General features: G+C 37.4%; 1 long non-coding RNA gene across 2 annotated transcripts; it reads right to left on the bottom strand.

Annotated features, from left to right (window-relative positions):
• Window positions 1-541: 541 nt before the first annotated feature.
• LOC122418601 (uncharacterized) lies at window positions 542-3,202 on the bottom strand. 2 transcript variants are annotated; one of them, XR_006262548.1, is made up of 6 exons: window positions 2,959-3,197; window positions 2,451-2,884; window positions 1,981-2,075; window positions 1,744-1,830; window positions 1,322-1,497; window positions 542-1,019 (listed from the first exon to the last, which is right to left on the bottom strand). It is a non-coding gene; the product is annotated as an uncharacterized lncRNA (long non-coding RNA). The 2 variants fall into 2 exon arrangements; XR_006262547.1 differs by having other exon boundaries at window positions 542-1,497; window positions 2,959-3,202.
• Between the last annotated feature and the right edge of the window lie 68,887 nt (window positions 3,203-72,089).

The following is a 72,089-nucleotide window of genomic DNA, read 5'->3' on the forward strand; positions in this document are numbered from 1 at the left end:
GAGCTTTGACCCGAGCATTTATATACTTGATCGGATAGATGTGATGGTAATAAACCTCGTAATCGCGCGGTGCATGAAAGAAATGTTGTAAAATATCGTAGGGAAATAAGATTCGAAATGAGATTTCCACTGCTTTCTCTTTTACACTTTCGCTTTTTTTAACTCTAGGCGTACACTACACAATAACTATAACAGATGCGCACGCACACACATGTTGTTTATATGTAACAGAAGAGAAACATTGTTGGCCCTCTCCATTTTTTCCACGAAAATTCTTGGAACAACGAGAAATATGGTTTTACACAAGTAGGGATCGGTATGAAGAGACATGGTTCGATGACACTTTTCAATGACATCGAAACTTATTTTTCCATATTATATGCGTATACACCGAATAATTCATAAGTGCATCGCTCGTCAAAATCTAATGACCTTTTCCTTGTTTGGAGAGTTTCAATTTTATTTCTTTCAAACGATATTATTGACTCCCAACTTACAAATATGAGAAATGAAGGGATAATGAGTAATAAACGTGTTGAAATACTGCAATCGCTTTTATTATTATATTATGATTATCTTTTATCATTATAGAAAAGAAAATTCAGGATAGTCTCTTCGCATTATTTATACGGGGGAAAATCAATAAATTAGCATTTGGTTTTCAGGAGCCGCCGTTGCCATCGTCTTCACCATCTGAGGCTCCCGACTCTGGCAAAAATTGACTTCCTCGACCGAGAGGATAGTACCACCCGGACTACAAAGAACTGGTTCGTTAAACAAATGTTGAGGAATTTGTTGTAAACATCCGTGCTGAGCTCGAGCGTTGAAGGTCCATGAGAGACGACACACCCCCAATTCCCGTTATGCAATTGATGAACGCTCTTCACCATATGACAGACGTGAACATAGATACGTCCCTTCGATCACCAATTATTGCGTCGGTTCTCGTATAACTCACTCGATCTCCTCGTGGTTCGTAATACTGTCTCTTTCCAAATATTGACCCACTAGATCAGGTGCTAGATGATCGTTGAAAACGAAATTTAGTAAGTGTTTGAGTGAAATTTCATTAACTAAAAGCGTTATAAAAGATAAAGTGCGAGTAAAAAGTTAATGTTTTCGAAGAAACGAATGGAAAATAGTTCAAAAGAATACTCGTAGCAAAAAGTGAAATGCGACAAACGTTTTTGAATTAAACAGAAATTTTAATAGAACAGCATATATAAAAATTCATGATCTTCTCTTTATACAATCGTATTAATTTTATCTCATCGTTTTTATTCAAATTATTATTACTGATATTATCATGTAATTTTATTACTCATATCTTTGGCCTTTAATGACTGGCAAATTAATTTAGCGGAATTTGATTCTGGATTCTTCTTGAGCGTCACCGAAATAACTTGAAATATAATAATTTGCACCAATCCATGGAAAGTTTTCTCGTTCTGTTCTTCCTGTCAACGAAACGTTTCAGATTCGGTATCTCCGTGACATCTGGAATTTATTTTAAAAAAAATTTATTATTTTAGAAAATTACTATAGAGAAAAAATTCACGATCTCAAAATATGAAGAGAATTTGGCAATTACTTCAGAATGTAGATGAACAAATAAAGTCGACTGCTTTTACTACTCAAATTTTGGCTGTCATGCAATTGAAGTTATATATCCAATATATTTTGGAGATTATTCTTTGACTGATTTTGACTTTTTTATGAGAAAAAATGAATAAAGTGAATTACCTAGTACTCACAGTCCTGAGATGTACCTGCCTACAGTCTTGAGATGAGCGCACAAATGAGTGAAAATAAGAATATGAATTCTTGTATCTGCAATCAATAAAAAATAACAAAATAAAATATAATTTATAGCTGATTAATTTATCTGTTTGATGATAGCATTAACGATATCCTGCGTATAACTAGAATTCTTTAAATGTATACTGCAAACATGCGGTGTAACCAAATCATCAAACTGACCATGACTTCCGTTCCATGAATCATCCCATTGTGTTTTCCAGCGGTTGCAAGACTTCAGCAAAAATCGTTACTTGATTGCTGATTGCTCGAACTTCCTGAAATCAAACGAAAAGTTATGAAACTCGTTCTACCCCTGAACAAAAAAAAATAGTAAGGAAAAAGAGAACGTACTGACAAATCCTCTCGGATCTTTATCAACGAATATTATTTTAACGTGATTCTTTTGCTCTATTTTGAAGCCCAAGCAGCAAAATTGTTGATTAGTATTGTATAAGGTATTATTTTTGAGGGGATTGAGATAGGATTGTCCGCTGAAAGGGTTTATGACATTAGCCCAACAACCGACAATCTTCAACTGCATGCAGATGTCAGATACTGCCAGAACAAATTGTAATAATTTAAAGAACTTTATCTTTAAACTTTTGAAAAACTTGCTAAAATATGTCGATGAAAAATGGAGAAAAACGTACGAATATAGCCAGCTTCTCAGTTTCCACTTCTCTGCACCACCGGTGAATTCGAGAATTTAACTTTTGACTAACGGTTACAATGGTCAACTGCGATAAGGCCACTTCGACACGATCAGGGAACATTTCCAGGAGACCTCTGCGCAACAATGATGGACATTCTTGAGCCACATAGTGAAGAGTCAGTAGTCAGTTGCGTGCACTTGCGACTGCTCCTTCCGAATCTCTCACTAATTTTCTCTATTGCAAATTCGATTGGCAACTTATTATCACCATCGACAAACGGACGACTTTCGACCTGTCATGTTGTGGTTGCGTCTAACCATCCAGGGCCTACAATCAACACTGAAGTTGATTGTCTTCGCATTCGATTGGTGCATGTGAAACATTTCTTGCAATTTGATTGCTGCGGATTCGACTCGCATGTCGCAATACACCTGAAAAAACAATTCATTCTCATTAGATAAACAAATACAATCGATCATTGTTGGAAACGTGAATAAAATTTTACTTTATTTTCGTAATTCTCTGTCTGCTTTTCTCCAGAGACGTTTTATCCATTGGCATTTGTCCCTTAAACATTCTTCGATTTCTGTCTTGCCACACTCACAACACGGACACAACAAGGTTATGTTCGTCGCTAAGCGTCACAGCGGGATTTTGACATTTGATTTATTAATTTCTCGGATAAACAATGATCAAACAAACGTTCAAACAATATTATTTGCTTCAAACAAACGATTCTGAATCGATTGGCGTTTGAAAAAATCAATTTTGAATAACTGGCGGCTAATTTAACGCTATTTTTTGTTTCGTTTGTTTGTCAAAAAATATTATCAAACAAACGTTTAAATTAATCAAACATTCACAAACTAACGACAAACAATCATAATGAATTAAAAAAAATGGCAAAAGTCAAAATGGAGGGGCTAATTTTATATAGCTCTGTGCTGCGTCGTGTGCTACGTTATGAAGTTGACGTCAGATTTCCAATCATCAACAACTAATTTCAACAACCAATCACAACGTCTAAAAATGGATGTCGTCAGATCCAACCAATCAGAAACTCGATAGCATCAAAGTGCCTTTGATGGTGTTATACTATAATATACAGACACATAAATTTTTGAATGTGTTCGTAACTTTTGCATAATCTTGAGCCCGTGCAAAGTTTTTTCTCAGCAATTACGCCACCAATAATGCTGATTTTGGGCTCATTCGATAGAGAATTTCTCAATTAGCTGAAAGTTCAATTTACAAAGTCGTACATAACTCATAGGCTTCGCAATTAAAGAAAATCACATGCCAATTTTACCCCCACCACCGCGAATCGTTTTATTCAGAGAAAGTATAGTCTCGGCGAGAGCCTCGGGCCAGCAGACGACAGGGCTGTCAATGTACTTGTCCCGAGACTCTACCGAGTCTCTTGATCTCCGCTAAGAGTCGGGATTCTTCCATGATTTTCAATTTCAAATAGGCAAAAGGAACTCAAGAATCGGGAAAAAAACCTCACGACCCTGGAGAGAAGCCAAGGCAATTTTTTTTCACTTCCAATTTCGTGAAAAAACGAGTTTTTATCATGATATTGGATGTTATAAGCAGAAATTCATATCTCCGCTAAAAGTCGGGAATCTCCCATGATTTTCAATTTCAAATAGGCAAAAGGAACTCAAGAAACGGGAAAAAAACCTCACGACCCTGGAGAGAAATCAAGGCAACGTTTTTTCACTTCCAATTTCGTGGAAAAACGAGTTTTTATCATGAAATTGTATGTTATAAGGCGAAATTCATGTCTCCGCTGGAAATCGACCTTCCACCATGATCTTCAGTTCCAAATAGGCAAAAGAAACTGAAGGAACAAGGAAAAATTTCTCATTGCCCCCGAGACACGCCAAGGCAACGTGTTTTCACTTCCCATTTGGTGAAAAAACGAGTTTTTATCATGATATTGGATGTTATAATCAGAAATTCATATCTCCGCTAAAAGTCGATATTCTTCCATGATTTTCAATTTCAAAAAGGGAAAAGGAACTCAAGAAACGGGAAAAAAACCTCACGACCCTGGAGAGAAACCAAGGCAACGTTTTTTCACTTCCAATTTGGTGAAAAAACGAGTTTTTATCATGAAATTGTATGTTATAAGGCGAAATTCATGTCGCTGCTGAAAATCGACCTTCCACCATGATCTTCAGTTCCAAATAGACAAAAGAAACTGAACAAACAGGGAAAAATTTGTCATTGCAATCGAGACACGCCAAGGCAACGTGTTTTCACTTCCCATTTTTTGAAATAACGAGTTTTTGTCATGATATTGGATGTTATAAGCAGAAATTCATATCTCCGCTAAGAGTCGGGATTCTTCCATGATTTTCAATTTCAAATAGGCAAAAGGAACTCAAGAATCGGGAAAAAAACTTCACGACCCTGGAGAGAAGCCAAGGCAATTTTTTTTCACTTCCAATTTCGTGAAAAAACTAGTTTATATCATGAAATTGAAGGTTGTAAGGCGAAATTCATGTCTCCGCTGTAAATCGACCTTCCACCATGATCTTCAGTTCCAAATAGACAAAAGAAACTGAACAAACAGGGAAAAATTTGTCATTGCAATCGAGACACGCTAATGCAACATGTTTTCACTTCCCAGTTTGTGAAATAACGAGTTTTTATCATGATATTGGATGTTATAAGGCGAAATTCATGTCTCCTCTGAAAATCGACCTTCCACCATCATCTTCAGTTCCAAATAGGCAAAAGAAACTGAAGAAAAAAGGAAAAATTTCTCATTGCCCCCGAGACACGCCAAGGCAACGTGTTTTCACTTCCAATTTCGTGAATAAACTAGTTTAGATCATGAAATTGAAGGTTGTAAGGCGAAAGTCATGTCTCCGCTGTAAATCGACGTTCCACCATGATCTTCAGTTCCAAATCGTCAAAAGAAACTGAAGAAACAGGGACAAATTTGTCATTGCAATCAAGACACGCTAATGCAACGTGTTTTCACTTTCCATTTTATGAAAAAACGAGTTTTTATCATGAAATTGGATGTTATAAAAGAAATTCATATCTCCGCTAAAAGTCGGGATTCTTCCATGATTTTTAATTTCAAATAGGGAAATGGAACTCAAGAAACGGGAAAAAAACTTCACGACCCTGGAGAGAAACCAAGGCAACGTTTTTTCACTTCCAATTTCGTGAAAAAACGAGTTTTTATCATGAAATTGTATGTTACAAAGCGAAATTCATGCCTCCGCTGGAAATCGACCTTCCACCATGATCTTCAGTTCCAAATAGGCAAAAGAAACTGAAGAAACAGGGAAAAATTTGTCATTGCAATCGAGACACGCCAATGCAACGTGTTTTCACTTCCCATTTTTTGAAATAACGAGTTTTTATCATGATATTGGATGTTATAAGCAGAAATTCATATCTCCGCTAAAAGTCGGGATTCTTCCATGATTTTTAATTTCAAATAGGGAAAAGGAACTCAAGAAACGGGAAAAAAATCCTCACGACCCTGAGAGAAGCCAAGGCAATATTTTTTCACTTCCAATTTCGTGAAAAAACGAGTTTTTATCATGATATTGGATGTTATAAGCAGAAATTCATATCTCCGCTAAAAGTCGGGAATCTCCCATGATTTTCAATTTCAAATAGGCAAAAGGAACTCAAGAAACGGGAAAAAAACCTCACGACCCTGGAGAGAAACCAAGGCAACGTTTTTTCACTTCCAATTTCGTGGAAAAACGAGTTTTTATCATGAAATTGTATGTTATAAGGCGAAATTCATGTCTCCGCTGGAAATCGACCTTCCACCATGATCTTCAGTTCCAAATAGGCAAAAGAAACTGAAGGAACAAGGAAAAATTTCTCATTGCCCCCGAGACACGCCAAGGCAACGTGTTTTCACTTCCCATTTGGTGAAAAAACGAGTTTTTATCATGATATTGGATGTTATAAGCAGAAATTCATATCTCCGCTAAAAGTCGATATTCTTCCATGATTTTCAATTTCAAAAAGGGAAAAGGAACTCAAGAAACGGGAAAAAAACCTCACGACCCTGGAGAGAAACCAAGGCAACGTTTTTTCACTTCCAATTTCGTGAAAAAACGAGTTTTTATCATGAAATTGTATGTTATAAGGCGAAATTCATGTCGCTGCTGAAAATCGACCTTCCACCATGATCTTCAGTTCCAAATAGGGAAAAGAAACTGTAGAAACAGGGAGAAATTTCTCATTGCTCTCGAGAGACGCCAAGGCAACGTGTTTTCACTTCCAATTTCGTGAAAAAACTAGTTTATATCATGAAATTGAACTTTATAAGGCGAAATTCATGTCTCCGCTGAAAATCGACATTCTCCCATGATCTTCAGTTCCAAATAGACAAAGGAAACTGAAGAAACCGGGAAAAATTTGTCATTGCAATCGAGACACGCCAATGGAACGTGTTTTCACTTCCCATTTTGTGAAATAACGAGTTTTTATCATGAAATTGGATGTTATAAGGCGAAATTCATGTCTCCGCTGAAAATCGACCTTCCATCATGATCTTCAGTTCCAAATAGGCAAAAGAAACTGAAGGAACAAGAAAAAATTTCTCATTGCCCCCGAGACACGCCAAGGCAACGTGTTTTCACTTCCAATTTCGTGAAAAAACGAGTTTTTATCATGATATTGGATGTTATAAGCAGAAATTCATATCTCCGCTAAAAGTCGGGATTCTCCCATAATTTTCTATTTCAAATAGGCAAAAGGAACTCAAGAAACGGGGTAAATATCCTCACGGCCCTGGAGAGAAGCCAAGGCAATGTTTTTTCACTTCCATTTTCGTGGAAAAACGAGTTTTTATCATGAAATTGTATGTTATAAGGCGAAATTCATGTCTCCGCTAGAAATCGACCTTCCACCATGATTTTCAGTTCCAAATAGGCAAAAGAAACTGAAGAAATAGGGAAAAATTTGTCATTGCAATCGAGACACGCCAATGCAACGTGTTTTCACTTCCCATTTTGTGAAATAACGAGTTTTTGTCATGATATTGGATGTTATAAGCAGAAATTCATATCTCCGCTAAGAGTCGGGATTCTTCCATGATTTTCAATTTCAAATAGGCAAAAGGAACTCAAGAATCGGGAAAAAAACCTCACGACCCTGGAGAGAAGCCAAGGCAATTTTTTTTCACTTCCAATTTCGTGAAAAAACGAGTTTTTATCATGATATTGGATGTTATAAGCAGAAATTCATATCTCCGCTAAAAGTCGGGAATCTCCCATGATTTTCAATTTCAAATAGGCAAAAGGAACTCAAGAAACGGGAAAAAAACCTCACGACCCTGGAGAGAAATCAAGGCAACGTTTTTTCACTTCCAATTTCGTGGAAAAACGAGTTTTTATCATGAAATTGTATGTTATAAGGCGAAATTCATGTCTCCGCTGGAAATCGACCTTCCACCATGATCTTCAGTTCCAAATAGGCAAAAGAAACTGAAGGAACAAGGAAAAATTTCTCATTGCCCCCGAGACACGCCAAGGCAACGTGTTTTCACTTCCCATTTGGTGAAAAAACGAGTTTTTATCATGATATTGGATGTTATAATCAGAAATTCATAACTCCGCTAAAAGTCGATATTCTTCCATGATTTTCAATTTCAAAAAGGGAAAAGGAACTCAAGAAACGGGAAAAAAACCTCACGACCCTGGAGAGAAACCAAGGCAACGTTTTTTCACTTCCAATTTGGTGAAAAAACGAGTTTTTATCATGAAATTGTATGTTATAAGGCGAAATTCATGTCGCTGCTGAAAATCGACCTTCCACCATGATCTTCAGTTCCAAATAGGGAAAAGAAACTGTAGAAACAGGGAGAAATTTCTCATTGCTCTCGAGAGACGCCAAGGCAACGTGTTTTCACTTCCAATTTCGTGAAAAAACTAGTTTATATCATGAAATTGAACTTTATAAGGCGAAATTCATGTCTCCGCTGAAAATCGACATTCTCCCATGATCTTCAGTTCCAAATAGACAAAGGAAACTGAAGAAACCGGGAAAAATTTGTCATTGCAATCGAGACACGCCAATGGAACGTGTTTTCACTTCCCATTTTGTGAAATAACGAGTTTTTATCATGATATTGGATGTTATAAGCAGAAATTCATATCTCCGCTAAAAGTCGGGAATCTCCCATGATTTTCAATTTCAAATAGGCAAAAGGAACTCAAGAAACGGGGAAAATATCCTCACGGCCCTGGAGAGAAGCCAAGGCAATGTTTTTTCACTTCCATTTTCGTGGAAAAACGAGTTTTTATCATGAAATTGTATGTTATAAGGCGAAATTCAGGTCTCCGCTGGAAATCGACCTTCCACCATGATTTTCAGTTCCAAATAGGCAAAAGAAACTGAAGAAATAGGGAAAAATTTGTCATTGCAATCGAGACACGCCAATGCAACGTGTTTTCACTTCCCATTTTGTGAAATAACGAGTTTTTATCATGATATTGGATGTTATAAGCAGAAATTCATATCTCCGCTAAGAGTCGGGATTCTTCCATGATTTTCAATTTCAAATAGGCAAAAGGAACTCAAGAATCGGGAAAAAAACCTCACGACCCTGGAGAGAAACCAAGGCAACGTTTTTTCACTTCGAATGTCGTGAAAAAACGAGTTTTTATCATGAAATTGTATGTTATAAGTCGAAATTCATGTCGCTGCTGAAAATCGACCTTCCACCATGATCTTCAGTTCCAAATAGGGAAAAAAAACTGAAGAAACAAGGAAAAATTCCTCATTGCCCCCGAGACACGCCAAGGCAACGTGTTTTCACTTCCCATTTTTTGAAATAACGAGTTTTTATCATTATATTGGATGTTATAAGCAGAAATTCATATCTCCGCTAAAAGTCGGGATTCTTCCATGATTTTCAATTTCAAATAGGCAAAAGGAACTCAAGAAACGGGAAAAAAACCTCACGACCCTGGAGAGAAACCAAGGCAACGTTTTTTCACTTCCAATTTCGTGGAAAAACGAGTATTTATCATGAAATTGTATGTTATAAGGCGAAATTCATGTCTCCGCTGGAAATCGACCTTCCACCATGATCTTCAGTTCCAAATAGACAAAAGAAACTGAAGAAACAGGGAAAAATTTGTCATTGAAATCGAGACACGCCAATGCAACGTGTTTTCACTTCCCATTTTGTGAGAAAATGAGTTTTTATCATGATATTGGATGTTATGAGCAGAAATTCATACCTCCGCTAAAAGTCGGGATTCTTCCATGATTTTCAATTTCAAATAGCGAAAAGGAACTCACGAAACGGGAAAAAAACCTCACGACCCTGGAGAGAAACCAAGGCAACGTTTTTTCACTTCCAATTTCGTGAAAAAACGAGTTTTTATCATGAAATTGTATGTTATAAGGCGAAATTCATGTCGCTGCTGAAAATCGACCTTCCACCATGATCTTCAGTTCCAAATAGGGAAAAGAAACTGTAGAAACAGGAAGAAATTTCTCATTGCTCTCGAGAGACGCCAAGGCAAAGTGTTTTCACTTCCAATTTCGTGAAAAAACTAGTTTATATCATGAAATTGAACTTTATAAGGCGAAATTCATGTCTCCGCTGAAAATCGACATTCTCCCATGATCTTCAGTTCCAAATAGGCAAAGGAAACTGAAGAAACCGGGAAAAATTTGTCATTGCAATCGAGACACGCCAATGCAACGTGTTTTCACTTCCCATTTTGTGAAATAACGAGTTTTTATCATGAAATTGTATGTTATAAGGCGAAATTCATGTCTCCGCTGGAAATCGACCTTCCACCATGATTTTCAGTTCCAAATAGGCAAAAGAAACTGAAGAAATAGGGAAAAATTTGTCATTGCAATCGAGACACGCCAATGCAACGTGTTTTCACTTCCCATTTTGTGAAATAACGAGTTTTTATCATGATATTGGATGTTATAAGCAGAAATTCATATCTCCGCTAAGATTCGGGATTCTTCCATGATTTTCAATTTCAAATAGGGAAAAGGAACTCAAGAAACGGGAAAAAAATCCTCACGACCCTGGAGAGAAGCCAAGGCAATTTTTTTTCACTTCCAATTTCGTGAAAAAACTAGTTTATAACATGAAATTGTATGTTATAAGGCGAAATTCATGTCGCTGCTGAAAATCGCCCTTCCACCATGATCTTCAGTTCCAAATAGCCAAAAGAATCTGAAGAAACAAGGAAAAATTTCTCATTACCCCCGAGACACGCCAAGGCAAAGAGTTTTCACTTCCATTTTCGTGAAAAAACGAGTTTTTATCATGATATTGGATGTTATAAGCAGAAATTCATACCTCCGCTAAAAGTCGGGATTCTTCCATGATTTTCAATTTCAAATAGGGAAAAGGAACTCAAGAACCGGGAAAAAAATCCTCACGACCCTGGAGAGAAGCCAAGGCAATGTTTTTTCACTTCCATTTTCGTGGAAAAACGAGTTTTTATCATGAAATTGAAGGTTGTAAGGCGAAATTCATGTCTCCGCTGTAAATCGACCTTCCACCATGATCTTCAGTTCCAAATAGGCAAAAGAAACTGAAGAAACAAGGAAAAATTTCTCATTGCCCCCGAGACACGCCAAGGCAACGTGTTTTCACTTCCCATTTTGTGAAAAAACGAGTTTTTATCATGATATTGGATGTTATAAGCAGAAATCCATATCTCCGCTAAAAGCCGGGATTCTTCCATAACTTTCAATTTCCAATAGAAATAAGGAACTCAAGAAAAAGGGAAAAAAACCTCACGGTCCTGGAGAGAAGCCAAGGCAATGGTTTTTCACTTCCGATTTCGTAGAAAAACGAGTTTTTATCATGAAATTGTATGTTATAAGGCGAAATTCATGTCTCCGCTGAAAATTGGCCTTCCACCATGATCTTCAGTTCCAAATAGGCAAGAGAAACTGAAGAAACAGGGAGAAATTTCTCATTGCCCTCGAGAGACGCCAAGGCAACGTGTTTTCACTTCCCATTTTGTGAAATAACGAGTTTTCATCATGATATTGGATGTTATAAGCAGAAATTCATATCTCCGCTAAAAGTCGGGATTCTTCCATGATTTTCAATTTCAAATAGGCAATAGGTACTCACGAAACGGGAAAAAAACCTCACGACCCTGGAGAGAAACCAATGCAACGTTTTTTCACTTCCAATTTCGTGGAAAAAACGAGTTTTTATCATGAAATTGTATGTTACAAAGCGAAATTCATGCCTCCGCTGGAAATCGACCTTCCACCATGATCTTCAGTTCTAAATAGGCAAAAGAAACTGAAGAAACAAGGAAAAATTTCTCATTGCCCCCGAGACACTCCAAGGCAACGTGTTTTCACTTCCAATTTCGTGAAAAAACTAGTTTATATCATGAAATTGAACTTTATAAGGCGAAATTCATGTCTCCGCTGAAAATCGACATTCTCCCATGATCTTCAGTTCCAAATAGACAAAGGAAACTGAAGAAACCGGGAAAAATTTGTCATTGCAATCGAGACACGCCAATGGAACGTGTTTTCACTTCCCATTTTGTGAAATAACGAGTTTTTATCATGATATTGGATGTTATAAGCAGAAATTCATATCTCCGCTAAAAGTCGGGAATCTCCCATGATTTTCAATTTCAAATAGGCAAAAGGAACTCAAGAATCGGGGAAAATATCCTCACGGCCCTGGAGAGAAGCCAAGGCAATGTTTTTTCACTTCCATTTTCGTGGAAAAACGAGTTTTTATCATGAAATTGTATGTTATAAGGCGAAATTCATGTCTCCGCTGGAAATCGACCTTCCACCATGATTTTCAGTTCCAATACGCAAAAGAAACTGAAGAAATAGGGAAAAATTTGTCATTGCAATCGAGACACGCCAATGCAACGTGTTTTCACTTCCCATTTTGTGAAATAACGAGTTTTTATCATGATATTGGATGTTATAAGCAGAAATTCATATCTCCGCTAAGATTCGGGATTCTTCCATGATTTTCAATTTCAAATAGGGAAAAGGAACTCAAGAAACGGGAAAAAAATCCTCACGACCCTGGAGAGAAGCCAAGGCAATGTTTTTTCACTTCCAATTTCGTGGAAAAACGAGTTTTTATCATGAAATTGTATGTTATAAGGCGAAATTCATGCCTCCGCTGGAAATCGACCTTCCACCATGACCTTCAGTTCCAAATAGGCAAAAGAAACTGAAGAAACAGGGAAAAATTTGTCATTGCAATCGAGACACGCCGATGAAACGTGTTTTCACTTCCCATTTTGTGAAATAACGAGTTTTTATCATGATATTGGATGTTATACGCAGAAATTCATATCTCCGCTAAAAGTCGGGAATCTCCCATGATTTTCAATTTCAAATAGGCAAAAGGAACTCAAGAAACGGGGAAAAAATCCTCACGACCCTGAGAGAAGCCAAGGCAATTTTTTTTCACTTCCAATTTCGTGACAAAACGAGTTTTTATCATGAAATTGTATGTTATAAGGCGAAATTCATGTCTCCGCTGATAATCGACCTTGCACCATGATTTTCAGTTCCAAATAGGCAAAAGAAACTGAAGAAATAGGGAAAAATTTGTCATTGCAATCGAGACACGCCAATGCAACGTGTTTTCACTTCCCATTTTGTGAAATAACGAGTTTTTGTCATGATATTGGATGTTATAAGCAGAAATTCATATCTCCGCTAAGAGTCGGGATTCTTCCATGATTTTCAATTTCAAATAGGCAAAAGGAACTCAAGAATCGGGAAAAAAACCTCACGACCCTGGAGAGAAGCCAAGGCAATTTTTTTTCACTTCCAATTTCGTGAAAAAACGAGTTTTTATCATGATATTGGATGTTATAAGCAGAAATTCATATCTCCGCTAAAAGTCGGGAATCTCCCATGATTTTCAATTTCAAATAGGCAAAAGGAACTCAAGAAACGGGAAAAAAACCTCACGACCCTGGAGAGAAATCAAGGCAACGTTTTTTCACTTCCAATTTCGTGGAAAAACGAGTTTTTATCATGAAATTGTATGTTATAAGGCGAAATTCATGTCTCCGCTGGAAATCGACCTTCCACCATGATCTTCAGTTCCAAATAGGCAAAAGAAACTGAAGGAACAAGGAAAAATTTCTCATTGCCCCCGAGACACGCCAAGGCAACGTGTTGTCACTTCCCATTTGGTGAAAAAACGAGTTTTTATCATGATATTGGATGTTATAATCAGAAATTCATATCTCCGCTAAAAGTCGATATTCTTCCATGATTTTCAATTTCAAAAAGGGAAAAGGAACTCAAGAAACGGGAAAAAAACCTCACGACCCTGGAGAGAAACCAAGGCAACGTTTTTTCACTTCCAATTTGGTGAAAAAACGAGTTTTTATCATGAAATTGTATGTTATAAGGCGAAATTCATGTCGCTGCTGAAAATCGACCTTCCACCATGATCTTCAGTTCCAAATAGGGAAAAGAAACTGAAGAAACAAGGAAAAATTCCTCATTGCCCCCGAGACACGCCAAGGCAACGTGTTTTCACTTCCCATTTTTTGAAATAACGAGTTTTTGTCATGATATTGGATGTTATAAGCAGAAATTCATATCTCCGCTAAGAGTCGGGATTCTTCCATGATTTTCAATTTCAAATAGGCAAAAGGAACTCAAGAATCGGGAAAAAAACTTCACGACCCTGGAGAGAAGCCAAGGCAATTTTTTTTCATTTCCAATTTCGTGAAAAAACTAGTTTATATCATGAAATTGTATGTTATAAGGCGAAATTCATGTCTCCGCTGGAAATCGACCTTCCACCATGATCTTCAGTTCCAAATAGGCAAAAGAAACTGAAGGAACAAGGAAAAATTTCTCATTGCCCCCGAGACACGCCAAGGCAACGTGTTTTCACTTCCCATTTGGTGAAAAAACGAGTTTTTATCATGATATTGGATGTTATAAGCAGAAATTCATATCTCCGCTAAAAGTCGATATTCTTCCATGATTTTCAATTTCAAAAAGGGAAAAGGAACTCAAGAAACGGGAAAAAAACCTCACGACCCTGGAGAGAAACCAAGGCAACGTTTTTTCACTTCCAATTTCGTGAAAAAACGAGTTTTTATCATGAAATTGTATGTTATAAGGCGAAATTCATGTCGCTGCTGAAAATCGACCTTCCACCATGATCTTCAGTTCCAAATAGGGAAAAGAAACTGTAGAAACAGGGAGAAATTTCTCATTGCTCTCGAGAGACGCCAAGGCAACGTGTTTTCACTTCCAATTTCGTGAAAAAACTAGTTTATATCATGAAATTGAACTTTATAAGGCGAAATTCATGTCTCCGCTGAAAATCGACATTCTCCCATGATCTTCAGTTCCAAATAGACAAAGGAAACTGAAGAAACCGGGAAAAATTTGTCATTGCAATCGAGACACGCCAATGGAACGTGTTTTCACTTCCCATTTTGTGAAATAACGAGTTTTTATCATGAAATTGGATGTTATAAGGCGAAATTCATGTCTCCGCTGAAAATCGACCTTCCATCATGATCTTCAGTTCCAAATAGGCAAAAGAAACTGAAGGAACAAGAAAAAATTTCTCATTGCCCCCGAGACACGCCAAGGCAACGTGTTTTCACTTCCAATTTCGTGAAAAAACGAGTTTTTATCATGATATTGGATGTTATAAGCAGAAATTCATATCTCCGCTAAAAGTCGGGATTCTCCCATAATTTTCTATTTCAAATAGGCAAAAGGAACTCAAGAAACGGGGTAAATATCCTCACGGCCCTGGAGAGAAGCCAAGGCAATGTTTTTTCACTTCCATTTTCGTGGAAAAACGAGTTTTTATCATGAAATTGTATGTTATAAGGCGAAATTCATGTCTCCGCTAGAAATCGACCTTCCACCATGATTTTCAGTTCCAAATAGGCAAAAGAAACTGAAGAAATAGGGAAAAATTTGTCATTGCAATCGAGACACGCCAATGCAACGTGTTTTCACTTCCCATTTTGTGAAATAACGAGTTTTTGTCATGATATTGGATGTTATAAGCAGAAATTCATATCTCCGCTAAGAGTCGGGATTCTTCCATGATTTTCAATTTCAAATAGGCAAAAGGAACTCAAGAATCGGGAAAAAAACCTCACGACCCTGGAGAGAAGCCAAGGCAATTTTTTTTCACTTCCAATTTCGTGAAAAAACGAGTTTTTATCATGATATTGGATGTTATAAGCAGAAATTCATATCTCCGCTAAAAGTCGGGAATCTCCCATGATTTTCAATTTCAAATAGGCAAAAGGAACTCAAGAAACGGAAAAAAAACCTCACGACCCTGGAGAGAAATCAAGGCAACGTTTTTTCACTTCCAATTTCGTGGAAAAACGAGTTTTTATCATGAAATTGTATGTTATAAGGCGAAATTCATGTCTCCGCTGGAAATCGACCTTCCACCATGATCTTCAGTTCCAAATAGGCAAAAGAAACTGAAGGAACAAGGAAAAATTTCTCATTGCCCCCGAGACACGCCAAGGCAACGTGTTTTCACTTCCCATTTGGCGAAAAAACGAGTTTTTATCATGATATTGGATGTTATAATCAGAAATTCATATCTCCGCTAAAAGTCGATATTCTTCCATGATTTTCAATTTCAAAAAGGGAAAAGGAACTCAAGAAACGGGAAAAAAACCTCACGACCCTGGAGAGAAACCAAGGCAACGTTTTTTCACTTCCAATTTGGTGAAAAAACGAGTTTTTATCATGAAATTGTATGTTATAAGGCGAAATTCATGTCGCTGCTGAAAATCGACCTTCCACCATGATCTTCAGTTCCAAATAGGGAAAAGAAACTGAAGAAACAAGGAAAAATTCCTCATTGCCCCCGAGACACGCCAAGGCAACGTGTTTTCACTTCCAATTTCGTGAAAAAACGAGTTTTTATCATGATATTGGATGTTATAAGCAGAAATTCATATCTCCGCTAAAAGTCGGGATTCTCCCATAATTTTCTATTTCTAATAGGCAAAAGGAACTCAAGAAACGGGGTAAATATCCTCACGGCCCTGGAGAGAAGCCAAGGCAATGTTTTTCACTTCCATTTTCGTGGAAAAACGAGTTTTTATCATGAAATTGTATGTTATAAGGCGAAATTCATGTCTCCGCTGGAAATCGACCTTCCACCATGATCTACAGTTCCAAATAGGCAAAAGAAACTGAAGGAACAAGGAAAAATTTCTCATTGCCCCCGAGACACGCCAAGGCAACGTGTTTTCACTTCCCATTTGGTGAAAAAACGAGTTTTTATCATGATATTGGATGTTATAAGCAGAAATTCATATCTCCGCTAAAAGTCGATATTCTTCCATGATTTTCAATTTCAAAAAGGGAAAAGGAACTCAAGAAACGGGAAAAAAACCTCACGACCCTGGAGAGAAACCAAGGCAACGTTTTTTCACTTCCAATTTCGTGAAAAAACGAGTTTTTATCATGAAATTGTATGTTATAAGGCGAAATTCATGTCGCTGCTGAAAATCGACCTTCCACCATGATCTTCAGTTCCAAATAGGGAAAAGAAACTGTAGAAACAGGGAGAAATTTCTCATTGCTCTCGAGAGACGCCAAGGCAACGTGTTTTCACTTCCAATTTCGTGAAAAAACTAGTTTATATCATGAAATTGAACTTTATAAGGCGAAATTCATGTCTCCGCTGAAAATCGACATTCTCCCATGATCTTCAGTTCCAAATAGACAAAGGAAACTGAAGAAACCGGGAAAAATTTGTAATTGCAATCGAGACACGCCAATGGAACGTGTTTTCACTTCCCATTTTGTGAAATAACGAGTTTTTATCATGAAATTGGATGTTATAAGGCGAAATTCATGTCTCCGCTGAAAATCGACCTTCCATCATGATCTTCAGTTCCAAATAGGCAAAAGAAACTGAAGGAACAAGAAAAAATTTCTCATTGCCCCCGAGACACGCCAAGGCAACGTGTTTTCACTTCCAATTTCGTGAAAAAACGAGTTTTTATCATGATATTGGATGTTATAAGCAGAAATTCATATCTCCGCTAAAAGTCGGGATTCTCCCATAATTTTCTATTTCTAATAGGCAAAAGGAACTCAAGAAACGGGGTAAATATCCTCACGGCCCTGGAGAGAAGCCAAGGCAATGGTTTTCACTTCCATTTTCGTGGAAAAACGAGTTTTTATCATGAAATTGTATGTTATAAGGCGAAATTCATGTCTCCGCTGGAAATCGACCTTCCACCATGATCTTCAGTTCCAAATAGGCAAAAGAAACTGAAGGAACAAGGAAAAATTTCTCATTGCCCCCGAGACACGCCAAGGCAACGTGTTTTCACTTCCCATTTGGTGAAAAAACGAGTTTTTATCATGATATTGGATGTTATAAGCAGAAATTCATATCTCCGCTAAAAGTCGATATTCTTCCATGATTTTCAATTTCAAAAAGGGAAAAGGAACTCAAGAAACGGGAAAAAAACCTCACGACCCTGGAGAGAAACCAAGGCAACGTTTTTTCACTTCCAATTTCGTGAAAAAACGAGTTTTTATCATGAAATTGTATGTTATAAGGCGAAATTCATGTCGCTGCTGAAAATCGACCTTCCACCATGATCTTCAGTTCCAAATAGGGAAAAGAAACTGTAGAAACAGGGAGAAATTTCTCATTGCTCTCGAGAGACGCCAAGGCAACGTGTTTTCACTTCCAATTTCGTGAAAAAACTAGTTTATATCATGAAATTGAACTTTATAAGGCGAAATTCATGTCTCCGCTGAAAATCGACATTCTCCCATGATCTTCAGTTCCAAATAGACAAAGGAAACTGAAGAAACCGGGAAAAATTTGTCATTGCAATCGAGACACGCCAATGGAACGTGTTTTCACTTCCCATTTTGTGAAATAACGAGTTTTTATCATGAAATTGGATGTTATAAGGCGAAATTCATGTCTCCGCTGAAAATCGACCTTCCATCATGATCTTCAGTTCCAAATAGGCAAAAGAAACTGAAGGAACAAGAAAAAATTTCTCATTGCCCCCGAGACACGCCAAGGCAACGTGTTTTCACTTCCAATTTCGTGAAAAAACGAGTTTTTATCATGATATTGGATGTTATAAGCAGAAATTCATATCTCCGCTAAAAGTCGGGATTCTCCCATAATTTTCTATTTCTAATAGGCAAAAGGAACTCAAGAAACGGGGTAAATATCCTCACGGCCCTGGAGAGAAGCCAAGGCAATGTTTTTCACTTCCATTTTCGTGGAAAAACGAGTTTTTATCATGAAATTGTATGTTATAAGGCGAAATTCATGTCTCCGCTAGAAATCGACCTTCCACCATGATTTTCAGTTCCAAATAGGCAAAAGAAACTGAAGAAATAGGGAAAAATTTGTCATTGCAATCGAGACACGCCAATGCAACGTGTTTTCACTTCCCATTTTGTGAAATAACGAGTTTTTGTCATGATATTGGATGTTATAAGCAGAAATTCATATCTCCGCTAAGAGTCGGGATTCTTCCATGATTTTCAATTTCAAATAGGCAAAAGGAACTCAAGAATCGGGAAAAAAACCTCACGACCCTGGAGAGAAGCCAAGGCAATTTTTTTTCACTTCCAATTTCGTGAAAAAACGAGTTTTTATCATGATATTGGATGTTATAAGCAGAAATTCATATCTCCGCTAAAAGTCGGGAATCTCCCATGATTTTCAATTTCAAATAGGCAAAAGGAACTCAAGAAACGGGAAAAAAACCTCACGACCCTGGAGAGAAATCAAGGCAACGTTTTTTCACTTCCAATTTCGTGGAAAAACGAGTTTTTATCATGAAATTGTATGTTATAAGGCGAAATTCATGTCTCCGCTGGAAATCGACCTTCCACCATGATCTTCAGTTCCAAATAGGCAAAAGAAACTGAAGGAACAAGGAAAAATTTCTCATTGCCCCCGAGACACGCCAAGGCAACGTGTTTTCACTTCCCATTTGGTGAAAAAACGAGTTTTTATCATGATATTGGATGTTATAATCAGAAATTCATATCTCCGCTAAAAGTCGATATTCTTCCATGATTTTCAATTTCAAAAAGGGAAAAGGAACTCAAGAAACGGGAAAAAAACCTCACGACCCTGGAGAGAAACCAAGGCAACGTTTTTTCACTTCCAATTTGGTGAAAAAACGAGTTTTTATCATGAAATTGTATGTTATAAGGCGAAATTCATGTCGCTGCTGAAAATCGACCTTCCACCATGATCTTCAGTTCCAAATAGGGAAAAGAAACTGTAGAAACAGGGAGAAATTTCTCATTGCTCTCGAGAGACGCCAAGGCAACGTGTTTTCACTTCCAATTTCGTGAAAAAACTAGTTTATATCATGAAATTGAACTTTATAAGGCGAAATTCATGTCTCCGCTGAAAATCGACATTCTCCCATGATCTTCAGTTCCAAATAGACAAAGGAAACTGAAGAAACCGGGAAAAATTTGTCATTGCAATCGAGACACGCCAATGGAACGTGTTTTCACTTCCCATTTTGTGAAATAACGAGTTTTTATCATGATATTGGATGTTATAAGCAGAAATTCATATCTCCGCTAAAAGTCGGGATTCTTCCATGATTTTTAATTTCAAATAGGGAAAAGGAACTCAAGAAACGGGAAAAAAATCCTCACGACCCTGAGAGAAGCCAAGGCAATATTTTTTCACTTCCAATTTCGTGAAAAAACGAGTTTTTATCATGAAATTGTATGTTACAAAGCGAAATTCATGCCTCCGCTGGAAATCGACCTTCCACCATGATCTTCAGTTCCAAATAGGCAAAAGAAACTGAAGAAACAGGGAAAAATTTGTCATTGCAATCGAGACACGCCAATGCAACGTGTTTTCACTTCCCATTTTTTGAAATAACGAGTTTTTATCATGATATTGGATGTTATAAGCAGAAATTCATATCTCCGCTAAAAGTCGGGATTCTTCCATGATTTTTAATTTCAAATAGGGAAAAGGAACTCAAGAAACGGGAAAAAAATCCTCACGACCCTGAGAGAAGCCAAGGCAATATTTTTTCACTTCCAATTTCGTGAAAAAACGAGTTTTTATCATGATATTGGATGTTATAAGCAGAAATTCATATCTCCGCTAAAAGTCGGGAATCTCCCATGATTTTCAATTTCAAATAGGCAAAAGGAACTCAAGAAACGGGAAAAAAACCTCACGACCCTGGAGAGAAACCAAGGCAACGTTTTTTCACTTCCAATTTCGTGGAAAAACGAGTTTTTATCATGAAATTGTATGTTATAAGGCGAAATTCATGTCTCCGCTGGAAATCGACCTTCCACCATGATCTTCAGTTCCAAATAGGCAAAAGAAACTGAAGGAACAAGGAAAAATTTCTCATTGCCCCCGAGACACGCCAAGGCAACGTGTTTTCACTTCCCATTTGGTGAAAAAACGAGTTTTTATCATGATATTGGATGTTATAAGCAGAAATTCATATCTCCGCTAAAAGTCGATATTCTTCCATGATTTTCAATTTCAAAAAGGGAAAAGGAACTCAAGAAACGGGAAAAAAACCTCACGACCCTGGAGAGAAACCAAGGCAACGTTTTTTCACTTCCAATTTCGTGAAAAAACGAGTTTTTATCATGAAATTGTATGTTATAAGGCGAAATTCATGTCGCTGCTGAAAATCGACCTTCCACCATGATCTTCAGTTCCAAATAGGGAAAAGAAACTGTAGAAACAGGGAGAAATTTCTCATTGCTCTCGAGAGACGCCAAGGCAACGTGTTTTCACTTCCAATTTCGTGAAAAAACTAGTTTATATCATGAAATTGAACTTTATAAGGCGAAATTCATGTCTCCGCTGAAAATCGACATTCTCCCATGATCTTCAGTTCCAAATAGACAAAGGAAACTGAAGAAACCGGGAAAAATTTGTCATTGCAATCGAGACACGCCAATGGAACGTGTTTTCACTTCCCATTTTGTGAAATAACGAGTTTTTATCATGAAATTGGATGTTATAAGGCGAAATTCATGTCTCCGCTGAAAATCGACCTTCCATCATGATCTTCAGTTCCAAATAGGCAAAAGAAACTGAAGGAACAAGAAAAAATTTCTCATTGCCCCCGAGACACGCCAAGGCAACGTGTTTTCACTTCCAATTTCGTGAAAAAACGAGTTTTTATCATGATATTGGATGTTATAAGCAGAAATTCATATCTCCGCTAAAAGTCGGGATTCTCCCATAATTTTCTATTTCTAATAGGCAAAAGGAACTCAAGAAACGGGGTAAATATCCTCACGGCCCTGGAGAGAAGCCAAGGCAATGTTTTTTCACTTCCATTTTCGTGGAAAAACGAGATTTTATCATGAAATTGTATGTTATAAGGCGAAATTCATGTCTCCGCTAGAAATCGACCTTCCACCATGATTTTCAGTTCCAAATAGGCAAAAGAAACTGAAGAAATAGGGAAAAATTTGTCATTGCAATCGAGACACGCCAATGCAACGTGTTTTCACTTCCCATTTTGTGAAATAACGAGTTTTTGTCATGATATTGGATGTTATAGGCAGAAATTCATATCTCCGCTAAGAGTCGGGATTCTTCCATGATTTTCAATTTCAAATAGGCAAAAGGAACTCAAGAATCGGGAAAAAAACCTCACGACCCTGGAGAGAAGCCAAGGCAATTTTTTTTCACTTCCAATTTCGTGAAAAAACGAGTTTTTATCATGATATTGGATGTTATAAGCAGAAATTCATATCTCCGCTAAAAGTCGGGAATCTCCCATGATTTTCAATTTCAAATAGGCAAAAGGAACTCAAGAAACGGGAAAAAAACCTCACGACCCTGGAGAGAAATCAAGGCAACGTTTTTTCACTTCCAATTTCGTGGAAAAACGAGTTTTTATCATGAAATTGTATGTTATAAGGCGAAATTCATGTCTCCGCTGGAAATCGACCTTCCACCATGATCTTCAGTTCCAAATAGGCAAAAGAAACTGAAGGAACAAGGAAAAATTTCTCATTGCCCCCGAGACACGCCAAGGCAACGTGTTTTCACTTCCCATTTGGTGAAAAAACGAGTTTTTATCATGATATTGGATGTTATAATCAGAAATTCATATCTCCGCTAAAAGTCGATATTCTTCCATGATTTTCAATTTCAAAAAGGGAAAAGGAACTCAAGAAACGGGAAAAAAACCTCACGACCCTGGAGAGAAACCAAGGCAACGTTTTTTCACTTCCAATTTGGTGAAAAAACGAGTTTTTATCATGAAATTGTATGTTACAAGGCGAAATTCATGTCGCTGCTGAAAATCGACCTTCCACCATGATCTTCAGTTCCAAATAGGGAAAAGAAACTGTAGAAACAGGGAGAAATTTCTCATTGCTCTCGAGAGACGCCAAGGCAACGTGTTTTCACTTCCAATTTCGTGAAAAAACTAGTTTATATCATGAAATTGAACTTTATAAGGCGAAATTCATGTCTCCGCTGAAAATCGACATTCTCCCATGATCTTCAGTTCCAAATAGACAAAGGAAACTGAAGAAACCGGGAAAAATTTGTCATTGCAATCGAGACACGCCAATGGAACGTGTTTTCACTTCCCATTTTGTGAAATAACGAGTTTTTATCATGATATTGGATGTTATAAGCAGAAATTCATATCTCCGCTAAAAGTCGGGATTCTTCCATGATTTTTAATTTCAAATAGGGAAAAGGAACTCAAGAAACGGGAAAAAAATCCTCACGACCCTGAGAGAAGCCAAGGCAATATTTTTTCACTTCCAATTTCGTGAAAAAACGAGTTTTTATCATGAAATTGTATGTTACAAAGCGAAATTCATGCCTCCGCTGGAAATCGACCTTCCACCATGATCTTCAGTTCCAAATAGGCAAAAGAAACTGAAGAAACAGGGAAAAATTTGTCATTGCAATCGAGACACGCCAATGCAACGTGTTTTCACTTCCCATTTTTTGAAATAACGAGTTTTTATCATGATATTGGATGTTATAAGCAGAAATTCATATCTCCGCTAAAAGTCGGGATTCTTCCATGATTTTTAATTTCAAATAGGGAAAAGGAACTCAAGAAACGGGAAAAAAATCCTCACGACCCTGAGAGAAGCCAAGGCAATATTTTTTCACTTCCAATTTCGTGAAAAAACGAGTTTTTATCATGATATTGGATGTTATAAGCAGAAATTCATATCTCCGCTAAAAGTCGGGAATCTCCCATGATTTTCAATTTCAAATAGGCAAAAGGAACTCAAGAAACGGGAAAAAAACCTCACGACCCTGGAGAGAAACCAAGGCAACGTTTTTTCACTTCCAATTTCGTGGAAAAACGAGTTTTTATCATGAAATTGTATGTTATAAGGCGAAATTCATGTCTCCGCTGGAAATCGACCTTCCACCATGATCTTCAGTTCCAAATAGGCAAAAGAAACTGAAGGAACAAGGAAAAATTTCTCATTGCCCCCGAGACACGCCAAGGCAACGTGTTTTCACTTCCCATTTGGTGAAAAAACGAGTTTTTATCATGATATTGGATGTTATAAGCAGAAATTCATATCTCCGCTAAAAGTCGATATTCTTCCATGATTTTCAATTTCAAAAAGGGAAAAGGAACTCAAGAAACGGGAAAAAAACCTCACGACCCTGGAGAGAAACCAAGGCAACGTTTTTTCACTTCCAATTTCGTGAAAAAACGAGTTTTTATCATGAAATTGTATGTTATAAGGCGAAATTCATGTCGCTGCTGAAAATCGACCTTCCACCATGATCTTCAGTTCCAAATAGGGAAAAGAAACTGTAGAAACAGGGAGAAATTTCTCATTGCTCTCGAGAGACGCCAAGGCAACGTGTTTTCACTTCCAATTTCGTGAAAAAACTAGTTTATATCATGAAATTGAACTTTATAAGGCGAAATTCATGTCTCCGCTGAAAATCGACATTCTCCCATGATCTTCAGTTCCAAATAGACAAAGGAAACTGAAGAAACCGGGAAAAATTTGTCATTGCAATCGAGACACGCCAATGGAACGTGTTTTCACTTCCCATTTTGTGAAATAACGAGTTTTTATCATGAAATTGGATGTTATAAGGCGAAATTCATGTCTCCGCTGAAAATCGACCTTCCATCATGATCTTCAGTTCCAAATAGGCAAAAGAAACTGAAGGAACAAGAAAAAATTTCTCATTGCCCCCGAGACACGCCAAGGCAACGTGTTTTCACTTCCAATTTCGTGAAAAAACGAGTTTTTATCATGATATTGGATGTTATAAGCAGAAATTCATATCTCCGCTAAAAGTCGGGATTCTCCCATAATTTTCTATTTCTAATAGGCAAAAGGAACTCAAGAAACGGGGTAAATATCCTCACGGCCCTGGAGAGAAGCCAAGGCAATGTTTTTTCACTTCCATTTTCGTGGAAAAACGAGATTTTATCATGAAATTGTATGTTATAAGGCGAAATTCATGTCTCCGCTAGAAATCGACCTTCCACCATGATTTTCAGTTCCAAATAGGCAAAAGAAACTGAAGAAATAGGGAAAAATTTGTCATTGCAATCGAGACACGCCAATGCAACGTGTTTTCACTTCCCATTTTGTGAAATAACGAGTTTTTGTCATGATATTGGATGTTATAGGCAGAAATTCATATCTCCGCTAAGAGTCGGGATTCTTCCATGATTTTCAATTTCAAATAGGCAAAAGGAACTCAAGAATCGGGAAAAAAACCTCACGACCCTGGAGAGAAGCCAAGGCAATTTTTTTTCACTTCCAATTTCGTGAAAAAACGAGTTTTTATCATGATATTGGATGTTATAAGCAGAAATTCATATCTCCGCTAAAAGTCGGGAATCTCCCATGATTTTCAATTTCAAATAGGCAAAAGGAACTCAAGAAACGGGAAAAAAACCTCACGACCCTGGAGAGAAATCAAGGCAACGTTTTTTCACTTCCAATTTCGTGGAAAAACGAGTTTTTATCATGAAATTGTATGTTATAAGGCGAAATTCATGTCTCCGCTGGAAATCGACCTTCCACCATGATCTTCAGTTCCAAATAGGCAAAAGAAACTGAAGGAACAAGGAAAAATTTCTCATTGCCCCCGAGACACGCCAAGGCAACGTGTTTTCACTTCCCATTTGGTGAAAAAACGAGTTTTTATCATGATATTGGATGTTATAATCAGAAATTCATATCTCCGCTAAAAGTCGATATTCTTCCATGATTTTCAATTTCAAAAAGGGAAAAGGAACTCAAGAAACGGGAAAAAAACCTCACGACCCTGGAGAGAAACCAAGGCAACGTTTTTTCACTTCCAATTTGGTGAAAAAACGAGTTTTTATCATGAAATTGTATGTTACAAGGCGAAATTCATGTCGCTGCTGAAAATCGACCTTCCACCATGATCTTCAGTTCCAAATAGGGAAAAGAAACTGTAGAAACAGGGAGAAATTTCTCATTGCTCTCGAGAGACGCCAAGGCAACGTGTTTTCACTTCCAATTTCGTGAAAAAACTAGTTTATATCATGAAATTGAACTTTATAAGGCGAAATTCATGTCTCCGCTGAAAATCGACATTCTCCCATGATCTTCAGTTCCAAATAGACAAAGGAAACTGAAGAAACCGGGAAAAATTTGTCATTGCAATCGAGACACGCCAATGGAACGTGTTTTCACTTCCCATTTTGTGAAATAACGAGTTTTTATCATGATATTGGATGTTATAAGCAGAAATTCATATCTCCGCTAAAAGTCGGGAATCTCCCATGATTTTCAATTTCAAATAGGCAAAAGGAACTCAAGAAACGGGGAAAATATCCTCACGGCCCTGGAGAGAAGCCAAGGCAATGTTTTTTCACTTCCATTTTCGTGGAAAAACGAGTTTTTATCATGAAATTGTATGTTATAAGGCGAAATTCAGGTCTCCGCTGGAAATCGACCTTCCACCATGATTTTCAGTTCCAAATAGGCAAAAGAAACTGAAGAAATAGGGAAAAATTTGTCATTGCAATCGAGACACGCCAATGCAACGTGTTTTCACTTCCCATTTTGTGAAATAACGAGTTTTTATCATGATATTGGATGTTATAAGCAGAAATTCATATCTCCGCTAAGAGTCGGGATTCTTCCATGATTTTCAATTTCAAATAGGCAAAAGGAACTCAAGAATCGGGAAAAAAACCTCACGACCCTGGAGAGAAACCAAGGCAACGTTTTTTCACTTCGAATTTCGTGAAAAAACGAGTTTTTATCATGAAATTGTATGTTATAAGTCGAAATTCATGTCGCTGCTGAAAATCGACCTTCCACCATGATCTTCAGTTCCAAATAGCCAAAAGAATCTGAAGAAACAAGGAAAAATTTCTCATTACCCCCGAGACACGCCAAGGCAAAGAGTTTTCACTTCCATTTTCGTGAAAAAACGAGTTTTTATCATGATATTGGATGTTATAAGCAGAAATTCATACCTCCGCTAAAAGTCGGGATTCTTCCATGATTTTCAATTTCAAATAGGGAAAAGGAACTCAAGAACCGGGAAAAAAATCCTCACGACCCTGGAGAGAAGCCAAGGCAATGTTTTTTCACTTCCATTTTCGTGGAAAAACGAGTTTTTATCATGAAATTGAAGGTTGTAAGGCGAAATTCATGTCTCCGCTGTAAATCGACCTTCCACCATGATCTTCAGTTCCAAATAGACAAAAGAAACTGAAGAAACAGGGAAAAATTTGTCATTGCAATCGAGACACGCCAATGCAACGAGTTTTCACTTCCCATTTTGTGAAATAACGAGTTTTTATCATGAAATTGTATGTTATAAGGCGAAATTCATGTCTCCGCTGAAAATCGACATTCTCCCATGATCTTCAGTTCCAAATAGGCAAAGGAAACTGAAGAAACCGGGAAAAATTTGTCATTGCAATCGAGACACGCCAATGCAACGTGTTTTCACTTCCCATTTTGTGAAATAACGAGTTTTTATCATGAAATTGTATGTTATAAGGCGAAATTCATGTCTCCGCTGGAAATCGACCTTCCACCATGATTTTCAGTTCCAAATAGGCAAAAGAAACTGAAGAAATAGGGAAAAATTTGTCATTGCAATCGAGACACGCCAATGCAACGTGTTTTCACTTCCCATTTTGTGAAATAACGAGTTTTTATCATGATATTGGATGTTATAAGCAGAAATTCATATCTCCGCTAAGATTCGGGATTCTTCCATGATTTTCAATTTCAAATAGGCAAAAGGAACTCAAGAATCGGGAAAAAAACCTCACGACCCTGGAGAGAAACCAAGGCAACGTTTTTTCACTTCGAATTTCGTGAAAAAACGAGTTTTTATCATGAAATTGTATGTTATAAGTCGAAATTCATGTCGCTGCTGAAAATCGACCTTCCACCATGATCTTCAGTTCCAAATAGGGAAAAGAAACTGAAGAAACAAGGAAAAATTTCTCATTGCCCCCGAGACACGCCAAGGCAACGTGTTTTCACTTCCCATTTTTTGAAATAACGAGTTTTTATCATTATATTGGATGTTATAAGCAGAAATTCATATCTCCGCTAAAAGTCGGGATTCTTCCATGATTTTCAATTTCAAATAGGCAAAAGGAACTCAAGAAACGGGAAAAAAACCTCACGACCCTGGAGAGAAACCAAGGCAACGTTTTTTCACTTCCAATTTCGTGGAAAAACGAGTATTTATCATGAAATTGTATGTTATAAGGCGAAATTCATGTCTCCGCTGGAAATCGACCTTCCACCATGATCTTCAGTTCCAAATAGACAAAAGAAACTGAAGAAACAGGGAAAAATTTGTCATTGAAATCGAGACACGCCAATGCAACGTGTTTTCACTTCCCATTTTGTGAAAAAATGAGTTTTTATCATGATATTGGATGTTATAAGCAGAAATTCATACCTCCGCTAAAAGTCGGGATTCTTCCATGATTTTCAATTTCAAATAGGGAAAAGGAACTCACGAAACGGGAAAAAAACCTCACAACCCTGGAGAGAAACCAAGGCAACGTTTTTTCACTTCCAATTTCGTGAAAAAACGAGTTTTTATCATGAAATTGTATGTTATAAGACGAAATTCATGTCGCTGCTGAAAATCGACCTTCCACCATGATCTTCAGTTCCAAATAGGGAAAAGAAACTGTAGAAACAGGAAGAAATTTCTCATTGCTCTCGAGAGACGCCAAGGCAACGTGTTTTCACTTCCAATTTCGTGAAAAAACTAGTTTATATCATGAAATTGAACTTTATAAGGCGAAATTCATGTCTCCGCTGAAAATTGACATTCTCCCATGATCTTCAGTTCCAAATAGGCAAAGGAAACTGAAGCAACCGGGAAAAATTTGTCATTGCAATCGAGACACGCCAATGCAACGTGTTTTCACTTCACATTTTGTGAAATAACGAGTTTTTATCATAAAATTGTATGTTATAAGGCGAAATTCATGTCTCTGCTGAAAACTGACCTTCCACCATGATCTTCAGTTCCAAATAGGCAAAAGAAACTGAAGAAACAAGGAAAAATTTCTAATTGCCCCCGAGACACTCCAGGGCAACGTGTTTTCATTTCCAATTTCGTGAAAAAACTAGTTTATATCATGAAATTGAAGGTTGTAAGACGAATTTAATGTCTCCGCTGTAAATCGACCTCCCACCATGATCTTCAGTTCTAAATAGACAAAAGAAACTGAAGAAACAGGGAAAAATTTGTCATTGCAATCGAGACACGCCAATGCAACGTTTTTTCACTTCCCATTTTTGAAAAAACGAGTTTTTATCATGATATTGGATGTTATAAGCAGAAATCCATATCTCCGCTAAAAGCCGGGATTCTTCCATAACTTTCAATTTCCAATAGAAATAAGGAACTCAAGAAACAGGGAAAAAATCCTCACGGCCCTGGAGAGAAGCCAAGGCAATGGTTTTTCACTTCCAATTTCGTAGAAAAACGAGTTTTTATCATGAAATTGTATGTTATAAGGCGAAATTCATGTCTCCGCTGAAAATTGACCTTCCACCATGATCTTCAGTTCCAAATAGGCAAGAGAAACTGAAGAAACAGGGAGAAATTTCTCATTGCCCTCGAGAGACGCCAAAGCCACGTGTTTTCACTTCCCATTTTGTGAAATAACGAGTTTTCATCATGATATTGGATGTTATAAGCAGAAATTCATATCTCCGCTAAAAGTCGTGATTCTTCCATGATTTTCAATTTCAAATAGGCAAAAGGAACTCAGGAAACGGGAAAAAAACCTCACGACCCTGGAGAGAAACCAAGGCAACGTTTTTTCACTTCCAATTTCGTGGAAAAACGAGTTTTTATCATGAAATTGTATGTTACAAAGCGAAATTCATGCCTCCGCTGGAAATCGACCTTCCACCATGATCTTCAGTTCCAAATAGGCAAAAGAAACTGAAGAAACAGGGAAAAATTTGTCATTGCAATTGAGACACGCCAATGCAACGTGTTTTCACTTCCCATTTTTTGAAATAACGAGTTTTTATCATGATATTGGATGTTATAAGCAGAAATCCATATCTCCGCTAAAAGCCGGGATTCTTCCATAATTTTCAATTTCAAATAGGCAAAAGCAACTCAAGAAACGGGAAAAAACCTCACGAACCTGGAGAGACACCAAGGCAACGTTTTTTCACTTCCAATTTCGTGGAAAAACGAGTTTTTATCATGAAATTGTATGTTATAAGGCGAAATTCATGTCTCCGCTGGAAATCGACCTTCCACCATGATCTTCAGTTCCAAATAGACAAAAGAAACTGAAGAAAAAGGGAAAAATTTGTCATTGAAATCGAGACACGCCAATGCAACGTGTTTTCACTTCCCATTTTGTGAAAAAACGAGTTTTTATCATGATATTGGATGTTATAAGCAGAAATCCATATCTCCGCTAAAAGCCGGGATTCTTCCATAATTTTCAATTTCCAATAGAAATAAGGAACTCAAGAAACAGGGAAAAAATCCTCACGGCCCTGGAGAGAAGCCAAGGCAATGGTTTTTCACTTCCAATTTCGTGAAAAAACTAGTTTTTATCATGAAATTGTATGTTATAAGGCGAAATTCATGTCTCCGCTGGAAATCGACCTTCCACCATGATCTTCAGTTCCAAATAGACAAAAGAAACTGAAGAAACAGGGAAAAATCTGTCATTGCAATCGAGACACGCCAATGCAACGTGTTTTCACTTCCCATTTTGTGAAAAAACGAGTTTTTATCATGATATTGGATGTTATAAGCAGAAATCCATATCTCCGCTAAAAGCCGGGATTCTTCCATAATTTTCAATTTCCAATAGAAATAAGGAACTCAAGAAACAGGGAAAAAATCCTCACGGCCCTGGAGAGAAGCCAAGGCAATGGTTTTTCACTTCCAATTTCGTGGAAAAACGAGTTTTTATCATGAAATTGTATGTTATAAGGCGAAATTCATGTCGCTGCTGAAAATCGACCTTCGACCATGATCTTCAGTTCCAAATAGGGAAAAGAAACTGTAGAAACAGGGAGAAATTTCTCATTGCTCTCGAGAGACGCCAAGGCAACGTGTTTTCACTTCCAATTTCGTGAAAAAACTAGTTTATATCATGAAATTGAAGGTTGTAAGACGAAATTCATGTCTCCGCTGTAAATCGACCTCCCACCATGATCTTCAGTTCCAAATAGACAAAAGAAACTGAAGAAACAGGGAAAAATTTGTCATTGCAATCGAGACACGCCAATGCAACGTGTTTTCACTTCCCATTTTGTGAAAAAACGAGTTTTTATCATGATATTGGATGTTATAAGCAGAAATTCATATCTCCGCTAAAAGTCGTTATTCTTCCATGATTTTCAATTTCAAATAGCCAAAAGGAACTCAAGAAACGGGAAAAGAACCTCACGACCCTGGAAAGGAACCAAGGCAACGTGTTTTCACTTCCAATTTCGTGAAAAAACTAGTTTATATCATGAAATTGAACTTTATAAGGCGAAATTCATGTCTCCGCTGAAAATCGACATTCTCCCATGATCTTCAGTTCCAAATAGGCAAAGGAAACTGAAGCAACCGGGAAAAATTTGTCATTGCAATCGAGACACGCCAATGCAACGTGTTTTCACTTCACATTTTGTGAAATAACGAGTTTTTATCATGAAATTGTATGTTATAAGGCGAAATTCATGTCTCTGCTGAAAACTGACCTTCCACCATGATCTTCAGTTCCAAATAGGCAAAAGAAACTGAAGAAACAAGGAAAAATTTCTAATTGCCCCCGAGACACTCCAGGGCAACGTGTTTTCATTTCCAATTTCGTGAAAAAACTAGTTTATTTCATGAAATTGAAGGTTGTAAGACGAATTTAATGTCTCCGCTGTAAATCGACCTCCCACCATGATCTTCAGTTCTAAATAGACAAAAGAAACTGAAGAAACAGGGAAAAATTTGTCATTGCAATCGAGACACGCCAATGCAACGTGTTTTCACTTCCCATTTTTGAAAAAACGAGTTTTTATCATGATATTGGATGTTATAAGCAGAAATCCATATCTCCGCTAAAAGCCGGGATTCTTCCATAACTTTCAATTTCCAATAGAAATAAGGAACTCAAGAAACAGGGAAAAAATCCTCACGGCCCTGGAGAGAAGCCAAGGCAATGGTTTTTCACTTCCAATTTCGTAGAAAAACGAGTTTTTATCATGAAATTGTATGTTATAAGGCGAAATTCATGTCTCCGCTGAAAATTGACCTTCCACCATGATCTTCAGTTCCAAATAGGCAAGAGAAACTGAAGAAACAGGGAGAAATTTCTCATTGCCCTCGAGAGACGCCAAAGCCACGTGTTTTCACTTCCCATTTTGTGAAATAACGAGTTTTCATCATGATATTGGATGTTATAAGCAGAAATTCATATCTCCGCTAAAAGTCGTGATTCTTCCATGATTTTCAATTTCAAATAGGCAAAAGGAACTCACGAAACGGGAAAAAAACCTCACGACCCTGGAGAGAAACCAAGGCAACGTTTTTTCACTTCCAATTTCGTGGAAAAACGAGTTTTTATCATGAAATTGTATGTTATAAGGCGAAATTCATGTCGCTGCTGAAAATCGACCTTCCACCATGATCTTCCGTTCCAAATAGGCAAAGGAAACTGAAGCAACCGGGAAAAATTTGTCATTGCAATCGAGACACGCCAATGCAACGTGTTTTCACTTCACATTTTGTGAAATAACGAGTTTTTATCATGAAATTGTAGGTAATAAGGCGAAATTCATGTCTCCGCTGAAAACTGACCTTCCACCATGGTCTTCAGTTCCAAATAGGCAAAAGAAACTGAAGAAACAAGGAAAAATTTCTTATTGCCCCCGAGACACTCCAAGGCAACGTGTTTTCACTTCCAATTTCGTGAAAAAACTAGTTTATATCATGAAATTGAAGGTTGTAAGACGAAATTCATGTCTCCGCTGTAAATCGACCTCCCACCATGATCTTCAGTTCCAAATAGACAAAAGAAACTGAAGAAACAGGGAAAAATTTGTCATTGCAATCGAGACACGCCAATGCAACGTGTTTTCACTTCCCATTTTTTGAAATAACGAGTTTTTATCATGATATTGGATGTTATAAGCAGAAATTCATATCTCCGCTAAAAGTCGGGATTCTTCCATGATTTTTAATTTCAAATAGGGAAAAGGAACTCAAGAAACGGGAAAAAAATCCTCACGACCCTGAGAGAAGCCAAGGCATCGTTTTTTCACTTCCAATTTCGTGAAAAAACGAGTTTTTATCATGAAATTGTATGTTATAAGGCGAAATTCATGTCTCCGCTGGAAATCGACCTTCCACCAATGATCTTCAGTTCCAAATAGGAAAAAGGAACTCAAGAAACGGGAAAAAAACCTCACGACCCTGGAGAGAAACCAAGGCAACGTTTTTTCACTTCCAATTTCGTGGAAAAACGAGTTTTTATCATGAAATTGTATGTTATAAGGCGAAATTCATGTCTCCGCTGGAAATCGACCTTCCACCATGATCTTCAGTTCCAAATAGGCAAAAGAAACTGAAGAAACAAGGAAAAATTTCTCATTGCCCCCGAGACACGCCAAGGCAACGTGTTTTCACTTCCCATTTTGTGAAAAAACGAGTTTTTATCATGATATTGGATGTTATAAGCAGAAATTCATATCTCCGCTAAAAGTCGTTATTCTTCCATGATTTTCAATTTCAAATAGGGAAAAGGAACTCAAGAAACGGGAAAAAAACCTCACGACCCTGGAGAGAAACCAAGGCAACGTTTTTTCACTTCCAATTTCATGAAAAAACGAGTTTTTATCATGAAATTGTATGTTATAAGGCGAAATTCATGTCGCTACTGAAAATCGACCTTCCACCATGATCTTCAGTTCCAAATAGGGAAAAGAAAGTGTAGAAACAGGGAGAAATTTCTCATTGCTCTTGAGAGACGCCAAGGCAACGTGTTTTCACTTCCAATTTCGTGAAAAAACTAGTTTATATCATGAATTTGAACTTTATAAGGCGAAATTCATGTCTCCGCTGAAAATCGACATTCTCCCATGATCTTCAGTTCCAAATAGACAAAGGAAACTGAAGAAACCGGGAAAAATTTGTCATTGCAATCGTGACACGCCAATGCAACGTGTTTTCACTTCCCATTTTGTGAAATAACGAGTTTTTATCATGAAATTGTATGTTATAAGGCGAAATTCATGTCTCCGCTAAAAGTCGGAATTCTTCCATGATTTTTAATTTCAAATAGGGAAAAGGAACTCAAGAAACAGGAAAAAAATCCTCACGACCCTGAGAGAAGCCAAGGCATCGTTTTTTCACTTCCAATTTCGTGAAAAAACCAGTTTTTATCATGAAATTGTATGTTATAAGGCAAAATTCATGTCGCTGCTGAAAATCGACCTTCCACCATGATCTTCAGTTCCAAATAGGCAAAGGAAACTGAAGCAACCGGGAAAAATTTGTCATTGCAATCGAGACACGCCAATGCAACGTGTTTTCACTTCACATTTTGTGAAATAACGAGTTTTTATCATGAAATTGTATGTTATAAGCAGAAATTCATATCTCCGCTAAATGTCGTTATTTTTCCATGATTTTCAATTTCAAATAGGGAAAAGGAACTCAAGAAACGGGAAAAAAACCGCACGACCCTGGAGAGAAACCAAGGCAACGTTTTTTCACTTCCAATTTCGTGGAAAAACGAGTTTTTATCATGAAATTGTATGTTACAAAGCGAAATTCATGCCTCCGCTGGAAATCGACCTTCCACCATGATCTTCAGTTCCAAATAGGCAAAAGAAACTGAAGAAACAGGGAAAAATTTGTCATTGTAATCGAGACACGCCAATGCAACGTGTTTTCACTTCACATTTTGTGAAATAACGAGTTTTTATCATGAAATTGTATGTTATAAGGCGAAATTCATGTCTCCGCTGGAAATCGACCTTCCACCATGATCTTCAGTTCCAAATAGGCAAAAGAACCTGAAGAAACAGGGAAAAATTTGTCATTGCAATCAAGAGACGCCAAGGCAACGTGTTTTCACTTCCCATTTTTGAAAAAACGAGTTTTTATCATGATATTGGATGTTATAAGCAGAAATCCATATCTCCGCTAAAAGCCGGGATTCTTACATAACTTTCAATTTCCAATAGAAATAAGGAACTCAAGAAACAGGGAAAAAATCCTCACGGCCCTGGAGAGAAGCCAAGGCAATGGTTTTTCACTTCCAATTTCGTAGAAAAACGAGTTTTTATCATGAAATTGTATGTTATAAGGCGAAATTCATGTCTCCGCTGAAAATTGACCTTCCACCATGATCTTCAGTTCCAAATAGGCAAGAGAAACTGAAGAAACAGGGAGAAATTTCTCATTGCCCTCGAGAGACGCCAAAGCCACGTGTTTTCACTTCCCATTTTGTGAAATAACGAGTTTTCATCATGATATTGGATGTTATAAGCAGAAATTCATATCTCCGCTAAAAGTCGTGATTCTTCCATGATTTTCAATTTCAAATAGGCAAAAGGAACTCAGGAAACGGGAAAAAAACCTCACGACCCTGGAGAGAAACCAAGGCAACGTTTTTTCACTTCCAATTTCGTGGAAAAACGAGTTTTTATCATGAAATTGTATGTTACAAAGCGAAATTCATGCCTCCGCTGGAAATCGACCTTCCACCATGATCTTCAGTTCCAAATAGGCAAAAGAAACTGAAGAAACAGGGAAAAATTTGTCATTGCAATTGAGACACGCCAATGCAACGTGTTTTCACTTCCCATTTTTTGAAATAACGAGTTTTTATCATGATATTGGATGTTATAAGCAGAAATTCATATCTCCGCTAAAAGTCGGGATTCTTCCATGATTTTTAATTTCAAATAGGGAAAAGGAACACAAGAAACGGGAAAAAAATCCTCACGACCCTGAGAGAAGCCAAGGCATCGTTTTTTCACTTCCAATTTCGTGGAAAAACGAGTTTTTATCATGAAATTGTATGTTATAAGGCGAAATTCATGTCTCCGCTGGAAATCGACCTTCCACCATGATCTTCAGTTCCAAATAGGCAAAAGAAACTGAAGAAACAAGGAAAAATTTCTCATTGCCCCCGAGACACGCCAAGGCAACGTGTTTTCACTTCCCATTTTGTGAAAAAACGAGTTTTTATCATGAAATTGTATGTTATAAGCAGAAATTCATATCTCCGCTAAATGTCGTTATTTTTCCATGATTTTCAATTTCAAATAGGGAAAAGGAACTCAAGAAACGGGAAAAAAACCGCACGATCCTGGAGAGAAACCAAGGCAACGTTTTTTCACTTCCAATTTCGTGGAAAAACGAGTTTTTATCATGAAATTGTATGTTACAAAGCGAAATTCATGCCTCCGCTGGAAATCGACCTTCCACCATGATCTTCAGTTCCAAATAGGCAAAAGAAACTGAAGAAACAGGGAAAAATTTGTCATTGCAATCGAGACACGCCAATGCAACGTGTTTTCACTTCACATTTTGTGAAATAACGAGTTTTTATCATGAAATTGTATGTTATAAGGCGAAATTCATGTCTCCGCTGGAAATCGACCTTCCACCATGATCTTCAGTTCCAAATAGGCAAAAGAAACTGAAGAAACAGGGAAAAATTTGTCATTGCAATCAAGAGACGCCAAGGCAACGTGTTTTCACTTCCAATTTCGTGAAAAAACGAGTTTTTATCATGATATTGGATGTTATAAGCAGAAATTCATACCTCCGCTAAAAGTCGGGATTCTTCCATGATTTTCAATTTCAAATAGGCAAAAGCAACTCAAGAAACGGGAAAAAACCTCACGAACCTGGAGAGACACCAAGGCAACGTTTTTTCACTTCCAATTTCGTGGAAAAACGAGTTTTTATCATGAAATTGTATGTTATAAGGCGAAATTCATGTCTCCGCTGGAAATCGACCTTCCACCATGATCTTCAGTTCCAAATAGACAAAAGAAACTGAAGAAAAAGGGAAAAATTTGTCATTGAAATCGAGACACGCCAATGCAACGTGTTTTCACTTCCCATTTTGTGAAAAAACGAGTTTTTATCATGATATTGGATGTTATAAGCAGAAATCCATATCTCCGCTAAAAGCCGGGATTCTTCCATAATTTTCAATTTCCAATAGAAATAAGGAACTCAAGAAACAGGGAAAAAATCCTCACGGCCCTGGAGAGAAGCCAAGGCAATGGTTTTTCACTTCCAATTTCGTGAAAAAACTAGTTTTTATCATGAAATTGTATGTTATAAGGCGAAATTCATGTCTCCGCTGGAAATCGACCTTCCACCATGATCTTCAGTTCCAAATAGACAAAAGAAACTGAAGAAACAGGGAAAAATCTGTCATTGCAATCGAGACACGCCAATGCAACGTGTTTTCACTTCCCATTTTGTGAAAAAACGAGTTTTTATCATGATATTGGATGTTATAAGCAGAAATCCATATCTCCGCTAAAAGCCGGGATTCTTCCATAATTTTCAATTTCCAATAGAAATAAGGAACTCAAGAAACAGGGAAAAAATCCTCACGGCCCTGGAGAGAAGCCAAGGCAATGGTTTTTCACTTCCAATTTCGTGGAAAAACGAGTTTTTATCATGAAATTGTATGTTATAAGGCGAAATTCATGTCGCTGCTGAAAATCGACCTTCGACCATGATCTTCAGTTCCAAATAGGGAAAAGAAACTGTAGAAACAGGGAGAAATTTCTCATTGCTCTCGAGAGACGCCAAGGCAACGTGTTTTCACTTCCAATTTCGTGAAAAAACTAGTTTATATCATGAAATTGAAGGTTGTAAGACGAAATTCATGTCTCCGCTGTAAATCGACCTCCCACCATGATCTTCAGTTCCAAATAGACAAAAGAAACTGAAGAAACAGGGAAAAATTTGTCATTGCAATCGAGACACGCCAATGCAACGTGTTTTCACTTCCCATTTTGTGAAAAAACGAGTTTTTATCATGATATTGGATGTTATAAGCAGAAATTCATATCTCCGCTAAAAGTCGTTATTCTTCCATGATTTTCAATTTCAAATAGCCAAAAGGAACTCAAGAAACGGGAAAAGAACCTCACGACCCTGGAAAGGAACCAAGGCAACGTGTTTTCACTTCCAATTTCGTGAAAAAACTAGTTTATATCATGAAATTGAACTTTATAAGGCGAAATTCATGTCTCCGCTGAAAATCGACATTCTCCCATGATCTTCAGTTCCAAATAGGCAAAGGAAACTGAAGCAACCGGGAAAAATTTGTCATTGCAATCGAGACACGCCAATGCAACGTGTTTTCACTTCACATTTTGTGAAATAACGAGTTTTTATCATGAAATTGTATGTTATAAGGCGAAATTCATGTCTCTGCTGAAAACTGACCTTCCACCATGATCTTCAGTTCCAAATAGGCAAAAGAAACTGAAGAAACAAGGAAAAATTTCTAATTGCCCCCGAGACACTCCAGGGCAACGTGTTTTCATTTCCAATTTCGTGAAAAAACTAGTTTATTTCATGAAATTGAAGGTTGTAAGACGAATTTAATGTCTCCGCTGTAAATCGACCTCCCACCATGATCTTCAGTTCTAAATAGACAAAAGAAACTGAAGAAACAGGGAAAAATTTGTCATTGCAATCGAGACACGCCAATGCAACGTGTTTTCACTTCCCATTTTTGAAAAAACGAGTTTTTATCATGATATTGGATGTTATAAGCAGAAATCCATATCTCCGCTAAAAGCCGGGATTCTTCCATAACTTTCAATTTCCAATAGAAATAAGGAACTCAAGAAACAGGGAAAAAATCCTCACGGCCCTGGAGAGAAGCCAAGGCAATGGTTTTTCACTTCCAATTTCGTAGAAAAACGAGTTTTTATCATGAAATTGTATGTTATAAGGCGAAATTCATGTCTCCGCTGAAAATTGACCTTCCACCATGATCTTCAGTTCCAAATAGGCAAGAGAAACTGAAGAAACAGGGAGAAATTTCTCATTGCCCTCGAGAGACGCCAAAGCCACGTGTTTTCACTTCCCATTTTGTGAAATAACGAGTTTTCATCATGATATTGGATGTTATAAGCAGAAATTCATATCTCCGCTAAAAGTCGTGATTCTTCCATGATTTTCAATTTCAAATAGGCAAAAGGAACTCACGAAACGGGAAAAAAACCTCACGACCCTGGAGAGAAACCAAGGCAACGTTTTTTCACTTCCAATTTCGTGGAAAAACGAGTTTTTATCATGAAATTGTATGTTATAAGGCGAAATTCATGTCGCTGCTGAAAATCGACCTTCCACCATGATCTTCCGTTCCAAATAGGCAAAGGAAACTGAAGCAACCGGGAAAAATTTGTCATTGCAATCGAGACACGCCAATGCAACGTGTTTTCACTTCACATTTTGTGAAATAACGAGTTTTTATCATGAAATTGTAGGTAATAAGGCGAAATTCATGTCTCCGCTGAAAACTGACCTTCCACCATGGTCTTCAGTTCCAAATAGGCAAAAGAAACTGAAGAAACAAGGAAAAATTTCTTATTGCCCCCGAGACACTCCAAGGCAACGTGTTTTCACTTCCAATTTCGTGAAAAAACTAGTTTATATCATGAAATTGAAGGTTGTAAGACGAAATTCATGTCTCCGCTGTAAATCGACCTCCCACCATGATCTTCAGTTCCAAATAGACAAAAGAAACTGAAGAAACAGGGAAAAATTTGTCATTGCAATCGAGACACGCCAATGCAACGTGTTTTCACTTCCCATTTTTTGAAATAACGAGTTTTTATCATGATATTGGATGTTATAAGCAGAAATTCATATCTCCGCTAAAAGTCGGGATTCTTCCATGATTTTTAATTTCAAATAGGGAAAAGGAACTCAAGAAACGGGAAAAAAATCCTCACGACCCTGAGAGAAGCCAAGGCATCGTTTTTTCACTTCCAATTTCGTGAAAAAACGAGTTTTTATCATGAAATTGTATGTTATAAGGCGAAATTCATGTCTCCGCTGGAAATCGACCTTCCACCAATGATCTTCAGTTCCAAATAGGAAAAAGGAACTCAAGAAACGGGAAAAAAACCTCACGACCCTGGAGAGAAACCAAGGCAACGTTTTTTCACTTCCAATTTCGTGGAAAAACGAGTTTTTATCATGAAATTGTATGTTATAAGGCGAAATTCATGTCTCCGCTGGAAATCGACCTTCCACCATGATCTTCAGTTCCAAATAGGCAAAAGAAACTGAAGAAACAAGGAAAAATTTCTCATTGCCCCCGAGACACGCCAAGGCAACGTGTTTTCACTTCCTATTTTGTGAAAAAACGAGTTTTTATCATGATATTGGATGTTATAAGCAGAAATTCATATCTCCGCTAAAAGTCGTTATTCTTCCATGATTTTCAATTTCAAATAGGGAAAAGGAACTCAAGAAACGGGAAAAAAACCTCACGACCCTGGAGAGAAACCAAGGCAACGTTTTTTCACTTCCAATTTCATGAAAAAACGAGTTTTTATCATGAAATTGTATGTTATAAGGCGAAATTCATGTCGCTACTGAAAATCGACCTTCCACCATGATCTTCAGTTCCAAATAGGGAAAAGAAAGTGTAGAAACAGGGAGAAATTTCTCATTGCTCTTGAGAGACGCCAAGGCAACGTGTTTTCACTTCCAATTTCGTGAAAAAACTAGTTTATATCATGAATTTGAACTTTATAAGGCGAAATTCATGTCTCCGCTGAAAATCGACATTCTCCCATGATCTTCAGTTCCAAATAGACAAAGGAAACTGAAGAAACCGGGAAAAATTTGTCATTGCAATCGTGACACGCCAATGCAACGTGTTTTCACTTCCCATTTTGTGAAATAACGAGTTTTTATCATGAAATTGTATGTTATAAGGCGAAATTCATGTCTCCGCTAAAAGTCGGAATTCTTCCATGATTTTTAATTTCAAATAGGGAAAAGGAACTCAAGAAACAGGAAAAAAATCCTCACGACCCTGAGAGAAGCCAAGGCATCGTTTTTTCACTTCCAATTTCGTGAAAAAACCAGTTTTTATCATGAAATTGTATGTTATAAGGCAAAATTCATGTCGCTGCTGAAAATCGACCTTCCACCATGATCTTCAGTTCCAAATAGGCAAAGGAAACTGAAGCAACCGGGAAAAATTTGTCATTGCAATCGAGACACGCCAATGCAACGTGTTTTCACTTCACATTTTGTGAAATAACGAGTTTTTATCATGAAATTGTATGTTATAAGCAGAAATTCATATCTCCGCTAAATGTCGTTATTTTTCCATGATTTTCAATTTCAAATAGGGAAAAGGAACTCAAGAAACGGGAAAAAAACCGCACGACCCTGGAGAGAAACCAAGGCAACGTTTTTTCACTTCCAATTTCGTGGAAAAACGAGTTTTTATCATGAAATTGTATGTTACAAAGCGAAATTCATGCCTCCGCTGGAAATCGACCTTCCACCATGATCTTCAGTTCCAAATAGGCAAAAGAAACTGAAGAAACAGGGAAAAATTTGTCATTGTAATCGAGACACGCCAATGCAACGTGTTTTCACTTCACATTTTGTGAAATAACGAGTTTTTATCATGAAATTGTATGTTATAAGGCGAAATTCATGTCTCCGCTGGAAATCGACCTTCCACCATGATCTTCAGTTCCAAATAGGCAAAAGAACCTGAAGAAACAGGGAAAAATTTGTCATTGCAATCAAGAGACGCCAAGGCAACGTGTTTTCACTTCCAATTTCGTGAAAAAACGAGTTTTTATCATGATATTGGATGTTATAAGCAGAAATTCATACCTCCGCTAAAAGTCGGGATTCTTCCATGATTTTCAATTTCAAATAGGCAAAAGCAACTCAAGAAACGGGAAAAAACCTCACGAACCTGGAGAGACACCAAGGCAACGTTTTTTCACTTCCAATTTCGTGGAAAAACGAGTTTTTATCATGAAATTGTATGTTATAAGGCGAAATTCATGTCTCCGCTGGAAATCGACCTTCCACCATGATCTTCAGTTCCAAATAGACAAAAGAAACTGAAGAAAAAGGGAAAAATTTGTCATTGAAATCGAGACACGCCAATGCAACGTGTTTTCACTTCCCATTTTGTGAAAAAACGAGTTTTTATCATGATATTGGATGTTATAAGCAGAAATCCATATCTCCGCTAAAAGCCGGGATTCTTCCATAATTTTCAATTTCCAATAGAAATAAGGAACTCAAGAAACAGGGAAAAAATCCTCACGGCCCTGGAGAGAAGCCAAGGCAATGGTTTTTCACTTCCAATTTCGTGAAAAAACTAGTTTTTATCATGAAATTGTATGTTATAAGGCGAAATTCATGTCTCCGCTGGAAATCGACCTTCCACCATGATCTTCAGTTCCAAATAGACAAAAGAAACTGAAGAAACAGGGAAAAATCTGTCATTGCAATCGAGACACGCCAATGCAACGTGTTTTCACTTCCCATTTTGTGAAAAAACGAGTTTTTATCATGATATTGGATGTTATAAGCAGAAATCCATATCTCCGCTAAAAGCCGGGATTCTTCCATAATTTTCAATTTCCAATAGAAATAAGGAACTCAAGAAACAGGGAAAAAATCCTCACGGCCCTGGAGAGAAGCCAAGGCAATGGTTTTTCACTTCCAATTTCGTGGAAAAACGAGTTTTTATCATGAAATTGTATGTTATAAGGCGAAATTCATGTCGCTGCTGAAAATCGACCTTCGACCATGATCTTCAGTTCCAAATAGGGAAAAGAAACTGTAGAAACAGGGAGAAATTTCTCATTGCTCTCGAGAGACGCCAAGGCAACGTGTTTTCACTTCCAATTTCGTGAAAAAACTAGTTTATATCATGAAATTGAAGGTTGTAAGACGAAATTCATGTCTCCGCTGTAAATCGACCTCCCACCATGATCTTCAGTTCCAAATAGACAAAAGAAACTGAAGAAACAGGGAAAAATTTGTCATTGCAATCGAGACACGCCAATGCAACGTGTTTTCACTTCCCATTTTGTGAAAAAACGAGTTTTTATCATGATATTGGATGTTATAAGCAGAAATTCATATCTCCGCTAAAAGTCGTTATTCTTCCATGATTTTCAATTTCAAATAGCCAAAAGGAACTCAAGAAACGGGAAAAGAACCTCACGACCCTGGAAAGGAACCAAGGCAACGTGTTTTCACTTCCAATTTCGTGAAAAAACTAGTTTATATCATGAAATTGAACTTTATAAGGCGAAATTCATGTCTCCGCTGAAAATCGACATTCTCCCATGATCTTCAGTTCCAAATAGGCAAAGGAAACTGAAGCAACCGGGAAAAATTTGTCATTGCAATCGAGACACGCCAATGCAACGTGTTTTCACTTCACATTTTGTGAAATAACGAGTTTTTATCATGAAATTGTATGTTATAAGGCGAAATTCATGTCTCCGCTGAAAATTGACCTTCCACCATGATCTTCAGTTCCAAATAGGCAAGAGAAACTGAAGAAACAGGGAGAAATTTCTCATTGCCCTCGAGAGACGCCAAAGCCACGTGTTTTCACTTCCCATTTTGTGAAATAACGAGTTTTCATCATGATATTGGATGTTATAAGCAGAAATTCATATCTCCGCTAAAAGTCGGGAATCTCCCATGATTTTCAATTTCAAATAGGCAAAAGGAACTCAAGAAACGGGGAAAATATCCTCACGGCCCTGGAGAGAAGCCAAGGCAATGTTTTTTCACTTCCATTTTCGTGGAAAAACGAGTTTTTATCATGAAATTGTATGTTATAAGGCGAAATTCATGTCTCCGCTGGAAATCGACCTTCCACCATGATTTTCAGTTCCAAATAGGCAAAAGAAACTGAAGAAATAGGGAAAAATTTGTCATTGCAATCGAGACACGCCAATGCAACGTGTTTTCACTTCCCATTTTGTGAAATAACGAGTTTTTATCATGATATTGGATGTTATAAGCAGAAATTCATATCTCCGCTAAGATTCGGGATTCTTCCATGATTTTCAATTTCAAATAGGGAAAAGGAACTCAAGAAACGGGAAAAAAATCCTCACGACCCTGGAGAGAAGCCAAGGCAATGTTTTTTCACTTCCAATTTCGTGGAAAAACGAGTTTTTATCATGAAATTGTATGTTATAAGGCGAAATTCATGCCTCCGCTGGAAATCGACCTTCCACCATGACCTTCAGTTCCAAATAGGCAAAAGAAACTGAAGAAACAGGGAAAAATTTGTCATTGCAATCGAGACACGCCGATGAAACGTGTTTTCACTTCCCATTTTGTGAAATAACGAGTTTTTATCATGATATTGGATGTTATAAGCAGAAATTCATATCTCCGCTAAAAGTCGGGAATCTCCCATGATTTTCAATTTCAAATAGGCAAAAGGAACTCAAGAAACGGGGAAAAAATCCTCACGACCCTGAGAGAAGCCAAGGCAATTTTTTTTCACTTCCAATTTCGTGACAAAACGAGTTTTTATCATGAAATTGTATGTTATAAGGCGAAATTCATGTCTCCGCTGATAATCGACCTTGCACCATGATTTTCAGTTCCAAATAGGCAAAAGAAACTGAAGAAATAGGGAAAAATTTGTCATTGCAATCGAGACACGCCAATGCAACGTGTTTTCACTTCCCATTTTGTGAAATAACGAGTTTTTGTCATGATATTGGATGTTATAAGCAGAAATTCATATCTCCGCTAAGAGTCGGGATTCTTCCATGATTTTCAATTTCAAATAGGCAAAAGGAACTCAAGAATCGGGAAAAAAAACCTCACGACCCTGGAGAGAAGCCAAGGCAATTTTTTTTCACTTCCAATTTCGTGAAAAAACGAGTTTTTATCATGATATTGGATGTTATAAGCAGAAATTCATATCTCCGCTAAAAGTCGGGAATCTCCCATGATCTTCAGTTCCAAATAGGCAAAAGAAACTGAAGGAACAAGGAAAAATTTCTCATTGCCCCCGAGACACGCCAAGGCAACGTGTTTTCACTTCCCATTTGGTGAAAAAACGAGTTTTTATCATGATATTGGATGTTATAATCAGAAATTCATATCTCCGCTAAAAGTCGATATTCTTCCATGATTTTCAATTTCAAAAAGGGAAAAGGAACTCAAGAAACGGGAAAAAAACCTCACGACCCTGGAGAGAAACCAAGGCAACGTTTTTTCACTTCCAATTTGGTGAAAAAACGAGTTTTTATCATGAAATTGTATGTTATAAGGCGAAATTCATTTCGCTGCTGAAAATCGACCTTCCACCATGATCTTCAGTTCCAAATAGGGAAAAGAAACTGAAGAAACAAGGAAAAATTCCTCATTGCCCCCGAGACACGCCAAGGCAACGTGTTTTCACTTCCCATTTTTTGAAATAACGAGTTTTTGTCATGATATTGGATGTTATAAGCAGAAATTCATATCTCCGCTAAGAGTCGGGATTCTTCCATGATTTTCAATTTCAAATAGGCAAAAGGAACTCAAGAATCGGGAAAAAAACTTCACGACCCTGGAGAGAAGCCAAGGCAATTTTTTTTCACTTCCAATTTCGTGAAAAAACTAGTTTATATCATGAAATTGAAGGTTGTAAGGCGAAATTCATGTCTCCGCTGTAAATCGACCTTCCACCATGATCTTCAGTTCCAAATAGACAAAAGAAACTGAACAAACAGGGAAAAATTTGTCATTGCAATCGAGACACGCTAATGCAACATGTTTTCACTTCCCAGTTTGTGAAATAACGAGTTTTTATCATGATATTGGATGTTATAAGGCGAAATTCATGTCTCCGCTGAAAATCGACCTTCCACCATCATCTTCAGTTCCAAATAGGCAAAAGAAACTGAAGAAAAAAGGAAAAATTTCTCATTGCCCCCGAGACACGCCAAGGCAACGTGTTTTCACTTCCAATTTCGTGAAAAAACTAGTTTAGATCATGAAATTGAAGGTTGTAAGGCGAAAGTCATGTCTCCGCTGTAAATCGACGTTCCACCATGATCTTCAGTTCCAAATCGTCAAAAGAAACTGAAGAAACAGGGACAAATTTGTCATTGCAATCAAGACACGCTAATGCAACGTGTTTTCACTTTCCATTTTGTGAAAAAACGAGTTTTTATCATGATATTGGATGTTATAAAAGAAATTCATATCTCCGCTAAAAGTCGGGATTCTTCCATGATTTTTAATTTCAAATAGGGAAATGGAACTCAAGAAACGGGAAAAAACTTCACGACCCTGGAGAGAAACCAAGGCAACGTTTTTTCACTTCCAATTTCGTGAAAAAACGAGTTTTTATCATGAAATTGTATGTTACAAAGCGAAATTCATGCCTCCGCTGGAAATCGACCTTCCACCATGATCTTCAGTTCCAAATAGGCAAAAGAAACTGAAGAAACAGGGAAAAATTTGTCATTGCAATCGAGACACGCCAATGCAACGTGTTTTCACTTCCCATTTTTTGAAATAACGAGTTTTTATCATGATATTGGATGTTATAAGCAGAAATTCATATCTCCGCTAAAAGTCGGGATTCTTCCATGATTTTTAATTTCAAATAGGGAAAAGGAACTCAAGAAACGGGAAAAAAATCCTCACGACCCTGAGAGAAGCCAAGGCAATATTTTTTCACTTCCAATTTCGTGAAATAACGAGTTTTTGTCATGATATTGGATGTTATAAGCAGAAATTCATATCTCCGCTAAGAGTCGGGATTCTTCCATGATTTTCAATTTCAAATAGGCAAAAGGAACTCAAGAATCGGGAAAAAAAACCTCACGACCCTGGAGAGAAGCCAAGGCAATTTTTTTTCACTTCCAATTTCGTGAAAAAACGAGTTTTTATCATGATATTGGATGTTATAAGCAGAAATTCATATCTCCGCTAAAAGTCGGGAATCTCCCATGATCTTCAGTTCCAAATAGGCAAAAGAAACTGAAGGAACAAGGAAAAATTTCTCATTGCCCCCGAGACACGCCAAGGCAACGTGTTTTCACTTCCCATTTGGTGAAAAAACGAGTTTTTATCATGATATTGGATGTTATAATCAGAAATTCATATCTCCGCTAAAAGTCGATATTCTTCCATGATTTTCAATTTCAAAAAGGGAAAAGGAACTCAAGAAACGGGAAAAAAACCTCACGACCCTGGAGAGAAACCAAGGCAACGTTTTTTCACTTCCAATTTGGTGAAAAAACGAGTTTTTATCATGAAATTGTATGTTATAAGGCGAAATTCATTTCGCTGCTGAAAATCGACCTTCCACCATGATCTTCAGTTCCAAATAGGGAAAAGAAACTGAAGAAACAAGGAAAAATTCCTCATTGCCCCCGAGACACGCCAAGGCAACGTGTTTTCACTTCCCATTTTTTGAAATAACGAGTTTTTGTCATGATATTGGATGTTATAAGCAGAAATTCATATCTCCGCTAAGAGTCGGGATTCTTCCATGATTTTCAATTTCAAATAGGCAAAAGGAACTCAAGAATCGGGAAAAAAACTTCACGACCCTGGAGAGAAGCCAAGGCAATTTTTTTTCACTTCCAATTTCGTGAAAAAACTAGTTTATATCATGAAATTGAAGGTTGTAAGGCGAAATTCATGTCTCCGCTGTAAATCGACCTTCCACCATGATCTTCAGTTCCAAATAGACAAAAGAAACTGAACAAACAGGGAAAAATTTGTCATTGCAATCGAGACACGCTAATGCAACATGTTTTCACTTCCCAGTTTGTGAAATAACGAGTTTTTATCATGATATTGGATGTTATAAGGCGAAATTCATGTCTCCGCTGAAAATCGACCTTCCACCATCATCTTCAGTTCCAAATAGGCAAAAGAAACTGAAGAAAAAAGGAAAAATTTCTCATTGCCCCCGAGACACGCCAAGGCAACGTGTTTTCACTTCCAATTTCGTGAAAAAACTAGTTTAGATCATGAAATTGAAGGTTGTAAGGCGAAAGTCATGTCTCCGCTGTAAATCGACGTTCCACCATGATCTTCAGTTCCAAATCGTCAAAAGAAACTGAAGAAACAGGGACAAATTTGTCATTGCAATCAAGACACGCTAATGCAACGTGTTTTCACTTTCCATTTTGTGAAAAAACGAGTTTTTATCATGATATTGGATGTTATAAAAGAAATTCATATCTCCGCTAAAAGTCGGGATTCTTCCATGATTTTTAATTTCAAATAGGGAAATGGAACTCAAGAAACGGGAAAAAACTTCACGACCCTGGAGAGAAACCAAGGCAACGTTTTTTCACTTCCAATTTCGTGAAAAAACGAGTTTTTATCATGAAATTGTATGTTACAAAGCGAAATTCATGCCTCCGCTGGAAATCGACCTTCCACCATGATCTTCAGTTCCAAATAGGCAAAAGAAACTGAAGAAACAGGGAAAAATTTGTCATTGCAATCGAGACACGCCAATGCAACGTGTTTTCACTTCCCATTTTTTGAAATAACGAGTTTTTATCATGATATTGGATGTTATAAGCAGAAATTCATATCTCCGCTAAAAGTCGGGATTCTTCCATGATTTTTAATTTCAAATAGGGAAAAGGAACTCAAGAAACGGGAAAAAAATCCTCGCGACCCTGAGAGAAGCCAAGGCAATATTTTTTCACTTCCAATTTCGTGAAAAAACGAGTTTTTATCATGATATTGGATGTTATAAGCAGAAATTCATATCTCCGCTAAAAGTCGGGAATCTCCCATGATTTTCAATTTCAAATAGGCAAAAGGAACTCAAGAAACGGGAAAAAAACCTCACGACCCTGGAGAGAAACCAAGGCAACGTTTTTTCACTTCCAATTTCGTGGAAAAACGAGTTTTTATCATGAAATTGTATGTTATAAGGCGAAATTCATGTTTCCGCTGGAAATCGACCTTCCACCATGATCTTCAGTTCCAAATAGGCAAAAGAAACTGAAGGAACAAGGAAAAATTTCTCATTGCCCCCGAGACACGCCAAGGCAACGTGTTTTCACTTCCCATTTGGTGAAAAAACGAGTTTTTATCATGATATTGGATGTTATAAGCAGAAATTCATATCTCCGCTAAAAGTCGATATTCTTCCATGATTTTCAATTTCAAAAAGGGAAAAGGAACTCAAGAAACGGGAAAAAAACCTCACGACCCTGGAGAGAAACCAAGGCAACGTTTTTTCACTTCCAATTTCGTGAAAAAACGAGTTTTTATCATGAAATTGTATGTTATAAGGCGAAATTCATGTCGCTGCTGAAAATCGACCTTCCACCATGATCTTCAGTTCCAAATAGGGAAAAGAAACTGTAGAAACAGGGAGAAATTTCTCATTGCTCTCGAGAGACGCCAAGGCAATTTTTTTTCACTTCCAATTTCGTGAAAAAACTAGTTTATATCATGAAATTGAAGGTTGTAAGGCGAAATTCATGTCTCCGCTGTAAATCGACCTTCCACCATGATCTTCAGTTCCAAATAGACAAAAGAAACTGAACAAACAGGGAAAAATTTGTCATTGCAATCGAGACACGCCAATGCAACGTGTTTTCACTTCCCAGTTTGTGAAATAACGAGTTTTTATCATGATATTGGATGTTATAAGGCGAAATTCATGTCTCCGCTGAAAATCGACCTTCCACCATCATCTTCAGTTCCAAATAGGCAAAAGAAACTGAAGAAAAAAGGAAAAATTCCTCATTGCCCCCGAGACACGCCAAGGCAACGTGTTTTCACTTCCAATTTCGTGAAAAAACTAGTTTAGATCATGAAATTGAAGGTTGTAAGGCGAAAGTCATGTCTCCGCTGTAAATCGACGTTCCACCATGATCTTCAGTTCCAAATCGTCAAAAGAAACTGAAGAAACAGGGACAAATTTGTCATTGCAATCAAGACACGCTAATGCAACGTGTTTTCACTTTCCATTTTGTGAAAAAACGAGTTTTTATCATGATATTGGATGTTATAAAAGAAATTCATATCTCCGCTAAAAGTCGGGATTCTTCCATGATTTTTAATTTCAAATAGGGAAATGGAACTCAAGAAACGGGAAAAAACTTCACGACCCTGGAGAGAAACCAAGGCAACGTTTTTTCACTTCCAATTTCGTGAAAAAACGAGTTTTTATCATGAAATTGTATGTTACAAAGCGAAATTCATGCCTCCGCTGGAAATCGACCTTCCACCATGATCTTCAGTTCCAAATAGGCAAAAGAAACTGAAGAAACAGGGAAAAATTTGTCATTGCAATCGAGACACGCCAATGCAACGTGTTTTCACTTCCCATTTTTTGAAATAACGAGTTTTTATCATGATATTGGATGTTATAAGCAGAAATTCATATCTCCGCTAAAAGTCGGGATTCTTCCATGATTTTTAATTTCAAATAGGGAAAAGGAACTCAAGAAACGGGAAAAAAATCCTCACGACCCTGAGAGAAGCCAAGGCAATATTTTTTCACTTCCAATTTCGTGAAAAAACGAGTTTTTATCATGATATTGGATGTTATAAGCAGAAATTCATATCTCCGCTAAAAGTCGGGAATCTCCCATGATTTTCAATTTCAAATAGGCAAAAGGAGCTCAAGAAACGGGAAAAAAACCTCACGACCCTGGAGAGAAACCAAGGCAACGTTTTTTCACTTCCAATTTCGTGGAAAAACGAGTTTTTATCATGAAATTGTATGTTATAAGGCGAAATTCATGTTTCCGCTGGAAATCGACCTTCCACCATGATCTTCAGTTCCAAATAGGCAAAAGAAACTGAAGGAACAAGGAAAAATTTCTCATTGCCCCCGAGACACGCCAAGGCAACGTGTTTTCACTTCCCATTTGGTGAAAAAACGAGTTTTTATCATGATATTGGATGTTATAAGCAGAAATTCATATCTCCGCTAAAAGTCGATATTCTTCCATGATTTTCAATTTCAAAAAGGGAAAAGGAACTCAAGAAACGGGAAAAAAACCTCACGACCCTGGAGAGAAACCAAGGCAACGTTTTTTCACTTCCAATTTCGTGAAAAAACGAGTTTTTATCATGAAATTGTATGTTATAAGGCGAAATTCATGTCGCTGCTGAAAATCGACCTTCCACCATGATCTTCAGTTCCAAATAGGGAAAAGAAACTGTAGAAACAGGGAGAAATTTCTCATTGCTCTCGAGAGACGCCAAGGCAATTTTTTTTCACTTCCAATTTCGTGAAAAAACTAGTTTATATCATGAAATTGAAGGTTGTAAGGCGAAATTCATGTCTCCGCTGTAAATCGACCTTCCACCATGATCTTCAGTTCCAAATAGACAAAAGAAACTGAACAAACAGGGAAAAATTTGTCATTGCAATCGAGACACGCCAATGCAACGTGTTTTCACTTCCCAGTTTGTGAAATAACGAGTTTTTATCATGATATTGGATGTTATAAGGCGAAATTCATGTCTCCGCTGAAAATCGACCTTCCACCATCATCTTCAGTTCCAAATAGGCAAAAGAAACTGAAGAAAAAAGGAAAAATTCCTCATTGCCCCCGAGACACGCCAAGGCAACGTGTTTTCACTTCCAATTTCGTGAAAAAACTAGTTTAGATCATGAAATTGAAGGTTGTAAGGCGAAAGTCATGTCTCCGCTGTAAATCGACGTTCCACCATGATCTTCAGTTCCAAATCGTCAAAAGAAACTGAAGAAACAGGGACAAATTTGTCATTGCAATCAAGACACGCTAATGCAACGTGTTTTCACTTTCCATTTTGTGAAAAAACGAGTTTTTATCATGATATTGGATGTTATAAAAGAAATTCATATCTCCGCTAAAAGTCGGGATTCTTCCATGATTTTTAATTTCAAATAGGGAAATGGAACTCAAGAAACGGGAAAAAACTTCACGACCCTGGAGAGAAACCAAGGCAACGTTTTTTCACTTCCAATTTCGTGAAAAAACGAGTTTTTATCATGAAATTGTATGTTACAAAGCGAAATTCATGCCTCCGCTGGAAATCGACCTTCCACCATGATCTTCAGTTCCAAATAGGCAAAAGAAACTGAAGAAACAGGGAAAAATTTGTCATTGCAATCGAGACACGCCAATGCAACGTGTTTTCACTTCCCATTTTTTGAAATAACGAGTTTTTATCATGATATTGGATGTTATAAGCAGAAATTCATATCTCCGCTAAAAGTCGGGATTCTTCCATGATTTTTAATTTCAAATAGGGAAAAGGAACTCAAGAAACGGGAAAAAAATCCTCACGACCCTGAGAGAAGCCAAGGCAATATTTTTTCACTTCCAATTTCGTGAAAAAACGAGTTTTTATCATGATATTGGATGTTATAAGCAGAAATTCATATCTCCGCTAAAAGTCGGGAATCTCCCATGATTTTCAATTTCAAATAGGCAAAAGGAACTCAAGAAACGGGAAAAAAACCTCACGACCCTGGAGAGAAACCAAGGCAACGTTTTTTCACTTCCAATTTCGTGGAAAAACGAGTTTTTATCATGAAATTGTATGTTATAAGGCGAAATTCATGTCTCCGCTGGAAATCGACCTTCCACCATGATCTTCAGTTCCAAATAGGCAAAAGAAACTGAAGGAACAAGGAAAAATTTCTCATTGCCCCCGAGACACGCCAAGGCAACGTGTTTTCACTTCCCATTTGGTGAAAAAACGAGTTTTTATCATGATATTGGATGTTATAAGCAGAAATTCATATCTCCGCTAAAAGTCGATATTCTTCCATGATTTTCAATTTCAAAAAGGGAAAAGGAACTCAAGAAACGGGAAAAAAACCTCACGACCCTGGAGAGAAACCAAGGCAACGTTTTTTCACTTCCAATTTCGTGAAAAAACGAGTTTTTATCATGAAATTGTATGTTATAAGGCGAAATTCATGTCGCTGCTGAAAATCGACCTTCCACCATGATCTTCAATTCCAAATAGGGAAAAGAAACTGTAGAAACAGGGAGAAATTTCTCATTGCTCTCGAGAGACGCCAAGGCAACGTGTTTTCACTTCCAATTTCGTGAAAAAACTAGTTTATATCATGAAATTGAACTTTATAAGGCGAAATTCATGTCTCCGCTGAAAATCGACATTCTCCCATGATCTTCAGTTACAAATAGACAAAGGAAACTGAAGAAACCGGGAAAAATTTGTCATTGCAATCGAGACACGCCAATGGAACGTGTTTTCACTTCCCATTTTGTGAAATAACGAGTTTTTATCATGAAATTGGATGTTATAAGGCGAAATTCATGTCTCCGCTGAAAATCGACCTTCCATCATGATCTTCAGTTCCAAATAGGCAAAAGAAACTGAAGGAACAAGAAAAAATTTCTCATTGCCCCCGAGACACGCCAAGGCAACGTGTTTTCACTTCCAATTTCGTGAAAAAACGAGTTTTTATCATGATATTGGATGTTATAAGCAGAAATTCATATCTCCGCTAAAAGTCGGGATTCTCCCATAATTTTCTATTTCAAATAGGCAAAAGGAACTCAAGAAACGGGGTAAATATCCTCACGGCCCTGGAGAGAAGCCAAGGCAATGTTTTTTCACTTCCATTTTCGTGGAAAAACGAGTTTGTATCATGAAATTGTATGTTATAAGGCGAAATTCATGTCTCCGCTAGAAATCGACCTTCCACCATGATTTTCAGTTCCAAATAGGCAAAAGAAACTGAAGAAATAGGGAAAAATTTGTCATTGCAATCGAGACACGCCAATGCAACGTGTTTTCACTTCTCATTTTGTGAAATAACGAGTTTTTGTCATGATATTGGATGTTATAAGCAGAAATTCATATCTCCGCTAAGAGTCGGGATTCTTCCATGATTTTCAATTTCAAATAGGCAAAAGGAACTCAAGAATCGGGAAAAAAACCTCACGACCCTAGAGAGAAGCCAAGGCAATTTTTTTTCACTTCCAATTTCGTGAAAAAACGAGTTTTTATCATGATATTGGATGTTATAAGCAGAAATTCATATCTCCGCTAAAAGTCGGGAATCTCCCATGATTTTCAATTTCAAATAGGCAAAAGGAACTCAAGAAACGGGAAAAAAACCTCACGACCCTGGAGAGAAATCAAGGCAACGTTTTTTCACTTCCAATTTCGTGGAAAAACGAGTTTTTATCATGAAATTGTATGTTATAAGGCGAAATTCATGTCTCCGCTGGAAATCGACCTTCCACCATGATCTTCAGTTCCAAATAGGCAAAAGAAACTGAAGGAACAAGGAAAAATTTCTCATTGCCCCCGAGACACGCCAAGGCAACGTGTTTTCACTTCCCATTTGGTGAAAAAACGAGTTTTTATCATGATATTGGATGTTATAATCAGAAATTCATATCTCCGCTAAAAGTCGATATTCTTCCATGATTTTCAATTTCAAAAAGGGAAAAGGAACTCAAGAAACGGGAAAAAAACCTCACGACCCTGGAGAGAAACCAAGGCAACGTTTTTTCACTTCCAATTTGGTGAAAAAACGAGTTTTTATCATGAAATTGTATGTTATAAGGCGAAATTCATGTCGCTGCTGAAAATCGACCTTCCACCATGATCTTCAGTTCCAAATAGGGAAAAGAAACTGTAGAAACAGGGAGAAATTTCTCATTGCTCTCGAGAGACGCCAAGGCAACGTGTTTTCACTTCCAATTTCGTGAAAAAACTAGTTTATATCATGAAATTGAACTTTATAAGGCGAAATTCATGTCTCCGCTGAAAATCGACATTCTCCCATGATCTTCAGTTCCAAATAGACAAAGGAAACTGAAGAAACCGGGAAAAATTTGTCATTGCAATCGAGACACGCCAATGGAACGTGTTTTCACTTCCCATTTTGTGAAATAACGAGTTTTTATCATGAAATTGGATGTTATAAGGCGAAATTCATGTCTCCGCTGAAAATCGACCTTCCATCATGATCTTCAGTTCCAAATAGGCAAAAGAAACTGAAGGAACAAGAAAAAATTTCTCATTGCCCCCGAGACACGCCAAGGCAACGTGTTTTCACTTCCAATTTCGTGAAAAAACGAGTTTTTATCATGATATTGGATGTTATAAGCAGAAATTCATATCTCCGCTAAAAGTCGGGATTCTCCCATAATTTTCTATTTCAAATAGGCAAAAGGAACTCAAGAAACGGGGTAAATATCCTCACGGCCCTGGAGAGAAGCCAAGGCAATGTTTTTTCACTTCCATTTTCGTGGAAAAACGAGTTTTTATCATGAAATTGTATGTTACAAAGCGAAATTCATGCCTCCGCTGGAAATCGACCTTCCACCATGATCTTCAGTTCCAAATAGGCAAAAGAAACTGAAGAAACAGGGAAAAATTTGTCATTGCAATCGAGACACGCCAATGCAACGTGTTTTCACTTCCCATTTTTTGAAATAACGAGTTTTTATCATGATATTGGATGTTATAAGCAGAAATTCATATCTCCGCTAAAAGTCGGGATTCTTCCATGATTTTTAATTTCAAATAGGGAAAAGGAACTCAAGAAACGGGAAAAAAATCCTCACGACCCTGAGAGAAGCCAAGGCAATATTTTTTCACTTCCAATTTCGTGAAAAAACGAGTTTTTATCATGATATTGGATGTTATAAGCAGAAATTCATATCTCCGCTAAAAGTCGGGAATCTCCCATGATTTTCAATTTCAAATAGGCAAAAGGAACTCAAGAAACGGGAAAAAAACCTCACGACCCTGGAGAGAAACCAAGGCAACGTTTTTTCACTTCCAATTTCGTGGAAAAACGAGTTTTTATCATGAAATTGTATGTTATAAGGCGAAATTCATGTTTCCGCTGGAAATCGACCTTCCACCATGATCTTCAGTTCCAAATAGGCAAAAGAAACTGAAGGAACAAGGAAAAATTTCTCATTGCCCCCGAGACACGCCAAGGCAACGTGTTTTCACTTCCCATTTGGTGAAAAAACGAGTTTTTATCATGATATTGGATGTTATAAGCAGAAATTCATATCTCCGCTAAAAGTCGATATTCTTCCATGATTTTCAATTTCAAAAAGGGAAAAGGAACTCAAGAAACGGGAAAAAAACCTCACGACCCTGGAGAGAAACCAAGGCAACGTTTTTTCACTTCCAATTTCGTGAAAAAACGAGTTTTTATCATGAAATTGTATGTTATAAGGCGAAATTCATGTCGCTGCTGAAAATCGACCTTCCACCATGATCTTCAGTTCCAAATAGGGAAAAGAAACTGTAGAAACAGGGAGAAATTTCTCATTGCTCTCGAGAGACGCCAAGGCAATTTTTTTTCACTTCCAATTTCGTGAAAAAACTAGTTTATATCATGAAATTGAAGGTTGTAAGGCGAAATTCATGTCTCCGCTGTAAATCGACCTTCCACCATGATCTTCAGTTCCAAATAGACAAAAGAAACTGAACAAACAGGGAAAAATTTGTCATTGCAATCGAGACACGCCAATGCAACGTGTTTTCACTTCCCAGTTTGTGAAATAACGAGTTTTTATCATGATATTGGATGTTATAAGGCGAAATTCATGTCTCCGCTGAAAATCGACCTTCCACCATCATCTTCAGTTCCAAATAGGCAAAAGAAACTGAAGAAAAAAGGAAAAATTCCTCATTGCCCCCGAGACACGCCAAGGCAACGTGTTTTCACTTCCAATTTCGTGAAAAAACTAGTTTAGATCATGAAATTGAAGGTTGTAAGGCGAAAGTCATGTCTCCGCTGTAAATCGACGTTCCACCATGATCTTCAGTTCCAAATCGTCAAAAGAAACTGAAGAAACAGGGACAAATTTGTCATTGCAATCAAGACACGCTAATGCAACGTGTTTTCACTTTCCATTTTGTGAAAAAACGAGTTTTTATCATGATATTGGATGTTATAAAAGAAATTCATATCTCCGCTAAAAGTCGGGATTCTTCCATGATTTTTAATTTCAAATAGGGAAATGGAACTCAAGAAACGGGAAAAAACTTCACGACCCTGGAGAGAAACCAAGGCAACGTTTTTTCACTTCCAATTTCGTGAAAAAACGAGTTTTTATCATGAAATTGTATGTTACAAAGCGAAATTCATGCCTCCGCTGGAAATCGACCTTCCACCATGATCTTCAGTTCCAAATAGGCAAAAGAAACTGAAGAAACAGGGAAAAATTTGTCATTGCAATCGAGACACGCCAATGCAACGTGTTTTCACTTCCCATTTTTTGAAATAACGAGTTTTTATCATGATATTGGATGTTATAAGCAGAAATTCATATCTCCGCTAAAAGTCGGGATTCTTCCATGATTTTTAATTTCAAATAGGGAAAAGGAACTCAAGAAACGGGAAAAAAATCCTCACGACCCTGAGAGAAGCCAAGGCAATATTTTTTCACTTCCAATTTCGTGAAAAAACGAGTTTTTATCATGATATTGGATGTTATAAGCAGAAATTCATATCTCCGCTAAAAGTCGGGAATCTCCCATGATTTTCAATTTCAAATAGGCAAAAGGAACTCAAGAAACGGGAAAAAAACCTCACGACCCTGGAGAGAAACCAAGGCAACGTTTTTTCACTTCCAATTTCGTGGAAAAACGAGTTTTTATCATGAAATTGTATGTTATAAGGCGAAATTCATGTCTCCGCTGGAAATCGACCTTCCACCATGATCTTCAGTTCCAAATAGGCAAAAGAAACTGAAGGAACAAGGAAAAATTTCTCATTGCCCCCGAGACACGCCAAGGCAACGTGTTTTCACTTCCCATTTGGTGAAAAAACGAGTTTTTATCATGATATTGGATGTTATAAGCAGAAATTCATATCTCCGCTAAAAGTCGATATTCTTCCATGATTTTCAATTTCAAAAAGGGAAAAGGAACTCAAGAAACGGGAAAAAAACCTCACGACCCTGGAGAGAAACCAAGGCAACGTTTTTTCACTTCCAATTTCGTGAAAAAACGAGTTTTTATCGTGAAATTGTATGTTATAAGGCGAAATTCATGTCGCTGCTGAAAATCGACCTTCCACCATGATCTTCAATTCCAAATAGGGAAAAGAAACTGTAGAAACAGGGAGAAATTTCTCATTGCTCTCGAGAGACGCCAAGGCAACGTGTTTTCACTTCCAATTTCGTGAAAAAACTAGTTTATATCATGAAATTGAACTTTATAAGGCGAAATTCATGTCTCCGCTGAAAATCGACATTCTCCCATGATCTTCAGTTACAAATAGACAAAGGAAACTGAAGAAACCGGGAAAAATTTGTCATTGCAATCGAGACACGCCAATGGAACGTGTTTTCACTTCCCATTTTGTGAAATAACGAGTTTTTATCATGAAATTGGATGTTATAAGGCGAAATTCATGTCTCCGCTGAAAATCGACCTTCCATCATGATCTTCAGTTCCAAATAGGCAAAAGAAACTGAAGGAACAAGAAAAAATTTCTCATTGCCCCCGAGACACGCCAAGGCAACGTGTTTTCACTTCCAATTTCGTGAAAAAACGAGTTTTTATCATGATATTGGATGTTATAAGCAGAAATTCATATCTCCGCTAAAAGTCGGGATTCTCCCATAATTTTCTATTTCAAATAGGCAAAAGGAACTCAAGAAACGGGGTAAATATCCTCACGGCCCTGGAGAGAAGCCAAGGCAATGTTTTTTCACTTCCATTTTCGTGGAAAAACGAGTTTGTATCATGAAATTGTATGTTATAAGGCGAAATTCATGTCTCCGCTAGAAATCGACCTTCCACCATGATTTTCAGTTCCAAATAGGCAAAAGAAACTGAAGAAATAGGGAAAAATTTGTCATTGCAATCGAGACACGCCAATGCAACGTGTTTTCACTTCTCATTTTGTGAAATAACGAGTTTTTGTCATGATATTGGATGTTATAAGCAGAAATTCATATCTCCGCTAAGAGTCGGGATTCTTCCATGATTTTCAATTTCAAATAGGCAAAAGGAACTCAAGAATCGGGAAAAAAACCTCACGACCCTAGAGAGAAGCCAAGGCAATTTTTTTTCACTTCCAATTTCGTGAAAAAACGAGTTTTTATCATGATATTGGATGTTATAAGCAGAAATTCATATCTCCGCTAAAAGTCGGGAATCTCCCATGATTTTCAATTTCAAATAGGCAAAAGGAACTCAAGAAACGGGAAAAAAACCTCACGACCCTGGAGAGAAATCAAGGCAACGTTTTTTCACTTCCAATTTCGTGGAAAAACGAGTTTTTATCATGAAATTGTATGTTATAAGGCGAAATTCATGTCTCCGCTGGAAATCGACCTTCCACCATGATCTTCAGTTCCAAATAGGCAAAAGAAACTGAAGGAACAAGGAAAAATTTCTCATTGCCCCCGAGACACGCCAAGGCAACGTGTTTTCACTTCCCATTTGGTGAAAAAACGAGTTTTTATCATGATATTGGATGTTATAATCAGAAATTCATATCTCCGCTAAAAGTCGATATTCTTCCATGATTTTCAATTTCAAAAAGGGAAAAGGAACTCAAGAAACGGGAAAAAAACCTCACGACCCTGGAGAGAAACCAAGGCAACGTTTTTTCACTTCCAATTTGGTGAAAAAACGAGTTTTTATCATGAAATTGTATGTTATAAGGCGAAATTCATGTCGCTGCTGAAAATCGACCTTCCACCATGATCTTCAGTTCCAAATAGGGAAAAGAAACTGTAGAAACAGGGAGAAATTTCTCATTGCTCTCGAGAGACGCCAAGGCAACGTGTTTTCACTTCCAATTTCGTGAAAAAACTAGTTTATATCATGAAATTGAACTTTATAAGGCGAAATTCATGTCTCCGCTGAAAATCGACATTCTCCCATGATCTTCAGTTCCAAATAGACAAAGGAAACTGAAGAAACCGGGAAAAATTTGTCATTGCAATCGAGACACGCCAATGGAACGTGTTTTCACTTCCCATTTTGTGAAATAACGAGTTTTTATCATGAAATTGGATGTTATAAGGCGAAATTCATGTCTCCGCTGAAAATCGACCTTCCATCATGATCTTCAGTTCCAAATAGGCAAAAGAAACTGAAGGAACAAGAAAAAATTTCTCATTGCCCCCGAGACACGCCAAGGCAACGTGTTTTCACTTCCAATTTCGTGAAAAAACGAGTTTTTATCATGATATTGGATGTTATAAGCAGAAATTCATATCTCCGCTAAAAGTCGGGATTCTCCCATAATTTTCTATTTCAAATAGGCAAAAGGAACTCAAGAAACGGGGTAAATATCCTCACGGCCCTGGAGAGAAGCCAAGGCAATGTTTTTTCACTTCCATTTTCGTGGAAAAACGAGTTTTTATCATGAAATTGTATGTTATAAGGCGAAATTCATGTCTCCGCTAGAAATCGACCTTCCACCATGATTTTCAGTTCCAAATAGGCAAAAGAAACTGAAGAAATAGGGAAAAATTTGTCATTGCAATCGAGACACGCCAATGCAACGTGTTTTCACTTCCCATTTTGTGAAATAACGAGTTTTTGTCATGATATTGGATGTTATAAGCAGAAATTCATATCTCCGCTAAGAGTCGGGATTCTTCCATGATTTTCAATTTCAAATAGGCAAAAGGAACTCAAGAATCGGGAAAAAAACCTCACGACCCTGGAGAGAAGCCAAGGCAATTTTTTTTCACTTCCAATTTCGTGAAAAAACGAGTTTTTATCATGATATTGGATGTTATAAGCAGAAATTCATATCTCCGCTAAAAGTCGGGAATCTCCCATGATTTTCTATTTCAAATAGGCAAAAGGAACTCAAGAAACGGGAAAAAAACCTCACGACCCTGGAGAGAAATCAAGGCAACGTTTTTTCACTTCCAATTTCGTGGAAAAACGAGTTTTTATCATGAAATTGTATGTTATAAGGCGAAATTCATGTCTCCGCTGGAAATCGACCTTCCACCATGATCTTCAGTTCCAAATAGGCAAAAGAAACTGAAGGAACAAGGAAAAATTTCTCATTGCCCCCGAGACACGCCAAGGCAACGTGTTTTCACTTCCCATTTGGTGAAAAAACGAGTTTTTATCATGATATTGGATGTTATAATCAGAAATTCATATCTCCGCTAAAAGTCGATATTCTTCCATGATTTTCAATTTCAAAAAGGGAAAAGGAACTCAAGAAACGGGAAAAAAACCTCACGACCCTGGAGAGAAACCAAGGCAACGTTTTTTCACTTCCAATTTGGTGAAAAAACGAGTTTTTATCATGATATTGTATGTTATAAGGCGAAATTCATGTCGCTGCTGAAAATCGACCTTCCACCATGATCTTCAGTTCCAAATAGGGAAAAGAAACTGTAGAAACAGGGAGAAATTTCTCATTGCTCTCGAGAGACGCCAAGGCAACGTGTTTTCACTTCCAATTTCGTGAAAAAACTAGTTTATATCATGAAATTGAACTTTTTAAGGCGAAATTCATGTCTCCGCTGAAAATCGACATTCTCCCATGATCTTCAGTTCCAAATAGACAAAGGAAACTGAAGAAACCGGGAAAAATTTGTCATTGCAATCGAGACACGCCAATGGAACGTGTTTTCACTTCCCATTTTGTGAAATAACGAGTTTTTATCATGATATTGGATGTTATAAGCAGAAATTCATATCTCCGCTAAAAGTCGGGAATCTCCCATGATTTTCAATTTCAAATAGGCAAAAGGAACTCAAGAAACGGGGAAAATATCCTCACGGCCCTGGAGAGAAGCCAAGGCAATGTTTTTTCACTTCCATTTTCGTGGAAAAACGAGTTTTTATCATGAAATTGTATGTTATAAGGCGAAATTCAGGTCTCCGCTGGAAATCGACCTTCCACCATGATTTTCAGTTCCAAATAGGCAAAAGAAACTGAAGAAATAGGGAAAAATTTGTCATTGCAATCGAGACACGCCAATGCAACGTGTTTTCACTTCCCATTTTGTGAAATAACGAGTTTTTATCATGATATTGGATGTTATAAGCAGAAATTCATATCTCCGCTAAGAGTCGGGATTCTTCCATGATTTTCAATTTCAAATAGGCAAAAGGAACTCAAGAATCGGGAAAAAAACCTCACGACCCTGGAGAGAAACCAAGGCAACGTTTTTTCACTTCGAATTTCGTGAAAAAACGAGTTTTTATCATGAAATTGTATGTTATAAGTCGAAATTCATGTCGCTGCTGAAAATCGACCTTCCACCATGATCTTCAGTTCCAAATAGGGAAAAAAAACTGAAGAAACAAGGAAAAATTCCTCATTGCCCCCGAGACACGCCAAGGCAACGTGTTTTCACTTCCCATTTTTTGAAATAACGAGTTTTTATCATTATATTGGATGTTATAAGCAGAAATTCATATCTCCGCTAAAAGTCGGCATTCTTCCATGATTTTCAATTTCAAATAGGCAAAAGGAACTCAAGAAACGGGAAAAAAACCTCACGACCCTGGAGAGAAACCAAGGCAACGTTTTTTCACTTCCAATTTCGTGGAAAAACGAGTATTTATCATGAAATTGTATGTTATAAGGCGAAATTCATGTCTCCGCTGGAAATCGACCTTCCACCATGATCTTCAGTTCCAAATAGACAAAAGAAACTGAAGAAACAGGGAAAAATTTGTCATTGAAATCGAGACACGCCAATGCAACGTGTTTTCACTTCCCATTTTGTGAGAAAATGAGTTTTTATCATGATATTGGATGTTATGAGCAGAAATTCATACCTCCGCTAAAAGTCGGGATTCTTCCATGATTTTCAATTTCAAATAGGGAAAAGGAACTCACGAAACGGGAAAAAAACCTCACGACCCTGGAGAGAAACCAAGGCAACGTTTTTTCACTTCCAATTTCGTGAAAAAACGAGTTTTTATCATGAAATTGTATGTTATAAGGCGAAATTCATGTCGCTGCTGAAAATCGACCTTCCACCATGATCTTCAGTTCCAAATAGGGAAAAGAAACTGTAGAAACAGGAAGAAATTTCTCATTGCTCTCGAGAGACGCCAAGGCAAAGTGTTTTCACTTCCAATTTCGTGAAAAAACTAGTTTATATCATGAAATTGAACTTTATAAGGCGAAATTCATGTCTCCGCTGAAAATCGACATTCTCCCATGATCTTCAGTTCCAAATAGGCAAAGGAAACTGAAGAAACCGGGAAAAATTTGTCATTGCAATCGAGACACGCCAATGCAACGTGTTTTCACTTCCCATTTTGTGAAATAACGAGTTTTTATCATGAAATTGTATGTTATAAGGCGAAATTCATGTCTCCGCTGGAAATCGACCTTCCACCATGATTTTCAGTTCCAAATAGGCAAAAGAAACTGAAGAAATAGGGAAAAATTTGTCATTGCAATCGAGACACGCCAATGCAACGTGTTTTCACTTCCCATTTTGTGAAATAACGAGTTTTTATCATGATATTGGATGTTATAAGCAGAAATTCATATCTCCGCTAAGATTCGGGATTCTTCCATGATTTTCAATTTCAAATAGGGAAAAGGAACTCAAGAAACGGGAAAAAAATCCTCACGACCCTGGAGAGAAGCCAAGGCAATTTTTTTTCACTTCCAATTTCGTGAAAAAACTAGTTTATAACATGAAATTGTATGTTATAAGGCGAAATTCATGTCGCTGCTGAAAATCGCCCTTCCACCATGATCTTCAGTTCCAAATAGCCAAAAGAATCTGAAGAAACAAGGAAAAATTTCTCATTACCCCCGAGACACGCCAAGGCAAAGAGTTTTCACTTCCATTTTCGTGAAAAAACGAGTTTTTATCATGATATTGGATGTTATAAGCAGAAATTCATACCTCCGCTAAAAGTCGGGATTCTTCCATGATTTTCAATTTCAAATAGGGAAAAGGAACTCAAGAACCGGGAAAAAAATCCTCACGACCCTGGAGAGAAGCCAAGGCAATGTTTTTTCACTTCCATTTTCGTGGAAAAACGAGTTTTTATCATGAAATTGAAGGTTGTAAGGCGAAATTCATGTCTCCGCTGAAAATTGGCCTTCCACCATGTTCTTCAGTTCCAAATAGGCAAGAGAAACTGAAGAAACAGGGAGAAATTTCTCATTGCCCTCGAGAGACGCCAAGGCAACGTGTTTTCACTTCCCATTTTGTGAAATAACGAGTTTTCATCATGATATTGGATGTTATAAGCAGAAATTCATATCTCCGCTAAAAGTCGGGATTCTTCCATGATTTTCAATTTCAAATAGGCAATAGGTACTCACGAAACGGGAAAAAAACCTCACGACCCTGGAGAGAAACCAATGCAACGTTTTTTCACTTCCAATTTCGTGGAAAAAACGAGTTTTTATCATGAAATTGTATGTTACAAAGCGAAATTCATGCCTCCGCTGGAAATCGACCTTCCACCATGATCTTCAGTTCTAAATAGGCAAAAGAAACTGAAGAAACAAGGAAAAATTTCTCATTGCCCCCGAGACACTCCAAGGCAACGTGTTTTCACTTCCAATTTCGTGAAAAAACTAGTTTATATCATGAAATTGAACTTTATAAGGCGAAATTCATGTCTCCGCTGAAAATCGACATTCTCCCATGATCTTCAGTTCCAAATAGACAAAGGAAACTGAAGAAACCGGGAAAAATTTGTCATTGCAATCGAGACTCGCCAATGGAACGTGTTTTCACTTCCCATTTTGTGAAATAACGAGTTTTTATCATGATATTGGATGTTATAAGCAGAAATTCATATCTCCGCTAAAAGTCGGGAATCTCCCATGATTTTCAATTTCAAATAGGCAAAAGGAACTCAAGAAACGGGGAAAATATCCTCACGGCCCTGGAGAGAAGCCAAGGCAATGTTTTTTCACTTCCATTTTCGTGGAAAAACGAGTTTTTATCATGAAATTGTATGTTATAAGGCGAAATTCATGTCTCCGCTGGAAATCGACCTTCCACCATGATTTTCAGTTCCAAATAGGCAAAAGAAACTGAAGAAATAGGGAAAAATTTGTCATTGCAATCGAGACACGCCAATGCAACGTGTTTTCACTTCCCATTTTGTGAAATAACGAGTTTTTATCATGATATTGGATGTTATAAGCAGAAATTCATATCTCCGCTAAAAGTCGGGAATCTCCCATGATTTTCAATTTCAAATAGGCAAAAGGAACTCAAGAAACGGGGAAAAAATCCTCACGACCCTGAGAGAAGCCAAGGCAATTTTTTTTCACTTCCAATTTCGTGACAAAACGAGTTTTTATCATGAAATTGTATGTTATAAGGCGAAATTCATGTCTCCGCTGATAATCGACCTTGCACCATGATTTTCAGTTCCAAATAGGCAAAAGAAACTGAAGAAATAGGGAAAAATTTGTCATTGCAATCGAGACACGCCAATGCAACGTGTTTTCACTTCCCATTTTGTGAAATAACGAGTTTTTGTCATGATATTGGATGTTATAAGCAGAAATTCATATCTCCGCTAAGAGTCGGGATTCTTCCATGATTTTCAATTTCAAATAGGCAAAAGGAACTCAAGAATCGGGAAAAAAACCTCACGACCCTGGAGAGAAGCCAAGGCAATTTTTTTTCACTTCCAATTTCGTGAAAAAACGAGTTTTTATCATGATATTGGATGTTATAAGCAGAAATTCATATCTCCGCTAAAAGTCGGGAATCTCCCATGATTTTCAATTTCAAATAGGCAAAAGGAACTCAAGAAACGGGAAAAAAACCTCACGACCCTGGAGAGAAATCAAGGCAACGTTTTTTCACTTCCAATTTCGTGGAAAAACGAGTTTTTATCATGAAATTGTATGTTATAAGGCGAAATTCATGTCTCCGCTGGAAATCGACCTTCCACCATGATCTTCAGTTCCAAATAGGCAAAAGAAACTGAAGGAACAAGGAAAAATTTCTCATTGCCCCCGAGACACGCCAAGGCAACGTGTTTTCACTTCCCATTTGGTGAAAAAACGAGTTTTTATCATGATATTGGATGTTATAATCAGAAATTCATATCTCCGCTAAAAGTCGATATTCTTCCATGATTTTCAATTTCAAAAAGGGAAAAGGAACTCAAGAAACGGGAAAAAAACCTCACGACCCTGGAGAGAAACCAAGGCAACGTTTTTTCACTTCCAATTTGGTGAAAAAACGAGTTTTTATCATGAAATTGTATGTTATAAGGCGAAATTCATGTCGCTGCTGAAAATCGACCTTCCACCATGATCTTCAGTTCCAAATAGACAAAAGAAACTGAACAAACAGGGAAAAATTTGTCATTGCAATCGAGACACGCCAAGGCAACGTGTTTTCACTTCCCATTTTTTGAAATAACGAGTTTTTGTCATGATATTGGATGTTATAAGCAGAAATTCATATCTCCGCTAAGAGTCGGGATTCTTCCATGATTTTCAATTTCAAATAGGCAAAAGGAACTCAAGAATCGGGAAAAAAACTTCACGACCCTGGAGAGAAGCCAAGGCAATTTTTTTTCACTTCCAATTTCGTGAAAAAACTAGTTTATATCATGAAATTGAAGGTTGTAAGGCGAAATTCATGTCTCCGCTGTAAATCGACCTTCCACCATGATCTTCAGTTCCAAATAGACAAAAGAAACTGAACAAACAGGGAAAAATTTGTCATTGCAATCGAGACACGCTAATGCAACATGTTTTCACTTCCCAGTTTGTGAAATAACGAGTTTTTATCATGATATTGGATGTTATAAGGCGAAATTCATGTCTCCGCTGAAAATCGACCTTCCACCATCATCTTCAGTTCCAAATAGGCAAAAGAAACTGAAGAAAAAAGGAAAAATTTCTCATTGCCCCCGAGACACGCCAAGGCAACGTGTTTTCACTTCCAATTTCGTGAATAAACTAGTTTAGATCATGAAATTGAAGGTTGTAAGGCGAAAGTCATGTCTCCGCTGTAAATCGACGTTCCACCATGATCTTCAGTTCCAAATCGTCAAAAGAAACTGAAGAAACAGGGACAAATTTGTCATTGCAATCAAGACACGCTAATGCAACGTGTTTTCACTTTCCATTTTGTGAAAAAACGAGTTTTTATCATGATATTGGATGTTATAAAAGAAATTCATATCTCCGCTAAAAGTCGGGATTCTTCCATGATTTTTAATTTCAAATAGGGAAATGGAACTCAAGAAACGGGAAAAAAACTTCACGACCCTGGAGAGAAACCAAGGCAACGTTTTTTCACTTCCAATTTCGTGAAAAAACGAGTTTTTATCATGAAATTGTATGTTACAAAGCGAAATTCATGCCTCCGCTGGAAATCGACCTTCCACCATGATCTTCAGTTCCAAATAGGCAAAAGAAACTGAAGAAACAGGGAAAAATTTGTCATTGCAATCGAGACACGCCAATGCAACGTGTTTTCACTTCCCATTTTTTGAAATAACGAGTTTTTATCATGATATTGGATGTTATAAGCAGAAATTCATATCTCCGCTAAAAGTCGGGATTCTTCCATGATTTTTAATTTCAAATAGGGAAAAGGAACTCAAGAAACGGGAAAAAAATCCTCACGACCCTGAGAGAAGCCAAGGCAATATTTTTTCACTTCCAATTTCGTGAAAAAACGAGTTTTTATCATGATATTGGATGTTATAAGCAGAAATTCATATCTCCGCTAAAAGTCGGGAATCTCCCATGATTTTCAATTTCAAATAGGCAAAAGGAACTCAAGAAACGGGAAAAAAACCTCACGACCCTGGAGAGAAACCAAGGCAACGTTTTTTCACTTCCAATTTCGTGGAAAAACGAGTTTTTATCATGAAATTGTATGTTATAAGGCGAAATTCATGTCTCCGCTGGAAATCGACCTTCCACCATGATCTTCAGTTCCAAATAGGCAAAAGAAACTGAAGGAACAAGGAAAAATTTCTCATTGCCCCCGAGACACGCCAAGGCAACGTGTTTTCACTTCCCATTTGGTGAAAAAACGAGTTTTTATCATGATATTGGATGTTATAAGCAGAAATTCATATCTCCGCTAAAAGTCGATATTCTTCCATGATTTTCAATTTCAAAAAGGGAAAAGGAACTCAAGAAACGGGAAAAAAACCTCACGACCCTGGAGAGAAACCAAGGCAACGTTTTTTCACTTCCAATTTCGTGAAAAAACGAGTTTTTATCATGAAATTGTATGTTATAAGGCGAAATTCATGTCGCTGCTGAAAATCGACCTTCCACCATGATCTTCAGTTCCAAATAGGGAAAAGAAACTGTAGAAACAGGGAGAAATTTCTCATTGCTCTCGAGAGACGCCAAGGCAACGTGTTTTCACTTCCAATTTCGTGAAAAAACTAGTTTATATCATGAAATTGAACTTTATAAGGCGAAATTCATGTCTCCGCTGAAAATCGACATTCTCCCATGATCTTCAGTTCCAAATAGACAAAGGAAACTGAAGAAACCGGGAAAAATTTGTCATTGCAATCGAGACACGCCAATGGAACGTGTTTTCACTTCCCATTTTGTGAAATAACGAGTTTTTATCATGAAATTGGATGTTATAAGGCGAAATTCATGTCTCCGCTGAAAATCGACCTTCCATCATGATCTTCAGTTCCAAATAGGCAAAAGAAACTGAAGGAACAAGAAAAAATTTCTCATTGCCCCCGAGACACGCCAAGGCAACGTGTTTTCACTTCCAATTTCGTGAAAAAACGAGTTTTTATCATGATATTGGATGTTATAAGCAGAAATTCATATCTCCGCTAAAAGTCGGGATTCTCCCATAATTTTCTATTTCAAATAGGCAAAAGGAACTCAAGAAACGGGGTAAATATCCTCACGGCCCTGGAGAGAAGCCAAGGCAATGTTTTTTCACTTCCATTTTCGTGGAAAAACGAGTTTTTATCATGAAATTGTATGTTATAAGGCGAAATTCATGTCTCCGCTAGAAATCGACCTTCCACCATGATTTTCAGTTCCAAATAGGCAAAAGAAACTGAAGAAATAGGGAAAAATTTGTCATTGCAATCGAGACACGCCAATGCAACGTGTTTTCACTTCCCATTTTGTGAAATAACGAGTTTTTGTCATGATATTGGATGTTATAAGCAGAAATTCATATCTCCGCTAAGAGTCGGGATTCTTCCATGATTTTCAATTTCAAATAGGCAAAAGGAACTCAAGAATCGGGAAAAAAACCTCACGACCCTGGAGAGAAGCCAAGGCAATTTTTTTTCACTTCCAATTTCGTGAAAAAACGAGTTTTTATCATGATATTGGATGTTATAAGCAGAAATTCATATCTCCGCTAAAAGTCGGGAATCTCCCATGATTTTCAATTTCAAATAGGCAAAAGGAACTCAAGAAACGGGAAAAAAACCTCACGACCCTGGAGAGAAATCAAGGCAACGTTTTTTCACTTCCAATTTCGTGGAAAAACGAGTTTTTATCATGAAATTGTATGTTATAAGGCGAAATTCATGTCTCCGCTGGAAATCGACCTTCCACCATGATCTTCAGTTCCAAATAGGCAAAAGAAACTGAAGGAACAAGGAAAAATTTCTCATTGCCCCCGAGACACGCCAAGGCAACGTGTTTTCACTTCCCATTTGGTGAAAAAACGAGTTTTTATCATGATATTGGATGTTATAATCAGAAATTCATATCTCCGCTAAAAGTCGATATTCTTCCATGATTTTCAATTTCAAAAAGGGAAAAGGAACTCAAGAAACGGGAAAAAAACCTCACGACCCTGGAGAGAAACCAAGGCAACGTTTTTTCACTTCCAATTTGGTGAAAAAACGAGTTTTTATCATGAAATTGTATGTTATAAGGCGAAATTCATGTCGCTGCTGAAAATCGACCTTCCACCATGATCTTCAGTTCCAAATAGGGAAAAGAAACTGTAGAAACAGGGAGAAATTTCTCATTGCTCTCGAGCGACGCCAAGGCAACGTGTTTTCACTTCCAATTTCGTGAAAAAACTAGTTTATATCATGAAATTGAACTTTATAAGGCGAAATTCATGTCTCCGCTGAAAATCGACATTCTCCCATGATCTTCAGTTCCAAATAGACAAAGGAAACTGAAGAAACCGGGAAAAATTTGTCATTGCAATCGAGACACGCCAATGGAACGTGTTTTCACTTCCCATTTTGTGAAATAACGAGTTTTTATCATGATATTGGATGTTATAAGCAGAAATTCATATCTCCGCTAAAAGTCGGGAATCTCCCATGATTTTCAATTTCAAATAGGCAAAAGGAACTCAAGAAACGGGGAAAATATCCTCACGGCCCTGGAGAGAAGCCAAGGCAATGTTTTTTCACTTCCATTTTCGTGGAAAAACGAGTTTTTATCATGAAATTGTATGTTATAAGGCGAAATTCAGGTCTCCGCTGGAAATCGACCTTCCACCATGATTTTCAGTTCCAAATAGGCAAAAGAAACTGAAGAAATAGGGAAAAATTTGTCATTGCAATCGAGACACGCCAATGCAACGTGTTTTCACTTCCCATTTTGTGAAATAACGAGTTTTTATCATGATATTGGATGTTATAAGCAGAAATTCATATCTCCGCTAAGAGTCGGGATTCTTCCATGATTTTCAATTTCAAATAGGCAAAAGGAACTCAAGAATCGGGAAAAAAACCTCACGACCCTGGAGAGAAACCAAGGCAACGTTTTTTCACTTCGAATGTCGTGAAAAAACGAGTTTTTATCATGAAATTGTATGTTATAAGTCGAAATTCATGTCGCTGCTGAAAATCGACCTTCCACCATGATCTTCAGTTCCAAATAGGGAAAAAAAACTGAAGAAACAAGGAAAAATTCCTCATTGCCCCCGAGACACGCCAAGGCAACGTGTTTTCACTTCCCATTTTTTGAAATAACGAGTTTTTATCATTATATTGGATGTTATAAGCAGAAATTCATATCTCCGCTAAAAGTCGGGATTCTTCCATGATTTTCAATTTCAAATAGGCAAAAGGAACTCAAGAAACGGGAAAAAAAACTCACGACCCTGGAGAGAAACCAAGGCAACGTTTTTTCACTTCCAATTTCGTGGAAAAACGAGTATTTATCATGAAATTGTATGTTATAAGGCGAAATTCATGTCTCCGCTGGAAATCGACCTTCCACCATGATCTTCAGTTCCAAATAGACAAAAGAAACTGAAGAAACAGGGAAAAATTTGTCATTGAAATCGAGACACGCCAATGCAACGTGTTTTCACTTCCCATTTTGTGAGAAAATGAGTTTTTATCATGATATTGGATGTTATGAGCAGAAATTCATACCTCCGCTAAAAGTCGGGATTCTTCCATGATTTTCAATTTCAAATAGGGAAAAGGAACTCACGAAACGGGAAAAAAACCTCACGACCCTGGAGAGAAACCAAGGCAACGTTTTTTCACTTCCAATTTCGTGAAAAAACGAGTTTTTATCATGAAATTGTATGTTATAAGGCGAAATTCATGTCGCTGCTGAAAATCGACCTTCCACCATGATCTTCAGTTCCAAATAGGGAAAAGAAACTGTAGAAACAGGAAGAAATTTCTCATTGCTCTCGAGAGACGCCAAGGCAAAGTGTTTTCACTTCCAATTTCGTGAAAAAACTAGTTTATATCATGAAATTGAACTTTATAAGGCGAAATTCATGTCTCCGCTGAAAATCGACATTCTCCCATGATCTTCAGTTCCAAATAGGCAAAGGAAACTGAAGAAACCGGGAAAAATTTGTCATTGCAATCGAGACACGCCAATGCAACGTGTTTTCACTTCCCATTTTGTGAAATAACGAGTTTTTATCATGAAATTGTATGTTATAAGGCGAAATTCATGTCTCCGCTGGAAATCGACCTTCCACCATGATTTTCAGTTCCAAATAGGCAAAAGAAACTGAAGAAATAGGGAAAAATTTGTCATTGCAATCGAGACACGCCAATGCAACGTGTTTTCACTTCCCATTTTGTGAAATAACGAGTTTTTATCATGATATTGGATGTTATAAGCAGAAATTCATATCTCCGCTAAGATTCGGGATTCTTCCATGATTTTCAATTTCAAATAGGGAAAAGGAACTCAAGAAACGGGAAAAAAATCCTCACGACCCTGGAGAGAAGCCAAG

The sequence above is a fragment of the Venturia canescens genome, unplaced genomic scaffold, assembly GCF_019457755.1.
Source record: "Venturia canescens isolate UGA unplaced genomic scaffold, ASM1945775v1 PGA_scaffold_15__1_contigs__length_3012046, whole genome shotgun sequence".
NCBI lineage: Eukaryota > Metazoa > Arthropoda > Insecta > Hymenoptera > Ichneumonidae > Venturia > Venturia canescens.